This window comes from Bos mutus, chromosome 15, assembly GCF_027580195.1.
Source record: "Bos mutus isolate GX-2022 chromosome 15, NWIPB_WYAK_1.1, whole genome shotgun sequence".
In the NCBI taxonomy this organism is placed as follows: domain Eukaryota; kingdom Metazoa; phylum Chordata; class Mammalia; order Artiodactyla; family Bovidae; genus Bos; species Bos mutus.
The window spans coordinates 13,044,891-13,116,979 of NC_091631.1; positions in this window are offsets into that span (position 1 = coordinate 13,044,891).

The following is a 72,089-nucleotide window of genomic DNA, read 5'->3' on the forward strand; positions in this document are numbered from 1 at the left end:
GTTAACATCTGAACATTACTGCCTGGAGTGGAGAACAATTAGATTCATTAATTTGTTTCCCTTCTCACTTGATTTAATACCTCCTCAATAATAGAGCTCACTAGCAATTGTAGTCTTGACTTCAATACTTATTAGCAAATTATACTTTAAACTGAATATTAAATTATCATCAACAGTTGTGGATAAAGAGAACATTTCAAATCTGGAAAAGGAACTTAAAACCTTTTTGGCATATGCTTTCAGAGGCATAGGATTTTATATAACCAAAATTGTTTAGAAGATAAAAAACTTTGTGGCATAATTTTCTCACACTGTATTTTTTCTAGGTTAAAAGTAGTTTGTATAATGAGGAAAGGTGTGTTCTTGAGTATAAATTATTAAATAATTCTTTCATTCCCAAAGAGAGGGATTGTTCATATAGTTGATGGGTATTGATGAGCACTGAACCTTCTAACAAATTAAATGTGTCCCTAAAGAGTCTTGATTGAAAGAGTTTCAGTTTATTTTAGTGAAATTCTAGTTTTTAAATTAAAATCCCACTGTAAATAATTAAAATTTTGGATTAGCAAACATATTCAATATCCCCAAAGACATCAAGAGATACACACGCTGAGTTTTGGCTCAGAGGTCGGGGGAATAACAAAAGAAAAGCCACTTTTATTCTGAACATACCTACCTACACAATACACATTTGAAAGCCAGAGAGCAAAGATCATAACTGAGCATCCAAGTAAGGTAGGTGTTGTGCTAGGAGACCTTTCTTGTTTTCATATGAAAACCCAAGAATTGCACCTTTTGGGGAACTGGTAAGTCAGCTTTTGAATTGTTTTCCATATTCCAACCTCAATCATGTAAAACTTCTATAAATGCCACTGTGACTTCATACAAAATGGAGTGGAAAAGGGAAAAAAAATGAAAGAAAGTCTTCCTCAGACTGCCTTCACATGGATTGGTTACATAGTTATACATGAAGTAGGTTGGGCCAGTGACTGTCAAATATTTAACTTCATTTGAGTTTATTCCAACTACTGAAATATAATTTTTCAAGCAAAGACTAATGCTGAATATCTATAGTCACATTGTACCCAAAAAATCAAATTAAACATGAACTTGAAGCAATAATAAAAAGAAGATAATTCCATTTGACCCATATAGACTAAAACATTGGATCTTTTAGCAAATTGTCCTCCTTTTTACTAATAGATGATAAACTTCAACATTATCTGATAAAACAATGAAATTAGAAAGATTACATTGGTAAAACTAAACCATAACCCCAAACAGAACTTCCAGATATGAATACAATGACTGAAAAATTCGGGACAGCACTCCAGCACCATCTAAAATAGAACCGCTCACCATATATCCATCCCTCCCAGGCTTCACAGGTGGTGCTAGTGGTAAAGAACTTGCCGGCAATTGCAGGAGACATAAGAGATATGAACTCAGTCCCCGGGTCAGGAAGAACCCTGGAGGAGGGCATAGCAGTCCACTCCAGTATTTTTGCCTGGAGAATCCCTATGGACAGAGGAGCCTGAAGGGCCACAGTCCATAGGATCACAAAGAGTCGGACACGACTGAAGTGATTTAGCACACAAGCATGCACTGATCTCAACCAAAAATTTAGGGCAGTTTTCAGAAGCAACTACTGAGGACACCAAAGAGTAAAGAATGGTAAGATGAAAATCAAAGTTTGAAGAATGAATGTTAGTGTGGATAAAGGGAATATCTCAAAGATGTTTCATCTTTGCTTTTTTCTCCTTTATTTTTTTATTTTGACCCTAAATTGGTCCACATAACTATAAATCAAGCACAGTTCAGTTCAGTTCAGTTCAGTTATTCAGTCGTGTCTGACTTTTTGTGACCCATGGACCGCAACATGCCAGGCCTCCCTGTCCATTACCAACTCCAGAGCCTGCTCAAACTCACGTCCATTGAGTCGGTGATGCCATTCAACCATCTCATCCTCTATCGTCCCCTTCTCCTCCTTCCTTCAGTCCTTCCTAGCATTAGGGTTGTTTCAAATGAGTCAGCTCTCCACATCAAGTGGTCACAGTATTGGAGTTTCAGCTTTAACATCAGTCCTTCCAATGAACACTCAGGACTGATTTCCTTTAGGATGGACTGGTTGGACCTCCTTGCAGTCCAAGGGACTCTCAAGAGTCTTCTCCAACAACAAAGTTCAAAGCATCAGTTCTTCCGTGTTCAGCTTTCTTTATAGTCCAAATCTCACATCCAAATCAAGCACAGACAACAACAAATCTAAGAATATTTTTTTTCTGATTAGAGGGCTAATAAAAGAGCCTCTATGAACTAGACAATCTGAGTGGAATTCTTACTTTATTTTTCATTTTTTTCTTTTCAAAGTGGAGAATATCTTAAAAGTAAAACAAATCAAACAAAATTATTTAACTCATAAACCATGAAAATATGTCTCAGATACCTGTAGGGGATGAGGAAATACCTAATTGAAGAGAGCTGGAGAAGAGAATTCTCTAACACAGTGTATGATATGACTCAGTCCCAAGTTTGAAGAGGTGCTATGCACATGTGAAGTAAAACATAAGAAACATCACAAAGGTTATGGGAAGAGAACTACACCATGAATCATAACCCATGTCACAGACTAAACCTGGAGTGACATATGCGTAGAGTGAACCCAAATAACCTAGCAACAGCTTTGAAAAATGAACACTGGGATCACTCATAGGGAATGATGATCTGGATATTTGAACTGTCAGATACTTTAAAGAAGATATTATAATTATGCATTATAAGGTTAAGTTGAACACTCGAAATAAATGAAAAGATAAAAGCTGAAAGACATTATGGAACGAATAGATATTATACAAGAGAACAAAATATAAATTTTATAATTGAAACTACAGTATCTGAAACATAATATAACTAGGGAGCTCAAAATCAGAATGAAAATGACAGTGAAAGAAAGGTAAATAAATAAACATTATCCAATTTGGTAAGGAAGCATCACTATGAACAAAGCTAGTGGAGGTGATGGAATTCCAGTTGAGCTATTTCAAATCTTAATAAATGATGCTGTGAAAGTGCTGCACTCAATATACCAGCAAATTTGGAAAACTTAGCAGTGGCCAGGACTGGAAAAGGTCAGTTTTCATTCCAATCCCAAAGAAAGGTAATGCCAAAGAATATTCAAACTATCACACAAATGCACTCATCTCACATGCTAGCAAAGTAATGCTCAAAATGCTCCAAGCTTAGGCTTCAACAGTATGTGAACCGTGAACTTTCAGATGTTCAAGCTGGATTTAGAAAACGCAAAGGAACAAGAGATCAAATTGCCACCATCTGTTGGATCATCAAAAATGCGAGAAATTTCCAGAAAAACCATCTACTTCTGCCTTTTGACTACGTCAAAGCCTTTGACTTTCCAGTCTGATCACAACATACTGGAAAATTCTTCAAGAGATGGGAGTACCAGATCACTTTATCTGCGTCCTGAGAAACGTGTATGCAGGTCAAGAAGCAACAATTAGAACTGGACATGGAGCAATAGAGAGATTCTTAATTGGGAAAGGAGTACATCAAGGCTGTATATTGTCACCCTGCTTATTTAACTTGTAGGCAGAGTACATCATGCAAAATGAGGGGCTGGATGAAGCACAAGCTGGAATCAAAATTGCCAGGAGAAATATTAATAACCTCAGATACAGAGATGACACCACCCTTATCACAGAAAGTGAAGACAAACTAAAGAACCGCTTGATAAAGTTAAAAATGAGAGTGAAAAAGTTGGCTTAAAGATCAACATTCAGAAAACTAAGATCATGGCATGTGATCCCATCACTTCATGGCAAATAGATGGGGAAATAATGGAAAGAGTGAAAGGCTTTTTTTATTTATTTATTTTGGCTCCAAAATCACTGTATATGTGGCTGCAGCCATGAAGTTAAAAAATGCTTGCTCCTTGGAAGAAAAGCTATGACCAACCTAGACAGCATATTAAAAAGCAGAGACATTACTTAGATAATAAAGGTCCATTTAGTTAAAGCTATGGGGTTTTTTCCAATAGTCATGTATGGATGTAAGAGTTGGATTACAAAGAAAGGTGAGCACTGAAGAACTGATGCTTTTGAACTATGATGTTGGAAAAGACTCTTGAGACTCCCTTGGACTGCAAGGAGATCAAACCAGTCAATCCTAAAGGAAATCAGTCCTGAATACTCATTGGAAGGACTTATGTTGAAGCTGAAACCCCAATAACCTCTGATGTGAAGAACTGACTCACTGGAAAACACCCTGAGGCTGGGAAGGATTGAAGGCAGGAGGAGAAGGGGCTGATAGAGGATGAGATAGTTGGATGGCATCACCAACTCGATGGACATGAGTTTGAATAAGCTCTGGGAGTTGGTGATGGACAGGGAAGCCTGGCATGCTGCAGTCCATGAGGTAGTGAAGAGATGGACATGACTGAGTGACTGAACTGAATTGATCCAATCTGAGAAGCAGAGCAAAAATCAAAACCATTAAACAAGTCACATGTATCTGTGGAATAATATCAAAAGATCCAACATTTGTGTCTCATGAGAGCCAAAAGGAGAGGAGAAAGAGATTGGTACAAAAATTATTTGAAGAAATGATGGTTGAGAAAAACTCAAATTAGTATGACTGCATTAAAGTTTCCAGGAACTCAACAAACCTATAAGAGAATAAACTTAAAATCCCACCAAGAGATACCGGACTAAAACATCAGAAAATCAAAGGTTAAGACAAAGGTCTTTTAACTATCCAGAGGAAAAAAATTGTTATAAATGAAATAATGAGTGAATAAGTAAGGATTTTACACTAGAAACCATAAAAGAAGACAATAGGGCAATATCTTTAAAGTCCTGGGAAAAAAAAAAAAAAAAAGTCAACACATTCTATTCCAAGGGAATATAAACTTCAGGAATGAAGAAGAAAAAAGCAAACAAACATAGGTGTTCTTAGATGAAGGAAAGCTAAAAGAATCCGTCACCAGTGCGCCCACTTTAAAATAAATGTTAAAGGTGTTATTCTGGCGGAAGGGAAATAAAAGATGGAAACATGTTTTTATGAATGGAGGATGAGCAATTCATTATAAATATAAAAGAATGGATAAATAGAAAAGGGCATCTTTATCTTCTTTACTGAAATCAGTTAAATTTTGTACCCTTAACATAATCAAATTTAACTTGAAATCAACAATAGAAAGATACCACTGAAGTTCCCAAACAGGACATTAAACACATTAAACATTTCTAAATAACATATGGGTCAAGAGGAGTGCCAGGAGAACCTAAAAAAATATTTTGAACTGAATGAAAATATATCAAAATTTGTGAGATGCAGCTAATGCACAGTTAGGGGAGAATTTTTTTTTCATTAAGTGCTTCTCAGTAAAGAAGAAAGGTCTCATATCAATATTTTAAGTTTTTACCTAAAAATAAAAATATATTTTAAGAAGTGAATTAACTGTAAAATTAATAAATAATATTAAATAATAGAAAATAAATGTAAGAACATAAACAATAAAACTGAAAATAGAAAAATAATGGAGAAAAATAAGCAAACCAAAGTGCATGCATGCTAGGTTGCTTCGGTCGTGTCCAGCTGTGCAGCCATATAAACTGTAGCCTGCCGGGTTCCTCTGTCCATGGGATTCTCCAGGCAACAATACTGGAGTGGGTTGCCATGCCCTCATCCAGGGGACCTTTCTCAACCAGGGATCCAATCCACATCTCTTATGTTTCCTGCTTTGGCAGGCGGGTTCTTCACCACTAGCACCACCTAGGAAGCCCAAAACCAAAAGTTGTTTCTACTAAAAGATCAACCAATTTGATACAGCACTATCCAAACTAACCTAGGAAAAGAAAGGAAACAAAAATCGCCAGTATCTAGAATGCAAAAAATCGATACAACCACAGAACACTGAAGTCTTGGAAGGGATAATTTGAAAAGCACACTCATAAATTTTTTACAAACTGTTGAAATGTACCAATTTCATGACAAGCATGACAATTTTTTTTAAAGTAATTTGAAAAGTTGTTTTAATTTGCTTTCTTCTCACTACATGTGATGAGCAACATCTTTTCATATGCTTATTTGCTATCTCTACCTTCTTCTTTGGTGAGGCATGGCCTGCGTACATTTTAGGTGTATACATACTTATAATTTTATATCATCTTGACTACTTGATCCTGTTATCAATATATAATATCCTACTCATCTACTCATGTGATTATTAATATAGTCATACCTTCTTCTCCAGTCATTCTCTCTTCAGTCTGGGCAGGTTCCGTTGGCTTGTCTTAGTCAGACCTTACCTGTTCTCTGTCATTTCCATTATTAGTTTCAGTCAATTTAATTCTTCATTATAATCATTCTATTTTTCAGTCCTATAAATTTGGGTTGCAACTTCATTTTTCTGCTTTATTACTTCATTTTTCCATCTACTTTTCTCTATCCTTTCATTTAACCATCTAATATATTTACGCAGTTAATTTAGACTCCTTGTTTTCTAAAATCAGCATGAGCTACTTGAAGATCTGCTGCACTGATTATTGATGGTGTTCTTTTGATTATGAGATACATCTTCCTGCTGCTTCGCACATCTCATAGGCTTTGCATTTGGTATTAGACATTTTATACGCAAAGAATAGGACCGACTGAAGTGGATAATAATCTTCCCTCAGAATTTGTTCTTTCTACTGCCAGGCAGCAAGGGTGAGTATTTGTTTACTTCCTCCTTATAATCAGAATTTGAAGTGGGTCAGACCTCAATTAGGACTTTAATTATTATTAATTTCCTGATGATATAAAATATCTCATGGGTGGTTTCCAGCCATTTCCTCCAGCAAGGCTGTGGGATGTAAGTGCTCTGAGACTCAGAACCTTGTTCTGTTTTCTGTCCTGCAGCCCCAGGTTCCCTTTTGTCCTCTTATTCAGCAAAAGTCCCATGGTAAAAATTAGGACCTGCAGAGAAAACTAACCCTGTGGTTAAGACACTTCTGGTTTCAGATCTTTCACGATTATCCACATATGGCTATTATTTGTTTAGCTAATTTCTCTAAATTGCAATAAGATTTACTTGCCTGGGCAAAAGCATGTTTGCTTTTCCGATGTTTCGTGTCCCAGACCCAGTAAGTCCTCTGGATTTTAATGTGGCCCCTCATAAAAGTTTGTCCTTCTCTGGAAATGCTAATTTGCTTCTACAGCTTTTCTCTATTTATCCTTCCTTTCTTCTTTTTTTGTTCATTCTTTCCTTTCTTCCTCCCTTCCTTCATTCCTTTTTTCCTTCATTTCTCTTTCTTTTTAAATTGCAGGTTACCTGGAATTCACTTAATTTTACAGCAGACATTCTGGTATTTTGCATTTTTGTAAGTTATTTAGAAAGGACAATGCCAAAATCGATTTGATTTAAAGTTTGTTATTTCTACTCTGTAAATATATGCTTTCTCAATGAACCCTGTACTTACAGAAATACTATTTGTTACATAACCAATGGAGTAAGGAGATATTTCTTATATCCACACATTCATATAGCTACGTATTCTTGGAAATATTTATTTACTATCTTATATCCCAAGCCCTCTTCTAGGTACTGAAAATGCAATCGTGAACAAAGCAAAGGTAAAATAAAACAACAATCACAATGAACAAAAATTTAAAAAAGAAAAAAGAAAACAACAGCAAAACACCAACACAGTGGGTGATGCGTAAAATGATGTTGGTTTGGGATACTGGATCAGTTACTTCATCCTGCCAAAAAGTGCACCCGCAGCTTCTATTTATTTACATATCGCGTCTTTCCTTTATTAGACTTCAAATTTAACCAGACTGTTATCTTTGTTGGTTTTGTTTAACATTTTATCTTTCATGCTTTGAGGGCTGTTGTGCTTTCTGAGTATTAGCAATCAAACCACTGTGTAAATATTCACTGAATGAATGAATCCCATCAGGGTAAAAACCAAACATCTGGGAGTTTACAACTTAAAAAAAGAAACTGGATGCAAATAATCTTAAATAAATATAATGTGAATGGATGTAATAATATTGTAAAAATGTGTTGATATAATGTGCAGTTTAGAGTGTGACATCTGTCATCTGATTGCCTGAGTCTTAAAACGAGTTCTACCAATTATTAATTTGTTATTTGGGTAGATTACTTAATATTCATGTACCTCAGTTTCTTCATCTATATTTGAAAACAAAATAGTACCTTTTCTATATATTGTTAAAAGCAATGATTAATGTTTTTGAAATGTTTAGAAGAGCACTATATCTTCCCTGGTGGCTTAGACAGTAAAGAATCTGCCTGGAATGCTGGAGACCTGGGTTTGATCCCTGAGTGGGGAAGATCCCCTGGAGAAGGAAGTGGCAACACCCTCCAGTATTCTTGCCTGGAGAATTCCATGGACCAAGGAGCCTGGAGGGCCACAGTCCATGGGGTCACAGAGAAGTGGACATGACTGAGAGACTAACACACATAACCTTGCTTTAAGAAGATCTCCAGATAATTTGTACACTGACTAAAGCTTGAGAAGTCCTGGTTCAGATAGAATCTTATTTATTTGGGGCTTTTCTGGTGGCTCAAACAGTAAAGAGTCTGCCTCCAGTGCAGGAGACTCATGGTTGATCCCTGGATCAGAAAGATCCTCTGGAGAAGGCAAGGGTAACTCACTCCAGCATTCCTGCATGGAGAATTCCATGGAGAGAGGAACTGGGTGGGCTACAGTCCTTGGGGATGCAGAGTGGCACACGACTGAAAGATTAACACTTTCACTTTCACTCTGGCATTAAATAAGCGCAATATATGTTTGCCATTCATAGTAATAGTAGCAGTAATAGTTGTAGTGTTTCTAAGTCTTATACAACTTTTCTGTGGCTGCATGGCAAATTACTGACAAATTTAGTGGCTTTAAACAATACCAGTTTAATTTAGTTCAAAGTTGTGTAGATCAGATGTCTCAGTAGTTTTATTGGGCTCTCTGCTTAGGAGTTCAGAAGATCAAAGTCAAGGTGTTGGTCAGGCTGAGTGTTTATTGGAAGCTCTCAACTCTGAGGAAGTATCTGCTATGAAGCCTGTTCAGATTATCGACAGACTTTAATTACTTGCCCTTGTAGGGTTGAAGCCCTAATATCTTGCTGTAACTGCTCTTAGATACTCTATTCTCATATACTTGCCTCATGGCCTCCTTAGCAATGAAAATCTCCATTCTATCAAATCCCTCATGCTTGAAATTTCTCTCTTCTGTAACCAGCCAGAGCATACTCTACTTTTAAAAGGCATGTGTGAATAAATCTACCCAGGTAACCTCTATGTCTTAAGGTTAATGAAGCAACCTTAATTACATGTGCAGAATACCTTTTGCTGTGTAATATGGCATTGTTGTTTTTGTTGTTGTTTAGTTGATAAGTTGTGTCCAATTCCTTTGTGACCCAATGGACTTTAACCCATCAGGCTCCTCTGTCTATGGGATTTCCCAGGCAAGAATATTGGAGTGGGTTGCCGTTTCCTTCTCCAGGAGATCTTCCTGACCCAGGTATTGAACCCACATCTCCTGCATTGGCAGGCAGATTCTTTACCACTGAACCACTTGGGAAGCCCTATGTAATATGACATCATCAAGGTTATAATATCTTGGGGCCATCTTAGAATTCTGCCTGCTATATTCTCACACCAGACAGCTCACAAGAAGGCTTATGGAGATGTTTCAATTAGAGAATTGAATGTACTAATAACTGTCCAACCTACCACTCCCCAAACCCTTGTTTTATTTGTCCCTTTAGCCCAATTGAGAACTGGCAGAAATGAATTGACATTTTTAAGGAGTGGAATGTTTGCAAGGGAAACTAATAGTTACCCTTTACTCTTGTTTCCTGGAGAAGGAAAGGCAACCCACTCCATTATTCTTGCTTGGAGAACCTCATGGACAGAGGAGTCTGGCAGGCTACAGTCCATGGGGTCACAAGAGTTGGACACGACTTAGCGACTAACCCACCACCCACCACCACTCATGTTTCCACTCTTTAGAGATTATCTATGACTTCCATAGACTTATTAGTGAAGTTTGAAATAGTGCTCTCTCTGTGATACAACTAGTGAGCATCTTTTTTTTGATAATTACTTAAACTAATTAAAACTGCAGTAGACTGAGGATGCTGAAGTCTAGGGAAATGGACCTCAGAGATGGTTAAGACCAGAGATGAACTGCTTGTGAATGAGCCAACAGTTTTGCTATTTGGTTGGGAAAAGATATACACATTTATGACCAAAGAAAATCATGTATAAGTATTTTTTCCATATCTAAGTACTGCCAACGCTTGTGACTAAATATCAAAGACATTTTTGTTGCTTGGTAGAATTGAAATATATTCATGGTATATCAGACTCAATTCTATCAACAATAAAATAAATTTATTAACCAAAGCAAGTTAATGGTTACAGTATACCATGTGAAGAGCCACGCAGGACACAGAGGTAGATAAAATTTGGTTGCAATCCCATGAAGTATTATATTAAGCCTATGAAAGTAATATGTGACCTGTTAAAAATTCAGATATTATAATGAATAATATGCAATGACCATAAATGTATGTATATTTATAGTATATGCCATTAAACTTCAGAGGAAAGAAGTTAATATGTGCATCAGGCTAGGGAACCTTTAAATGGAAATGTTAATTCTTAGAATTTTATAGTTTTAGAGCATTGATTGAAATGGAAGATATTACATTAAAGTTCCTTAAATAGAAATGGTGTTCAATAATATTTAATGATATAATTGACTTACATCTACGTGCCCAGAAGCAAAGAGTTGTGTGTTGTTTAAAAAGTCAAGATGAGGCAGTGAAGAAGCATAGCTATTTGCTTAATGTGAATGATTTTTTAAATATAGTTAATGATTTCTATTTGAATAATTTATACTTGAGTGTATGCCCCTAGAAGTATAAAAGCCAGAAAGGCACAAAGATCATATCAGACAGAGGTTGTAGAAGACCATGAGTGCCAGGCAGCAAGATTAGATGCAGACAATTCATAGAGAAAGTGATAGCCCTAGGCATGTGGGAAGGATGAAACTTTTGGATCGGATAATTGAAGTTTTGATCAAAGTATAGTAGAGTAAATCTCTTTGAAACCCATATGGTATAATATTGAGGAAAGTAATGAAAGTATATTCAAAGAGAAGAGTATTTGATCTATGCCTCCCTGGTGGCTCAGCGGTAAAGAATCCACCTGTAATGCAGGAGATGTGTGTTTGATACTTGGGTCAGGAAGATTTCCATGGAGAAGAAAATGACAACCCACTCCAATATGCTTTTCTGGGAAATGCCATGGACAGAGGGGCCTGGTGGCTATAGTCCATGGGGTCGCAAAGAGGTGGACAGGACTGAGTGACTAAAGAACAATATAAATTTATATCTGAATTTTAAATTTTATTTAAATTTAAATAATTTAAATATGTCTTATGATTTGTGGCTACCCTGTTGAGCAGCAAAGTGGAAAATAACAAATATAAACTCATATAAAATTACATTGTAAATCTTAATTCTGAAATTTTTGTTGGCATATAAAATTAATAGGTGGACTAAGAAAATATGCAGGAGGCTTCTAAATTCCAAAATATTCAAATCTAATGAGTTAGAAAACACAAATCATTTCTTATTTTATAATAGGTACTGTGGATTTACTGTTAACATTACCTGACACTTTGCTGTGCTAGGGTTTTTGGCCTGTGGAAATATCTCCTGCCATATCCATAAGCAAGAAATGTCATAGCCATCAGTGATTTCTGGCCTCCAAATGTGAACAAGGGCTCTCAAAACTGTGATCCTGTGGATGCTGCCACCCTCTACAGTGATTGCTGAGGAGATGGGGAACAAAAGAAACAAGGTGAGCAAAGAAACAAGATTAGCCCCAGATAGCTGAGATACGTGTGAAAGAAATTAATTCAGTGAGCCCAGAGGCTTGCATCTTCCCATACATAGAACGTTAAGTTCCCTAACCTGATACCTCATCTTTAATGTTCAGATTGCCTGCTCCCTTTGTTGCAAACTTCTATATAGCCTAACACCGCCCTCTCCTGCCTCTTTGGAGCAGTTTTCTCAGAGCTACTGAGATGCTGTCTCCTGGGCTCGGAGTCTTAAACATTCAGTTCAGTTCAGTCACTCAGTCGTGTCTGACTCTTTGCCACCCCATGAATTGCAGCACGCCAGGCCCCCTTGTCCATCACCAACTCCCGGAGTGCATGCAAACTTATGTCCATTGAGTCGGTGATGCCATCCAGCCATCTCATCCTCTGTCGTCCCCTTCTCCTCCTGCTCCCAATCCCTCCCAGCATCAGGGTCTTTTCCAATGTGTCAGCTGTTCACATGAGGTGGCCAAAGTACTGGAGTTTCAGCTTCAGCATCAGTCCTTCCAAAGAACACTCAGGACTGATCTCCTTCAGAATGGACTGGTTGGATCTCCTTGCAGTCCAAGGGACTCTCAAGAGTCTTCTCCAACACCACAGTTCAAAAGCATCAATTCTTCGGCACTCAGCTTTCTCCACAGTCCAAATCTCACATCCATACATGACCACTGGAAAAACCATAGCCTTGACTAGACAGACCTTTGTTGGTAACGTCTCTGCTTTTCAATATGCTATCTAGGTTGGTCATAACTTTCCTTCCAAGGAGTAAGCGTCTTTTAATTTCATGGCTGTAATCACCATCTGCAGTGATTTTGGAGCCCCCCAAAAATAAAGTCTGACACTGTTTCCACTGTTTCCCTATCTATTTTCCATGAAGTGATGGGACCAGATGCATTACCACCAAATAAAATAACTCTCTACTTTCAGGTTGTGACTATATTTTTCAGTCGACAAGCTCATAGCTCCATTTTTCCCCAGTGCCATCAGGCTCTTCTTAGTGGAGAATCCCATATTGTCTTGAAAGTGATAGCATAAAGATTTCTCTTATACCTAGACTTAAGTCCAGGCAACTGGTCCATCAACAATTGCCAAGGTTATTTAATTTTTGTTTTTATTTCTCCAGTTGAAAATCTCTCAGAAAACAAACTCAGAGACGTGTTATCTTACTTTGTCAGTCTTAAAACAGATTGCTGGATTTTTGAATTGCTTCTCCAACTTTTGGCTACATCTCTCTCTGTTATCTTTGTCACATTATGTATTCCCCACAGAGATACCAGTGTGTTGCTGTTTATTTTTTTATTTAAAAAACTTAAAGAATTTTTTAATTGTCTATACATGAGTAGTGATAAAAAAAAAAGTCATTTTAGCAGCAGGAACAACACGGAAATATGAACACAACAACAACAGCAAGTTATGCTTTGGATTTTCAAATCCAAACATACAAAATGAAACCATCATACAGAGTTTTACAGCTCCATTATACATCAAAAAATCCAGGATAAATGTCTCCAGCTCCCTAATGAGCAGATCTTGAATCAGTAGATTGATTTCATTATCATATCTCTCTCTCTCTTTTTTTTTTTAAATGTCTGGGGTCTTTTACTACTTTTCAGCATCTAAAACCCTATGCTCATTTTAATAACTTTCCCAAAGCAGGTATCAGGTTGTCTCATAGGTTTAAAAGTTTGGCTCAGAAGAATATAAATAATATATAAAAAGCACCCATTAGTGAGACTATGTGGAAAGAGGGAGACAAAAATGAGTAAAATGCACATTAAAGATGTTTTCATTCTCTGCATCTGCACTGAAATATCTCTCTTAGTCTAGCCGCCAAGCTAAGAAAAATGCTTTGATGGGTGCAGTATAGGTGTCATATCCTTCTCTGTGGCATTTCTGTGTGAGAGAGAGACTAAAACATAACAAGTTGAGAAGCAAAACATATCCAAATACTCCCACATGTCCACATTAAGGCCATAATATATTCATGTGGCAAGAATTTTTCTCAACTTTTAAAGTTTTTTTTCCCTTTCTCTTTTCGAACGTAAACACATCCGTTTAGCAACAGAATCAGCAAATATTCATTGAACAATTACCAGATGCTAGGCACAGTGTAGGACACTGAGATGCTCCAGTAAACCCAAGTGACAAAAATCTCTGACCTTTGAAATTCACATTCTAGTGGATTCCAAGTATTTTCATTAAGATTGTTTGGAAATACTAACTTCTCAGTTCATGGAGTTTTTAACTTTCTAAATGTATAAAGCTTAGAAAACAGAAAAAGATGGCCACTAAACTCTTCCTTCTCTGTGATTAAATATGATTTTTGAGAAAAACTGAGATCTCTGAGAAATTAAAATCAACAGTTTTAGATGGATAACCATGTGTTAGTATGGGACACATTGTGTTACCTACCTAAAAGATACATCCTCACTTTCTTCATTTACAGAATCACATATTTGTTGGCCCTGAAAGCTCTCCCAGAGAATAAATCAGGACAGATACAAGAAAATCAAAGTGGTCTAATTTTTCTTTCCATGATTTATTTTAAAATAGACATAATGACAGATGTGTTCAATGTCATGTAATATAAACCTGCTTAGATGTTTTTTGAAAAGTTGATTTAAAATATTAGTTTCAAGCTTGCAATGTAGTGGTCCAATATTTTTATAGATTATAAGCAACATTTTAGGTCATACCTGAATGGTCTAGTGGTTTTCCCTACTTTCTTCAATTTAAGTCTGAATTTGTCTTGAGAAACCTGCATGCAGGTCAGGAAGCAACAGTTAGAACTGGACATGGAACGACACACTGATTCTAAATAGGAAAAGGAGTACGTCAAGGCTGTACATTGTCACCCTGCTTATTTAACTTATATGCAGAGTACATCATGAGAAACGCTGGGCTGGAAGAAGCACAAGCTGGAATCAAGATTGCCAGGAGAAATATCAATAACCTCAGATATGCAGATGACATAACCCTTATGGCAGAAAGTGAAGAGAACTAAAGAGCCTCTTCATGAAAGTGAAAGAAGACAGTGAAAAAGTTGGTTTAAAGGTCAACGTTCAGACAACTAAGATCATGGCATCCGGTCCCATCACTTCATGGAAAATAGATTGAGGAAACAGTGGAAACAGTGTCAGACTTTATTTTTGGGGGCTCCAAAATCACTGCAGATGGTGACTGCAGTCATGAAATTAAAAGACGCTTACTCCTTGGAAGGAAAGTTATGACCAACCTCGACAGCATATTAAAAAGCAGAGACATTACTTTGCCAACAAAGGTCCGTCCCGTAGAGGCTATGGTTTTTCCAGTGGTCATGTATGGATGTGAGAGTTGGACTATAAGGAAAGCTGAGCACCAAAGAATTGATGCTTTTGAACTGTGGTATTGGAGAAGACTCTTGAGAGTCCCTTGGACTGCAATGAGATCCAACCAGTCCATTCTAAAGGAGAACAGTCCTAGGTGTTCATTGGAAGGACTGATGCTGAAGCTGAAACTCCAATACTTTGGCCACCGGATACGAAGAGCTGACTCATTTGAAAAGATCCTGATGCTGGGAAAGATAAGGAAGGAGGAGAAGGGGATGACAGAGGATGAGATGGTTTGATGGCATCACTGACTCAATGGACATGGGTTTGGGTAGACTCCGGGAGTTGGTGATGGACAGGAAGGCCTGGCATGCTGTGTTTCATGGGGTCACAAAGAGTCGGACACGACTGAGGGACTGAATTGAACTGAACTTGGCAATAGAGAGTTCATGTTCTGAGCCACAATCAGCACCTGGTCTTGTTTTGCTGAGTGTATAGAGCTTCTCCCTAACAATTATACAGTGGGTGAGAGGGACTACATCTGATAGACAGAGTACCTGATGAACTATGGATGGAGGTTCATGACACTGTACAGGAGACTGGGAGCAAGACCATCCCCAAAAAAAGAAATGCAGAAAAGCAAAACGGCTGTCTGAGGAGGCCTCACAGATAGCTGTGAAAAGATGAGAAGCCAAAAGCAAAGGAGAAAAGGAAAGATATACCCATTTGAATGCAGAGTTCCAAAGAATAGCAAGGAGAGATAAGAAAGCCTTCCTCACTGATTAGTGCAAAGAAATGGGAAAAATAGAAAGGGAAAAACTAGAGATCTCCTCAAGAAAATTAGAGATACCAAGGGAACATTTCATGCAAAGATGGTCTCAATAAAGGACACAAATGGTATGGACCTAACAGAAGCAGAAGATATTAAGAAAAGGTGGCAAGAATACACAGAAGAACTATGCAAAAAAGATCTTCATGACCCAGATAATCACGAAGGTGTGATCACCAACCTAGAGTCAGACATCCTGGAATTAGAAGTTAAGTGGGCCTTAGGAAGCATCACTACTAACAAAGCTAGTGGAGGTGATGGAATTCCAGTTGAGCTCTTTCAAATCCTAAAAGATGGTGCTGTGAAAGTGTTGCACTCAATATGTCAGCAAATTTGGAAAGCTCATCAGTGGCCACAGGACTGGAAAAGGTCACTTTTCATTCCAATCCCAAAGAAATTCAATGCCTAAGAACGCTCTAACTACCAGACAATTGCACTCATCTCACATGCTAGTAAAGTAATGCTCAAAATTCTCCAAGCCAGGGTTCAACAATATGTGAACCGTGAACTAAAAAACTGGAAATAGAACTGCCTTATGACCCAGCAATCCCACTGCTGGGCATACACACTGAGGAAACCAGAATTGAAAGAGAAACGTGTACCCCATTGTTCATCGCAGCACTGTTTATAATAGCCAGGACATAGAAGCAACCTAGATGTCCATCAGCAGATAAATGGATAAGAAAGCTATGGTACATATACACAATGGAGTATTATTCAGCCATTAAAAAGAATACATTTGAATCAGTTCTAATGAGGTGGATGAAACTGGAGCCTATTATACAGAGTGAAGTAAGCCAGAAAGAAAAACACCAATACAGTATACTAATGCATATATATGGAATTTAGAAAGATGGTAACAATAACCCTGTATACGAGATAGCAAAAGAGACACTGATGTATAGAATAGTCTTTTGGACTCTGTGGGAGAGGGAGAAGGTGGGATTATTTGGGAGAATGGCATTGAAACATGTATAGTATCATACATGAAACAAGTCACCAGTTCAGGTTTGATGCACGATACTGGATGCTTGGGGCTGGTGCACTGGGACAACCCAGAAGGATGGTACAGGGAGGGAGGAGGAAGGAGGGTTCAGGATGCAGAACACGTGTATACCTATGGTGGATGCATGTTGATATATGGCAAAACCAATACAATATTGTAAAGTTAAAAAAAATAAATTAAATCAAAAAAAAAAAAAAAAAGGGCAGAGGAACCAGAGATCAAATTGCCAACATCTGCTGGATCATCAAAAAAGCAAGAGAATTTCAGAAAAACATCTATTTCTGTTTTATTAACTATACCAAAGCCTTGAACTGTGTGTATCACAATAAACTATGGAAAATACTAATAAAGATGGGAATACCAGACCACCTGACCTGCCTCTTGAGAAACCTGTATGCAGGTCAGGAAGCAACAGTTAGAACTGGACATGGAGCAACAGACTGGTTCCAAATAGGAAAAGGAGTATGTCAAGGCTGTATATTGTCACCCTGCTTATTTAACTTATATGCAAAGTACATCATGAGAAATACTGGGCTTCATGAAGCATAAACTGGAATCAAGATTGCTAAGAAAAATATCATTAACCTCAGATATACAGATGACACCACCCTTATGGCAGAAAGTGAAGAAGAACTAAAGAGCCTCTTGATGAAAGTGAAAGAGGAGAGTGAAAATGTTGGCTTAAAGCTCGACATTCAGAAAACTAAGATCATGGTATCTCGTTCCATCACTTCATGACAAATAGATGGAGAAATAGTGGAAACAGTGGCAGAGTTTATATTTTTGGGCTCCAGAATCACTGCAGATGGTGTTGAAGCCATGAAATAAAAAGGCGCTTGCTCCTTGAAAGAAAAGTTATGACCAATCTAGACAGCATATTAAAAATCAGAGACACTACTTTGTCAACAAAGGTCGGTCTAGTCAAGGCTATGGTTTTTCCCATGTCATGTATGGATGTGAGAGTTGGAGTATAAAGAAAGCTGAGCACTGAAGAATTGTTGACTTTGAACTGTGGTGTTGAAGACTGTTGAGAGTTCTTTGGATTGCAAGTAGTTCCAACCAGTCCATCCTAAAGGAAATCAGTCCTGAATGTTCATTGGAAGGACTGATGTTGAAGCTTAAACTCCAATACTGTGGCCATCTGATGCGAACTGACTCATTTGAAAAAACCCTAATGCTGGGAAAGATTGAAGGAAGGAGGAGAAGGGGACAACAGAGGAAGAGATGGTTGGATGGTACCACCGACTCAATGGACAAGAGTTTGAGTGAACTCTGGGATTTGGTTATGGACCAAATAACCAAATCCCTGGCGTGCTGCATTCCTCAGAGTTGCAAAGATTCAGATACTACTCAGTGACTGAACTGAACTGAACTGAAGCAACATTTTATAGATTAACAACATCATAGATTATACTTCATATAAAGTTATTAGAAAATAATGGCTATATTTCCCTTTTGTTTTATGCATATCTGTTTGAGTCTTATTTATTTTACACACAGTAGTTCGTAAGTTTTAATCCCCTGCCCTTATCTTTCCCTTCCTTGCTTCCCTCTCCCCTTTGGTAACCACTGGTTTGTTCTCTATATCTGTGAGTCTTTTTCTGCTTGGTTGTATTCATTAGTTTGTTTTATATTTTAAGTTCCACATATAACTAACAACACAAAGTATTTGTCTTTCTCTAACTTATTTCACTTAGCAAGATGCCCTCTAAGTCTGTCCATGTTGCTGCAAATGGCAAAATTTCATTATTTTTTTTGCTGAGTATGGTATTCCATTCTGTGTGTGTATACATACATACATATACCACTGCATCTTCTTTACCTATTCATCTTTTGATGGACAGTTAGATTTCTTCCATACTTGATTTCTGTATATAATGCTACTGTGAACATTAGAGTTCAATACAACTTTTGAATTAGTGCTTTTGTTTTCTTTGGCTATATATCTATGAGTGCAATTGGTGGTTCTATTTTTAGTTTTTTGAGGAATCAGCATACTTTTTTTCCATAGCGACTGCACCAACTTACATTCCCACCAACAGGACACAGTGTCTTCTATGTCTTCACATCCTCACCAACATTTGTTGCTTGTAAACTTTTGGATGATTGCCATTCTAACAGGTATGGTGTTTGGATTTGCATTTCTCTGATAATTAGCGATATTAAGCATCTTTTCATATGCCTGTTGATCATTTGTATATCTTCTTTGGAGAAAACGTCTGTCAGATCTTTTGCCTATTTTTTTTACTCAAGTTGCTTTTTTTGTAGTATTGAGCTGTATGAGTCATTTATATATTTTGGATATTAATCCCTTATCATATCATTTTCAAGTGTTTTCTCCAATTCAGTAGGTCATTTTTTCATTTGCCATGCTCAATTTGTTTTTTATTTTCAGTATATTTCTTCATGCATAGGCTCTGCCATTTTAAAGGAGTACGTAGTGGATATTCCTGAAGGTCATAAGAACTCTGACACAGTTCTATAAATTTTCATATGTATTCTCCTACATCCATAGATGTGATGTTTATTTATTTATTTGTTTTCACCAGAAATTTAGACTGTGTAAGAAATTTTCTCAATTTCCCTGTTTTACTTTAGTACCCTTTACAGTTTCTAGTCTCTATGGGCAGAAACATCCCTTTACTTTGGGATGTGAGTATATGCTGTATTTCCTTGGTTTTAGGGTCCATTCAAGGACCTCCTTTCACTTCTCTGTTATCCCCAGCTGATAACTGCTGATCTTAGAATGATCATTTGCCCATGTTCTGAAGTTTGTCAGGCTTTCCCACCATCAAGTTTTGAGAATACAATGTACAGGTTGTTTCTTTTGCTATTCTAATTGGTCTGTTACGTTTTCTGGAAAATTGTGTGACTATTCAAAAATTATACTTTTGCCATCATCCCACATCTGAAAACCTCATGCATTTTTTTTAAAGTGTAAAAAATTTAGGAGGATGCTATGTGATTGCTTTCAGAGAAAGAAAGAAAGTTAAAAAATCTGAAGAATAATATCTATCAGTTCATGGGGTCTGAAAGTGAATGGCCAAGGTGAGCACAGGAATATTCTGGTTACTGAAAAAAAGAAAGACAAAAATGTCTGAATAACTGAAAGCTATGAAAAGAAAGAAAATAAACAGCGAAGGTGCTTCTCATAAGACTATGATATTTTCCCAAGGTGTAACTATAAGCCTAGCCCTTCTCCAACAAACTTGGACATTGACCTTAACACTGGTCTAGTATTTTTAAACCATCGTCTAAGTCTGTGTGTGTGTGTGTGTGTGTGTGTGTGTGTGCTAAGTTGTGTCTGACTCTGTGTGACCCCATGGACTGTAGCCTGCCAGGCTTCTCTATCCATGGTATTATCCAGGCAAGAATATTGGAGCGAATCACCATTTCCTCTAAGTCATACAGTACTTATAACTTTTATTATTGCTTAATTTCAATAAGATATTTGGGCCTACATAAAAGCATTAGTTTGAAAATAGTGTCTCTTCAATCTAACTAGGGTTTTACATTTAATGATTTTCTTTGACAATTCTGAGCCCTTCAGTCAATGCCAGTTCAATGATTGAGAGGGAGAGGTAATTTTTCACAGATTTGACTTAGATACTAATTGTATATAGCAGCCCTTACTACCTTGTTCAATTTTCTACCTTTTTTATTTTTATTCCTTTTGTCTCACCTGCCTAAGAGTTGCCAAGAAATTTTCCACCTATTTCTCACCTAGAGAACTTTTCTTTCTACAAGCATAATGGAAAATTTGCACATATATTTTGTTGCTCCTTGTGAGACTGAGCAGAAGTAAAATTCCTTTGTACTATTCTTCCTCCTTGCTTGTAATTTTTCTCTTGCCAGGAAGTTTGTGGAGGAGAGATTGAAAATGGCAGAAGTAGCAACTTCTTCTGACGCAGCATATGCCTTCAAGTCATTCTCCTGCCAAGGGGTCTGGAAGCGAACTTGCTCTTCTTACTGCACTAGAGCGGCCTCAACATCTCCAAGCATGATGTTGGTGCCTTGCATTAGCTGATCTCCTGTATAGAATTGTCTGGTCAAAAGCAGAGGAATGCAAATGACCAAAAAAAGATAAAAGGTTAGAAATAAAATCCAAATGTTATTTCTGGAATGTCATATGGAGTCTCATATACAACCACCGAGTAAGCCTGGTGCACAGACTAGATGGCTAAACTCTACATGAGCATAGGAGCTATCTTCCAAATGGTTTCCCAAACTCAAAGGGAATCACAGCCAGACTCCTTGAATTTTCTCAAACATTGCAATTTCAATCATGAGCTAGTTTAGTTGGAAGTCAGATTCTTCCCACATTCACTAGAAAATTTCTTGGCTACCATTTTAGAAACTCTGGCCAAATCTTAAGCTAGGTAAGCAAGGTTAAATTTGTTCTCTGGCTATATCACCTTCTTTGTCACTTTTTATGACAACTACTTGAACTTGCTGATGAGAATCATATGACCAGTATTAAAAATGAATCTGAGATATTTTCTCATTCCTTTTACTATTTATTCTTTCAATGATTTGTTTTCAATGTCTTTTATAGTAAAGAACTATATAGAGTTCAAGAGCTATCTGAGTTTCACTGATTAATCTCAGTTTAGATGCTTGTTAATTTTGTTTCAATGGAATTGTTAACAGAGTCTTTCAAAAGAGATCCTGCCACTAAGGTGAATGAAAATATCACACCCACAGATGAAGCAGTTTGCACACATATATAACTTTCCTTGGAAATATATTTTCAAAAAAATTACTTTTCTCTATAACAAGAGAAATATATCCATTTGGGGGAAGAAATATTTTAAGTATCTTTTAAATTTTAATTATTAATAGTGAAAAAAAATCACTCAAAACTACGTCATACGTTTTGGTATATTATTTATCACAGAAAATAAGCCTGTGTTTCACATTTTGGGACATTACAATGCTAGCACCATGAATATCAGTTATTAAAAAACTGTATCAAAAATGTTTAGGCATTAAGTTGGAAATACTTAGCTCTTCATTACATAAAAACATTGAATATCCCAAACTAAACTGAATGGGTAACTGTATGTGTCTTTAACAAAGTGTGAGTAAAACCATTGCTATTCAACCTCCTGAGTTATCACTGTGCTGGATCTAGTAATCCTATACCACGAGTAGATTCAGGAGATTTAATTGTGATTTTTGTGGTTGGACTTTAGGTATATTAACAGGGATTTTTATATCCTAATTTCTAGCTAGATATTTGACACTGTGCATAAAATAATAAGGAATATAAAAAGACCACAATGATGGTAGAGAATCACTTAATTTCTCCACTGAAGTAAGTTGTTTTTATTCTTTACTTTTGTCTACATTATGTCTTAACCATATTATAAGTGAAAGAGTAAGCATGATGGAGAGGCAATACTGGTCTTGTAGCCAGGACAGGAAGTCAAGGAAACTGAGAACAAGTTTTAAAACATTTTCCTTTAGAAAGAGAAAGCTCTGATTACTGACTTTGAAAGGTTAAGAATTCCAAGACTAACATAAGATGACCTTTCAGAACTCATCAATAAAATGACACAAGTGTCTCTTAATAACATCACCAAGAAGGAGAATATTTTGTAGTCTTAGAGGCAATGGACTATATCATATTTATTTTTGTAACATCAATGTTTAGCTCAAAGTCTGGCACAAACAATACCTTCACTGAATGATTGATGATGAATGAATAGAGCATTATTCATTCATGTTGAATGTAGTATTAGAATTCTTGCTAGTGGAATATAGTTATACTGTGACCTAGAAATCATTGATGTGTTCTGAGCAAACTCAAAAACTCCTTCTATTTGAGTTTCCAAATAGCAGGAATAAAAGGAAAGTCTAAGTTAGATATTTCCTGGACCCAGAAGCTCAATGGGAAGACAGAATGCTATAGGGTCTCCCAGTGAGGCCGTGTAGAATTATTTGTCTGCCACTATTCAATGCCTGAACACCTGCACTCTCTGGAAAGAAAAACACTATTTTTACAATACAGGTGGGAAAACATGATTTTTCCAGTGGCCTGAAAGTTCTCTTTGAGAAACTGGAGGTTTGGAAACTTTCTTAGGTGAAAGAGAAGCAAAGATTACAAAACAAGTTAGAATTGGGAACTATCAAATGAACAAAAAATGTGACATCCTAGGAAATAGTCATTTCCAGCTTGAACATCGGGAAGTTCGTGGTTCATGTATTGCTGAGGCCTGGCTTGGAGAATTTTAAGCATTACTTTATTAGTGTGTGAGATGAGTGAAATTGTGTGGTAGTTTGAGCACTCTTTGGCATTGCCTTTCTTTGGGATTGGAATGAAAACTGAACTTTTCCAGTCCTGTGGCCACTGTTGAGTTTTCCAAATTCGCTGGCATATTGAGTGCAGCACTTTCACAGCATCATCTTTCAGGATTTGAAATAGCTCAACTGGAACTCCATCACCTCCACTAGCTTTGTTCGTAGTGATGCTTTCTAAGGCCCACTTGACTTCGCATTCCAGGATGTCTGGCTCTAGGTGAGTGATCACACCATCATGATTATCTGTGTCATGAAGATCTTTTTTGTACAGTTCTTCTGTGTATTCTCGCCACCTCTTCTTAATATCTTCTGCTTCTGTTAGGTCCCTACCATTTGTGTCCTTTATCGAGCCCATCTTTGCATGAAATGTTCCCTTGGTATCTCTAGTTTTCTTGAAATGATCTCTAGTCTTTCCCATTCTGTTGTTTTCCTCTATTTCTTTGCATTGATTGCTGAGGAAGGCTTTCTTTTCTCTTCTTTGGAACTCTGAATTCAAACGTGTATATCTTTCCTTTTCTCCTTTGCTTTTGGCTTCTCATCTTTTCACAGCTATTTGTAAGGCCTCCTCAGACAGCCATTTTGCTTTTTTGCATTTCTTTTTCTTGATGGCCTTGATTCCTATCTCCTATACAATGCCGTGTACTTCCATCCATAGTTATCAGGCACTCTATCTATCAGACCTAGTCCCTTAAATCTATTTCTCACTTCCACTGTATAGTCATAAGGGATTTGATTTAGGTCATACCTGAATGGTCTAGTGGTTTTCTCCACTTTCTTCAATTTCAGTCTGAATTTGGCAATAATGGGTTCATGATCTGAGCCACAGTCAGCTCCCTCTCTTGTTTTTGCTGACTGTATAGAGCTTCTCTATCTTCGGCTGCAATGCTATAATCAATCTGATTTCAGTGTTGACCATCTGGTGATGTCCACGTGTACAGTCTTCTCTTGTGTTGTTGGAAGAGGGTGTTTGTTATGACCAGTGTGTTCTCTTGGCAGAACTCTATTAGCCTTTGCCTTGCTTCATTCTGTACTCAAACGCCAAATTTGCCTGTTACTCCAGGTGTTTCTTGACTTCTTACTTTTGCATTCCAGTCCCCTATAATGAAAAGTATGTCTTTTTGGGGTATTAGTTCTAGAAGGTCTTGTAGGTCTTCATAAAACTGTTCAGCTTCAGCTTCTTCAGCGTTACTGTTGGGGCGTAGACTTGGATTACTGTGATATTGAATGGTTTGCCTTGGAAACGAACAGAGATCATTCTGTCATTTTTGAGATTGCATCCAAGTACTGCATCTCAGACTCTTGACTATGATGGCTACTCCATTTCTTCTAAGGGATTCCTGCCCACAGTAGTAGATATAATTGTCATCTAAGTTAAATTCACCCATTCCAGTCCACCTTAGTTCACTGATTCCTAGAATGTTGTTCACTCTTGTCATCTCCTGTTTGACTACTTCTAATTTGCCTTGATTCATGGACCTGACATTCCAGGTTCCTATGCAATATTGCTCCTTACAGAATCAAACCCTGCTTCCATCACCAGTCCCATTCACAACTGGGTGTTGTTTTTTGCTTTGGCTCCATCTCTTCCTTCTTTCTGGAGTTATTTCTCCACTGATCTCCAGTAGCATATTGGGCACCTGCCAACCTGGGGAGTTTCTCTTTCAGTATCCTATCTTTTGCCTTTTCATACTCTTCATGGGGTTCTCAAGGAAAGAATACTGAAGTGGTTTGCCATTCCCTTCTCCAGTGGACCACATTCTTTCAGACCTCTCCACCACGACCTGGCCATCTTGAGTGGCCCCAGACAGCATGGCTTAGTTTCACTGAGTTAGACAAGGCTGTTTCCGTGTGATCTGTTGGCTAGTCGTCTGTGACTGTAGTTTCAGTCTGTCTGCCCTCTGATCCCCTCTCTCATTGCCTACCTTCTTACTTGGGTTTCTCTTACCTTGGACGTGAGATCTCTCTTCACGGCTGCTTCAGCAAAGGGCAGCCGCTGCTCCTTACCTCTGATGCGGGTTAGCTCCTCTTGCCACTGCCCCTGCCCTCCGCATGAGGTAGCTCCTCTCAGCTATGCTCATGTGCTGTTGCCGCCACACTCATTCGCTGGCTATGTTGTAAAATAGAATATCAAAGTAATAAGAAAAACAGCCAAGAAAAAACTTGGGGTTTTACTTAGTAAAAACAAAAAAGTTGTTTAATACATGAAAGAGAGAGGGTTCGATGAGTACCCCTCTTTAAAGATGCTAGGGCCATGAAACAAAACAATAGCGGAATGCTGTACCTAAAACAGTCTTCTGTGATTCCGTAAACTGGTGCTCACTATGCTACGATAAATCAAGAATATTCACAATATTGGCCATTATATTTTATAAGCAGTCAAGTGTTATTTCATAGATGCACTATCTCAATCATCAAATTATTCTAATAGTTATTATAATATTAGATAATATTAATATCATTTCAGTTTTTAGATTAGGAAACTGAGTTCCAAGGAATATATGCCACTATAACTATTAAGTTTATACAGACAAGGAGTATGTTTTCCATTTCCATCAATCATCCCCAGCATGTAGTGTGTTTTTTAGTCCCTGAAAGGCATTTAGAAGATATTTATTAAATGAGTGGATAAAAAGAAAAAAACTTTCCCAGATGCTAATATTAGAATGAAATATGTGTCTTTAATTTCCCAGTATGAATTTCTAACAGAAAGAAAGCAAGTGACTTTCTTGGTTTGTGAAAACAACTCTATTTAGAGAGAAACTTGATAAAATTAATATATACATTCTCTAGGAAGAAAGTTTTTTCCTACCAAGGGTTTGAGACAGAATGGTCAGGATCCTGTCTACCTATTTACTAGTTAGAGAAACATATTCATATAATCCTTTTTTCTGCTTTTCTTTTATTTAGGTGCTATTTATTAATGATTTATCAAGGGCTTCCCAAATGTGCCAGGCCCTCTTCCTGGCACTAGGGAAGCAGTGATAAATAAGAGTCTCTGTCCTCAAATGACTCATGTTCCATATTCTATGTATTCTGACCTCATAGAGATGTCATTCAGTATAAATTCATAAATGCTAATTATCAGAACTTCATTTTCTTCACTTATGAACAGAGGTGATAATACCTTCTCACAGGGTTGCTATGCAGATAATATATAAAATGTGTAAGAATCTATACAAATTGAAACAATGACAATTGAATTTTTAAAGTTTACAGATGGTTGCTGACATTATCTTGTTAAATTTTTGACTAATATAATCATGATAATATCAAGATTATGAAATAATGAAATAATATGATCAGGCAAACCACAGTTGGAGTCCTTCCATTAATATTATTATCTATTTGACCTTGAGAAATATATTAACCTTATTGACAAAATTTCTTCACCTGCCAAGGGAAAATTACATTCTATTTCACAAGGTTCTTATGAGGATTATTGATAATCTATGCAAGTTGCCTTCTCACTGAAGAGTAACAATTATAAATGCTCAAAAATTGTAAAAAGTTACTATTCCATCGAGCAATCAGATTTATCTTATTCTACTAATCAGAATATAACTATTTTGGAATAGTGTTTGGCAGAATCTTTTAAAGATGGATATACACATTTCTCATGGCATAGAAATTCTACTGTACAAATACTCACCAGAAGATATGTCCCAGAATGATTCTGTTAGCACTAGTCACAATAGACCAAACCTGGGAAGTGCCTAATTACCATGATTGGTTGATTAGTTATTCACACAGTTGAAAGGAATTCAACTATAATATGAATGAATGTCAGAAATATAATGTTGAAGATTCCTTAAAAAACTGGAAATAGAACTGCCTTATGATCCAGCAATCCCACTGCTGGGCATACACACTGAGGAAACCAGAAGGGAAAGAGACACGTGTACCCCAATGTTCTTCTCAGCACTGTTTATAATAGCCAGGACATGGAAGCAACCTAGATGTCCATCAGCAGATGAATGGATAAGAAAGAAGTGGTACATATACACAATGGAGTATTACTCAGCCATTAAAAAGAATACATTTGAATCAATTCTAATGAGGTGGATGAAACTAGAGCCTATTATACAGAGTGAAGTAAGCCAGAAGGAAAAACACCAATACAGTATACTAACACATATATATGGAATTTAGAAAGATGGTAACAATAACCCTGTGTACGAGACAGCAAAAGAGACACTGATGTATAGAACAGTCTTATGGACTCTGTGGGAGAGGGAGAGGGTGGGAAGATTTGGAAGAATGGCATTGAAACATGTAAAATATCATGTATGAAACGAGATGCCAGTCCAGGTTCGATGCACGATACTGGATGCTTGGGGCTAGTGCACTGGGACGACCCAGAGGGATGGTATGGGGAGGGAGGAGGGAGGAGGGTTCAGGATGGGGAACACATGTATACCTGTGGTGGTTTCATTTTGATATTTGGCAAAACTAAAACAATTATGTAAAGTTTAAAAATAAAATAAAATTTTTAAAAGTTAAAAAAAAGAAAAGAAATATAATGTTGAGTGAAAGAAGCCAGACTTAAAAGATACTCTATAATGCCATTAAAATAACCTACAAAAATACATTAAATGACTGTTTCAGAGATTAAAACTCTGCCTATTACCCTTAATAGGTGCTGATAGTATAGTGATTGGAAGGAAACATGAAGAGGGCATTAGGGTTCTAGAAAAAAATTTTATGTGGGTCCCATTTTACAGAAATATATTCATGTTTATGAAAACTTAGAGAGTTGTCTATCAGTGTACTTTTCTGCACATATGCTTTACTTTATTAGAATTTGAAAAATAGTAAGCATACTCAATAAATATCAATTCTTATTTTTTTAAATTAAGAATATGAAGCATTCACTCACAGTCTAAAGTTTTTTTAGAACATTTTTAATCAATTTATTTTTATTCTGGAGAAAACATCTAGGTCCAGAAGACATTCATCTCTCACACACTTTAAGTCTCTTTCAGTTTATTTTTCCAGGCAAATTTGTACCTAGTGCCTTCTAAATTCAAAAGACTATGTCACAAGTTCTTTTGAGACAAGGATGCCTTTGCTTGGCATGACATGAATACCAAGTACCCTGTATACAATTAAGCTTTTTAAAAAGTACATGGGAGAAACTGTTTACAGCTCCACAGTAGCTGTTTTTTTTTTTTTTTTTTAATCTCTTGTCAGTTTTGCAGAAAAGACGAAAATCACGTAATGCATTTGCTACAGTTATGACCACTGGAGTTTCTAGGTCTTAGTAGAGAAAAATGTGCATAACAGAAATAAGCAATTTTCAGTATTCTCTTTTAAGATGCCCAGTATTTTCAACCCAAATGTGAGTCCAATTAACATTATGGGCTGACTATTTGGACCCCCTTTAAATTTTTCTTTGGAAGCCCTAATCTGCCCTCCCCACAGTGGGACTGTGTTTGGAGGTGGGGACGCTGAGGAAGTAATTAAGTTTAAATGAAATATTAAGAGTTGAGCCCGACTCATTAAGATTGAGTCCTTTAAGAAACAACATCACAGTGCTTGCTTCATTTCTCTCTACCATGTGAGAACAAAATCGGAAGGTGGCCATCTACAAGAAAGGAAATGGCTCTCACCAGAAACCAGCACTGGCTGGCACCTTGACCCTGGACTTTCCAATCTTCAGAACAGTGAGAAGTAAATTTCTGCTTTTTAAGCCACCAGTCTGACATTTTGTTATGGCATCCCAAGCTGACTAAAACACCACAAAAATGATGAGAGCTTTGACTGTAATATTTAAACGAAAGAGAGAGAAAGGAGAAAAGAAAGGAAGGAAGAAAGGTAGGTCACTGGGAGTCTCTGAAATAGATCATATTAAATGCCAACCAAAATATTCTCAAAGTCTTCACCTATAAATACAGAATAATAATAATGCTACACTACTTCTTTCAAAGGGATATTGTAATGATGAATATAAATATGGTAAGAAAAATATTCTACAGTTTAAATATTACTTCTACCATATGTTGGAATAAAAACATAAATGAAGAATGGTCACTAATCAAACTTTCAGTCTAAAGCAAGAGACTGAAATACAACTTCTGCATGTTTATATGTCTAATAAAAAAACTGGGCATTCTAATAGAAACATATGCAAATATAATATGTGGGACATTCTTATCCAAGTCTGAAGGTAATTATATAAAAACAGCTATCTAAAAGGAAGTGATAATATAGCAGAATACTGGCACTTGCTATACTAGGTATCAGTCACATGAAAATCTATTAAATAGGTATTTCTTCTTTCCATGGATGATAAAATTTAGGCTTAGAGAACTCTCAGTTCACAAATTTGCCAGTCATACTTAAGTTGATCTGTTTCTAACTTCTATACTCATAATTCAGCCAAAAAGAATCAAGGACCTCAGCAGGAGAAGAGTAGGCATATAACAAGAAGACGTTAAAAAATTATATATATATATATATATATATATGCTACTTAGCAAACACACTCATAAACTAAAATGAATAATTTTATGTAAAATAAATATATTTAAGATTCCAAATAATATAAGTGAAAGTCCTAGGTCTATTTGGGAGACTCAAGAATTTGAAGTATGGATATAAAACACAATTATAATATTTAAAGTGCCAACATGTTGCAATTTGTCTAACATAAGGTAAAGGATCATGATGTGTGTGCCTAGTCATGTTCAGCTCTTTGTGACCCCATGGACTATAAGCCCTCCAGGCTCCCCGTCCATGAAATTTTCCAGGCAAGAGCACTGGAGCAGGTTGTCATATCCTGCTCTAGGTAATCTTCTGGACTCGGATGGAACCTATGTCTCCCGCATCTAATGCCTTGGCAGGCAGATTCTTTATCGCTGAGCCACCTGGGAAACCCATAAGGTGAGGGAAGGTAAGTGTATTAGTTTACTAGGGCTGCCATAACAAAGTATCACAGACATGATGTCTTAAATAACAGAAATGTATCTTCTTATAATTCTAGAGGCTTAAAGTCCAAGATCAAGGTGCTTTTAAATTTGCAAATTTAAATTATTCATATGTAATAAATAGGTTTATAAATCTTTGCATGTTATTTCTTTGTTTGATAACAGTGAAACCAAAATGAGAACCAAAATAGCATTATTCTTATTCAGGAATGTATACATTTAAAGTACTCATTATTTGAACTCAGTAAAAATTAATAATGTTGCTTGAATGAATATCATGTTACATTTCATTTAAAATATCATGAGCCACTTGATCAAAAACTGTCATGAACTTTATATAGTTTTTGTGACTGGCTTACTACAAAGTATGAACTTTTACCTCTGCTAACTGAGGCAAAAGCTATTTTCTTTCAGAGTGTTATGGGGTTAATACTGACCTTCTGTGTTGTGGGAAAACAAATGTATAAGGATAGAAATGTCAACATACTGATCAATTTTTAGGCCAAAAGTGACATGGAAACTTTCATACCATGGCGATCATTTATGTCTTAAACTAACTAGACAATTAACTAAAATATCCACAGATATTTTTGCACTCTAATTTTGGAGAGACATAAGTCACAAGAAGAAAACCAAATGTCATCAATTTCATTAACTTCTTAAAGACCATGCTGCTACTGCTGCTGCTAAGTCGCTTCAGTCGTGTCTGACTCTGTGCGACCCCATAGACGGCAGCCCACCAGGCTCCCCCGTCCCTGGGATTCTCCAGGCAAGAACACTGGAGTGGGTTGCCATTTCCTTCTCCAATGCATGAAAGTGAAAAGTGAAAGTCAAGTCGCTCAGTTGTGTCTGACTCCCAGCAACCCCATGGACTGCAGCCTACCAGGCTCCTCCGTCCATGGGATTTTCCAGGCAAGAGTACTGGAGTGGGGTGCCATCGCCTTCTCCACTTAAAGACCATATTGTATCTCAAATATATAGAGCATGAACTTTGTCAATAGCTCCTGAGTGATGTCACTAAAATTGTGAAACATTTGAAATCTGTAAAAAAGTACTAGGTATCTTTTCAATGAAAGACTAGTCATAGATTGTCTTTCCATGGTTCCTGATATTAAAATGACCTGAAACTTTCATTGTCTTTGGGCTATTCAAAACTTAGTAAGTTGCAGAAATTTATAGAGATGCAAAATTTTCTTATCCATATAAATGCAAAAAAAAAAAATGTGTCTGGTGGATTGCCATTGTTCACTGTCTGATGGATATTGGCTAGTTTTGTACTCTTTGTAAACTTATTTCAGAATTCTATATTGCCTATATATACGTATATGTATATATCTATATATATATATATATGTGGTTCTTTAAATTCTTATTTGACTCATGGTAGCATCTTACTGAATCTCATTTTACTTAAAGGAATAAATAAAATCTTTACCATATGTCCATTTTATATTTATATGAGTCATAATTTTGCTTTTTGAAATAAATTTTCCCTTAATAGTTTGAATCCCTCTTCAGTCACTGACTATGCTAAGGTGTAATTAATTAACCTTTAAGCCCAGGCTTCTAGTCCATAAAATGGTTATAAAAATATCACCCTCACAGAATTGAAAAGAACTTTAAATGAGGTGTATGCAGGGCTGCAGTCCATGGGGTCGCTAAGAGTCAGACACGACTGAGCGACTTCACTTTCACTTTTCACTTTCATGCATTGGAGAAGGAAATGGCAACCCACTCCAGTGTTCTTGCCTGGAGAATCCCAGGGACGAGGAAGCCTGGTGGGCTGCCGTCTATGGGGTCGCGTTGAGTTGGACATGACTGAAGCGACTTAGCAGCAGCAGCAGCAGCATGCAGGACTTAGCAGTCACTTGTCACCCAAGAGTTAGTGTTCTTTATTTCCTTTTATAGCAAATGACCAACTTTAGTGCCAGACAATTAACTTTAGTTTAGAGGCCAAAGTCACCAACAATTTGAGCCTTTTCTAAATCTCTCCTCAGCCTCAGTTCACAAACATAGACACATAATTCTTTTGCTAAATAAAAATGTCCTGTAAAGTATGAGTCAGATTCCATTTTATTTTTTGCAGTGAAATAATACTACATAAAATATTTCTGAATAGAAATGATTATTTAAAAAAATTTTTTTTTTAGTTTTTACAAAAATCGTGTATACATTGAATATGCCAGATTAACATAGACTAGAAGATATTAAGCATAAGTAGCCATAGAGCTGGAAGAGCCTTGGAGCACATGAAAACACTTTTAGAATATAAGTGCAAAAGATATGTTCTGATTAGGTTGCAAAATGTCTAACATATCAGAAAAAAAAAAAATCATGAGCATAGAGGTGGGAAAACTAGCCCTTCAACATGGGCTATAACCAATAGGGCAGTCTGTTCCGCTACAACCTTTCCTGAGGAGTTAAGTCCTGGTTGTGAATCATTAATTCAAATTTAACCTGATTCTTTATCTAGTTGTTAATATAAAATGCTAGAATTAGCTAGATATTTATCTGGAAAATCAGGAATATCAAAGACACATATCAGCAAGTGCAAAAATAAGTAACTGGAAATGTGTGCATGCTCAGTCCCTAAGTCATGTCCAGCTCTTTGTGGCCTCATGTATTGTAGCCTTCCAGGCTCCTCTGTCCATGGGACTTCCCAGTCAAGAATACTGGAGTGAGTTGCGTTTTCTTCTCCAGGGGATCTTCCTGATTCAGGGATTGAACCTGCATCTCCTATGTATCCTGCTTGGCAGGCAGATTCTTTACCACTGAGACACCTGGGAGGCCCCAAATAAATGAGAATACACCAAACTAAAAGAAAATCATCAATAAAATGAAAGGCAACCTATGGTATGGGAGAAAAAATTTTGCAAATTATATATCTCATGAGTTAATATCCAAAATTTACAATGAATTCTTACAACTCAATAACAAAATGCAGAAAATGAAAGCAAACAATTAATTTTTAAAAAGGGGAGTGAGTCTAAATAATTTTTTTCCAAGGAAGACATATGGCTATTTAACAGGCACATGAAAAGATGCTCAACAATACCAATAATCAAAGCAATGCAAATCAAAACTGTAGTTAGATATTACCTAATATCTCTTAGAATGGTTATTATAAAAAATAAAAGACATAACAAGTGTTGGCAAGGCTGTGGATAAAAAGGAATCCTCGTGCACTCTTGACAGGAATATAAGTTGGGTATGCTGCTGCTGCTGCTGCTGCTGCGTTGATTCAGTCGTGTCCAACTCTGTGCGACCCCATAGACAGCAGCCCACCAGGTTCCTCCGTCCATGGGAGTTTCCAAGCATAGCCTCTATGGAAAACTTTATGGAGATTATTTAAAAAATTAAAAATAAAACTACCATATGACCCAGCCACTCCACTTCTGAGTATTTATCAAAAGGAAATTAAAACACTAAAAGATACATGCATTGCAGCTGATTTGCAATAGCCAAGATATGTACACGGCCTGTGTCCACCAATGGATGAAAGGACGAATGCTCACACACAATGAAATGTTATTCAGCCATAAAAGAAAGACACTTTGCTGTTTCCAAATATTTACATGGATGGACCACGTAAGGTTACATGGACCTTACACTATGCTAAGAGAAATAAGTATATAGAGAAAGATAAATACGATACGATCTCATTTATATGTAGAATGTAAAAAAAAAAAAATCTGATAGATACAGAGAACAATTTGGTTGTTACCAGAGGTGGGGTGATTTAAGGAATAGATAAAAATGGGTGAAGGAGGTCAAAAGGTACAGACTTCCAGTTATAATATAAATAAGTGCTGGAGATGTATATAGCATGGTGACTATAATTAGCCATATTGTACTTTTTTATTTAGAAGTTGCTAAGAGAGTAGTTCTTAAAAATTCTGATCACTAGGAAAAAAAACCTGCAATTGTGTGCATACAAATCTTAACTTATTGAGGTGATCATTTCATACGAACACATATATCAAATCATTACGTTGCATACCTGAAACTAATATACTTTCAAATAAAATTAGCTGATATCTTAAAAATACATTTATTCTATGAGTATTTCAGAGAAGGCAATGGCACCCTACTCCAGTACTCTTGCTTGGAAAATCCCATGGACAGACGACCCTGGTAGGCTGCAGTCCATGGGGTCACTGAGTGTTGGACACGACTGAGCGACTTCACTTTCACTTTTCACTTTTATGCACTGGAGAAGGAAATGGCAACCCACCCCAGTGTTCTTGCCTGGAGAATCCCAGGGATGCGGGAGCCTGGTGGGGTGCCATCTATGGGGTCGCACAGAGTCGGACAGGACTGAAGCGACTTAGCAGTAGGAGTATGAGTATTTGCTGCAAATCTTGCCACAGTTCAGTTCAGTTGCTCAGTCCTGTCCAACTCTTTGTGACCCCATGAATCACAGCATGCCAGGCCTCCCTGTCCATCACCAACTCCCAGAGTTCACTCAGACTCACGTCCATCAAGTCAGTGATGCCATCTAGCCATCTCATCCTCTGTCGTCCCCTTCTCCTCCTGCCCCCAATCCCTCCCAGCATCAGAGTCTTTTCCAATGGGTCAACTCTTTGCATGAGGTGCACAAAGTCCTGGAGTTTGAGCTTTAGCAACATTCTTTCCAATGAACACCCAGGACTGATCTCCTTCAGAATGGACTGGTTGGATCTCCTTGCAGTCCAAGGGACTCTCAAGACTCTTCTCCAACACCACAGTTCAAAAGCACCAATTCTTCGGCACTCAGCCTTCTTCACAGTCCAACTCTCACATCCATACATGACCACAGGAAAAACCATAGCCTTGACTAGACGAACCTTTGTCAGCAAAGTAATGTCTCTGCTTTTGAATATGCTATCTAGGTTGGTCATAACTTTCCTTCCAAGGAGTAAGTGTCTTTTAATTTCATGGCTGCAGTCACCATCTGCAGGGATTTTGGAGCCCAGAAAAATAAAGTCTGACACTGTTTCCACTGTTTCCCCATCTATTTCCCATGAAGTGATGGAACCAGATGCCATGATCTTCATTTTCTGAATGTTGAGCTTTAAGCCAACTTTTTCACTCTCCACTTTCACTTTCATCAAGACGCTTTTGAATTCCTCTTCACTTTCTGCCATAAGAGTGGTGTCATCTGCATCTCTGAGGTTATTGATATTTCACCCGGCAATCTTGATTCCAGCTTGTTTCTTCCAGTCCAGCATTTCTCATGATGTACTCTGCATATAAGTTAAATAAGCAGGTTGACAATATACAGCCTTGACGAACTCCTTTTCCTATTTGGAACCAGTCTGCTGTTCCATGTCCAGTTTTAACTGTTGCTTGCTGACCTGCATACAAATTTCTCAAGAGGCAGGTCAGGTGGTCTGGTATTCCCATCTCTTTCAGAATTTTCCACAGTTTATTGTGATCCACACAGTCAAAGGCTTTTGCATAGTCAATAAAGCAGAAATAGATGTTTCTCTGGAACTCTCTTGCTTTTTCCATGATCCAGCAATGTTAGCAATTTGATCTCTGGTTTGATGTTAGCAATTTGATCTCTGGTTCCTCTGCCTTTTCTAAACCAGCTTGAACATCAGGAAGTTCACGGTTCATATATTGCTGAAGCCTGGCTTGGAGAATTTTGAGCATTACTTTACTAGCGTGTGAGATGAGTGCAATTGTGTGGTAGTTTGAGCACTCTTTGGCATTGCCTTTCTTTGGGATTGGAATGAAAACTGACCTTTTCCAGTCCTGTGGCCACTGCTGAGTTTTCCAAATTTGCTGGCATATTGAGTGCAGCACTTTCACAGTGTCATCTTTCAGGATTTGAAATAGCTCAACTGAAATTCCATCACCTCGACTAGTTTTGTTCGTAGTGATGTTTTCTAAGGCCCACTTTGCCTAGGCATATTCAAATACATTTACATATCCATTACTTCACAGTGTGGTCAGTCTTCTTGACGAGACAGAGACAGAGATATAAATACATACTTGTTGCATACTGTTAATACCAACAACAGACATACACAAAGCATGTGGAGAGAGGATGAATGATTGATTTCTAAAGGATGGGAAACGTTTTGGGAAAAAGTCATCTGGAATTAGAGAGCTGGAGAATGTAGACATTTTCTTTTCAAAATGTTTTCCTTTTCTTTATCCAAAAGGTAAGTATAGTGTTCCTCTGGTTTCTTGTTAGGAAAACATAATTAATTTAGTGTTTAAATTAATTTTAAAATGTCTTAATTTAGTGTTTGTTCGTCTCAAATCTCTTGGGAGAAAACTTGCTGTGGGGTCAGCAAACATCAAGGACAGAGTTTTTCCAAAACATATTTCCAAGAAACCCCCATTCAGAAGAAAAAAAAAATGTTGTTAGGAATTACTCCTAAGAGATATTTTTTTTTTACACCATATAATTTTCATCTCAAAAAAGTTATCCAATAAAGAAGCAGCAGGTAACTAAATTGAGCTATAAATGTCAATTCATGGCTTTTACCTTTGTCCCTGGTATATGATGTAAGAATTCAGTTGCAGGTAACGGAAACTTATTATGTAGCCTTTAGTATTAAGAAAATTGTAAACGCCAGTGGAGAACTCAGTGTTTTTTGGCATCTAAATCAGACACTTTAAATACCTGTTTTTCTACATAAGAATCATTTTCTGCAATAATCATTAAGTGCAATGAATACTAATAAACACAATAGAAGCTGAGAAAGTGAAAATCTCTTTATTGGGCTTCATACATATAAATGTGCTTGTTAAAACAAAGAAAGAAATGAAATCAAATGAACAGTACAAAAGAGACAAAAAAAAGCATCATTCTTTAACTTTTTATATTTTAAATTTATAAACTTTATTTTTTAGAGCAGCTTTAGTTTCACAGCAAAATTGAGTAGGAAGTACAGAGAGCTCTCATACACCTCCTATTCCTGCACAGGTGAAACCACCCTGCTATTGGGTCTCCCACACCACAGGGGTGCATGTTATATGACGTGAACCTCCACTGATACATCATCATCCAACTTCTGTAGTTCACATTAGCATTTAAGTTTGGTGCTGTGTATTCTATAAGCTTTGACAAAGGCATGACATATTTCCACCATTATAGTGTCACACAGGATAGTGTCGCTGCCTTAGCCTATCCATCGCCCCTCCACACCAACTCATTGCAACAGCAGATCTTTTTGCTGTCGCCACAGTTATATATTTCCTAGAATGCATTATAGGCAATATAGTTGGAATCACGCAGTACACAGTCTGCTCAGAATGGATTCTTTCTAAACCACAGCCGTTGTTTTGAACTTAGAGGAGACCATGCTGCCATTATCCTGCCAGTGTTTTTTTGTTGTTGTTTTTTTGACACTGGCATTGTTTGCTGCTGCTGCTGCTAAGTCATTTCAGTCGTGTCCGACTCTGTGCGACCCCATAGACGGCAGCCCACCAGGCTCCCCCGTCCCTGGGATTCTCCAGGCAAGAACACTAGAGTGGGTTGCCATTTCCTTCTCCAATGCATGAAAGTGAAAAGTGAAACTGAAGTCGTGTCCGACTCTTAGCAACCCCATGGATTGCAGCCCACCAGGCTCCTCCATCCATGGGATATTCCAGGCAAGAGTACCCGAGTGGGGTGCCATTGCCTTCTCCGCTGGCGTTGTTTAGATTACCACTAAACTGTATAGATTGATAAACCATTGTTTAGATTGTTACCAGGGGATAATCCAAATCAAAGCGACTTTTACTCGGTTTTATTGTTGCTTTTAAGTACTATATAGATAAAGGACACTTTAGTCATTCTACTCAAAGTTCACATTCACGCTTGACCTTCCCACCACCCTAACTTTGGAAGATCACTGATAAAGACCTTAAACTTGCATCATTTTGAAATCCATCTGTGGAAGAATGGATCTATTAAATAGTATCCTCAGCTTTGGTCGTGTTCTTTGTAGCTTCCCCGTTCTGGAATGAGTAATGAGGGGTTTGGAACTCTCTTTGGCTCACCTTGGTACAAACTGTGATTTAAAAACAATGTGAGGGATGTGAGAGAATCCTGTTTAAGAAGTCCACTTGGAATGTGTGATTTTTTTATTCCATGGCTAACCTAACCTCTCCTTTAAATCTTTAATTAAAATCTTAGCACTCTTTTAATGTGTTCCCATAGCATCTTCATTATGAATATTTAGGTTTTTATCATCTTGAGTTGGAAAAGTGCATTGAGATTGATGTAAATTCTTCCTTTGAGGTCACAGTCTCTAGAAATTCATGAAATTGTAGTGCTGAGAGCATTTTAAATATTATAGGCTTGCTTCTTTGGAAATGAATAAAAATTACTCAAATTAGAGCAAGCAAATGCTATTTACTCAGTTTGCTAGCAGGTAAGTCAGCCACCATCACCTGTGTTGGATAGACTTCTAGGCAGACAGGAGATTACAGAAGGTTTATAGTAGACGAAAGAGAATGCTCAAGGTATACCCTAATGAGAAAGCTGGAAGATGGGATACCTAGAGGGAAGATGTCCTATGAGATTTGTTAAAGAAGCATATTTGAGTTTCTCTGGTTGGCCCTTAGTTGGAAGAGGAGGTAGAAATTAGGGAAACTGGTAGTTGACCAAATCTTGACAGTTTGGAGTCAATTGTTATTCAAATGGTGGCTTGTGACCCTTCTAGCTATTGCAGACTGTGGGTCAGAGTTCTAGTTTTATACACCATCTGGCTGTTATCCATTTGAACATCAGTCTCTCCCTAGTCTTTGTCTTTTTCTGCAGATGAAGAATTGAGACTCTCAGAAGAAATGTTACCTAAGACTGATAGAGATCCTTTTTTCTCAATTTGGGTGTTTGCTTTATTTATCACTTAAATATATTTATCCAGTTCTAAAATTAAGTACATTCTTCCCTGGTACCTCAGCTGGTAAAGAATTCACCTGCAATGCTGGAGACCAGTTCGATCCCTGGGTCAGGAAGATCCCCTGGAGGAGGGCATGGCAACCCATTCCAGTATACTTGCCTGGAGAATCCCACGGACTGAGGAGCCTGGCAGGCTACAGTCCATAGAGTCTCACAGAGTCAGACACGACTGAAGAGACTTAGAACACATGCCCACTCCAGGCTGAACAAGCAAGAAAAAGTCTCTACTATCCTGAAACTCACATTCTTTTCACACAAATAAATATATAATGGAATGTAAGGTAGTTTCTTCTTTTCAAACACACCTCACTATGTCATGCCTCAGATATGTTTATTGCTTTCTATAATTTTTTCTTAGAAAAAATAGAATAGACATTTTTTTGTTGACAGGATTTTCACTGTAAAGTATTAAAAGCAGCTGTGTGTCTGTTCAGTTAGAGCTTCGTACTTGCCATCATTCTTCCCTAGAAGTGAATTAAAAGTTAACATCAGCTGCGGAGAAAATATGCTCACATAGACACTTCTGTCCTTTACCTGTATTGCTTTTAAAGTGAATCAAAGGGGAACAAACACTCAGGGAAATGAATTTGTTGCTTTGCCAGATCTTTTAACATACAAGACTCATAAGATGCTGATATCATGGTTGTAAACTAGGCAGACTAAAAATGTCTCTATATGGATTATTCATCCTTGTAATTTTGAGGTGTATGTGTTTGATGAAGCTACCTTGTCTTTAGAGAATGTGGAATCAAAGACTTTTTTGTGGGGAAGCTACTTTTATTCCCACAAACCTGAGAAAAATCACAGCATGAGTTAATTGAGGGGGTATGAATGCTTTAAAGGCAATACTAGAAAAAAATTAGAAAACAGCTATGGAGGGACATTTATCCATAATGGGGAATGGTGCTGTTCGCTAAGTAAACTAGAGTTGTGTTTGTTAAACTCCATTGTGAATCAGAATTACCTTCAAATTCAGTAGGTTCAGAGTGGAGTTCCAAACCGCATGCATAACATATCAACAGGAAATGCTTGTGATAATGGTGTTGCTGGTCCGGAAACCAAACTTTTAGAACCATTAGAGGAGACCATTTATTGTACAATGTAGTCTTGTCTGCTTTGGAAGTCCACCATTCATAATCAATCAAGTAGATTAAGTCAGTTTAGGATCAGACCAAATAAAGCACAGGCCCTAAGGATGAGATCAATTTATTTGGCTTGACAATGAGAGAGAAATAGGATTTTGCCTTGTGTGGAAAATCAGATTTTCAAAGGTTAACATTTGGAATAAATTGGCTTTTGAGGAGAAAACTAAGACCACTTTCTTACTAAAGAGAATTAACACTATATTTATAGAGGTAGAATTAATAAACATAAAGCTATAGAGGTCTTAAATTTCCATAAGCATAATGGGTTCAATTTATAGTTTGAGTATATCCAAATTCTTATAACACTTAAGCAAATAGGACTTTCCATATTAAACATATTGTAAAAAAATGTGATTTCTAAAATAAATGTCTTTACCGATTCTGTGGATAAAAGATTAAAACAACCAAACCCTTGAGAGTTCAATTTGCAATCTCTGTAAATTTTTCATTATCTCAAAGAGTTACATTCCATTACTTAAGAAACACTGAAAGAATTGTGAACATGATTACATAGTGGGGATATAAATTTTAACTCAAAAAAAGCCTTTGGCCAATCTAATTAATAGTCTTTATTTCTTGAGCCTCTGAGGCAATTGGAATGTAAATATTATCCAATGATCTCATCTCCATTTTAGTGGTATAAATTTTTCAAGTCTTTTCATCAATAAGACTATTGCATTTTCAAAATTAAATATCAATGTGACTTGTGGTTTCTATTTTCCAATAAATTCACCCAAAGATAAATCAAATAACTTATATACTTTCTGTGTTTATTTATAATTAAGTCTACAGTGGTGAGTGAAGTCTCTCATTCATGTCCAGCTCTTTGGGACCCTATGGACTGTAGCCTACCAGGCTCATCTGTCCATGGGGATTGTCCAGGCAAGAATACTGGAGTGGGTTGCCATTTCCTTCACCAGGGGATCTTCCCGACCCAGGGATCGAACCTGGGTCTCCCACATTGCAGGCAGACTCTTTACCCTCTGAGCCACCAGGAGTACAGTGGTAAAAGAATCTACCTGTCAATGCAGAAGACCTGGATTAGATCTCTAGGTAGGGAAGATCCCTTGGAGAAGGAAATGGCCACCCCCTCCATTATTCTTGCCTGGAAAATTAAATGGACAGAGGAGCCTGGTGGGCTAAAGTCCATGGGGTCGCAAAGAGTTCACTCAGATACAACTGAGTGACTGAGGATTTATGCAAATATGTGACTAGATCAAATTTAATTTCTTAGCCTGCTTTACTTTGTTGGTTCTATTTACCAAGTTCGGTTCAGTAAGGACTTTTTATTTTTAATCTCAAAATTTCTGCAGCCTCAGGATTTGTGAAACCTAGTGGATTATATAGCCTCAGGAAAATTTCACTCCACACCTCTGGGTGTAAAAAACTCACATTTTTAAGTGTTCTGAATCAAGTGAAAAGTGACTCTAAACTCTTACTGTAGATGATTCTGAGAAATTCAATCTTATGCTTGCTGTGTGTAGCCACAAACACATGGAGAGCTTTCATACTGACTGAGCAAAAACAGAATAAGAAACTCTAAACATCCATGTCATGTTCTCAACTGGATACTTATCAGACCAATCCAAGCTTCCAGGCAGGAGCTTCCCTGGTGGCTCAGATGGTAAAGAATCCGCCTGCAATGCGGAGGGCCTGGGTTTGATCCCTGGGTTAGGACGATACCCTGGAGGAGGGTATGACAACTCAGTATTCTTGCCTGGAGAATCCCCCTGGACAGAGGAGCCTGGGGGGCTAGAGTCCATGGTGTCACAAAGAGTTGGACTGACTGAATAACTAAGCATAGCACAAGCCTCCAGTCAAAGTCAGCCTTCTGTAGCTCTGTGTTCAAGTCTTCATCTAGGCTTCTTTCCTGTGGTTCCAGGGAACAAGCCTCCAGTTCAAATTCACAGCATCTTTATTTCTCTACAGCAGACATCCTGTGCCTCTTTGGGTACACTCTGGAAAGGGGTTACAATTTATTTTCAGTTGCTGATACCACCCTCAACACCATAATTTCTTCTACTACTATCATAGGGAAACCATGTCCATACTGTGGCAATTTTAGTTTGCATGCTTAATAGGTGTGAAATGTACATTTTAAATGCTATAGTTCTAAATATCAGCATGTTCATTTTCCAAACAGAGAAATTCTTAGATTCTTGCTTCTTGGTTGGGTGAGCTAATAAGACATGGATGTGAGTGGAGAGGAAGGGAAATATAAAACTCATTTTCTATTCTATAGCAGTGCAAAATAATATATATTAATGAATCCATTAACCAATTACATGTGTGTGTGTGCACATACTGCAGCATAAGGCAAGGGAGGAAAAGAGAGGAAAGAAAGAAAGAAATGAAAAGAAAGAATAAAGGAAGGAAGAGATAAATACTAAGTGATTCTATTCAGGGTCTTCTATCTCCCTCTTCTAAGATCAAAGCTTCTTCCCATATCAAATAACTTTCTAATAGAAGAGTTTCTTTTTTGAAAGAGCATGAGGGAGATGTTCACCAACTGGGAAGTTTTTCCACAATAACTCATAGCTAGAGGCCTTTATTCTTCACTTAAATTCAAGTTTCTATCCTTTTTAAAAAACACAATTAAATCTTAAGAAGAATGGGACTCCCCAGGAATCTGTGTTGGAAAACAAGTTTCCTCCATCTCAGGGCTATGCTGTACAGTTCATAGTAACCACATGACTCTTTACAATCTTAGTTTGGAAACTGCTGAAAAGATAAAAGGAAAATATGCTCACCCTCTTTGGTATTTTTAAGTGACAGTTATGTATTTTTTCTTAAGGTACAAAGCATAGGATATTTTCCTGATCAGTAAAAATGGGGGCATTATCCCTAACAGATAATACATTATCTTCTCTTCTATACAGAAATATCGATATAACTAATAGAAACTTTTATCTAAATACAAGGTAACCTTTTGGGGTATAAATCTGATATCCAGACACGTGGCATTCAGTTCTCTTTAAAATTCTTACTTTTTAAGAAATTTTGGTTTTTCTGAAGTCATACCCAATTACTCTGAGAGCATAGCAAAGTGTTTGGCACATTTTGTGAAGGAACATAATATTTTATGAATAAAAATTAAATAGATAACACTGTGTACAGCTAAACTGAGCCACCTTCTGCATCCCAAACCTAACTTCTCATTTCATTTTTCCTAGATAGCACAGTAATTATTGATTATTTGAAGTAATTTGCTTTATGTTTGTCTTCTCATTGATTGTAACTTCACAAGGACACACGTACATCCATCTTCTTGCTGTGGTGTCACCAGCGCTCCAAGGATACCTTATGTTCAGTAAGCATTAAATGAATAGACATTGGCTGATGCATTAACTCGATGAATGAATGAAATAAACAAATAGAACAGTGAAAAGGAGAATACAGGGGAAATGACTGAACAGGTAATTAAAGACCAGATTACCGCTTTATCCTTCTTCCAGTGTTTCTAGACAGTTGAAAAATGAGCAAAAAGAGATTAGCATCTCTTGTTTCAGACATAAGGTAAAGAAGTGGATCGGGGAGAAAAGCAAAGGTTGAAATTACAGAGGCGAGGCTGACTTTCCATTTTCCTGACATATTTTGATATAATTTCTCTCATCCCCCTCTCTTTTGCCAATACAGATCCCTTTCATTCTTCCATGCTCTGCTCAATGTTTTTTTAGCATGTTTCATGCAGTCACTGTGGTCTTTACCCAGCTGAATTCCACCTCTTCCTGATTGATGGGATAAAATAATCAGTTTTTTATCAGAAGTTTAATTGATTATTGTGTCTTATTTTATATACCAATCTTACTGGGCTATGGGGTACCCAAATATTTGACCAAATAATATGCTGAGTATTTCTGTAATGGTATTTTTACACGTGATTTACATTTAAAATAGTAGACTGAATAAAGCAATATCTTTTCTAAAGAGGGTGTGCCTCATCTAATCAGTCAGAGACCTGAATAGAATAAAGAGTTTGAGTTAGAGGGAGCTTCTGCTGCCTGACTTCAAGAGCTGGGAAACAGGTCTTTTCTGGCTTTTGAACTTGGACTAAATCATCAGTTCTTCCTGACTGTGAGCTTTCAGATTAGAGTTCCAACATTCTTGGAACTCCTGGTTCTCAAGACTTTGGACTCAGCTCATCTCCTCCATCTTGCAAACTGCAGATCTTAGGAGTATTTCGCCTCCATAATAACATCAGTCAATTCCTTATAATAAATCTCTTACAGATAGATGAATAGATGGATACATCCTATTGATTCTGTTTTCTGTTTCTTTGGAGAACCTTGACTAAAATACCAAATGTTTCAAATAATTTAATTTATTGACTAGGAATTGAGAAGGACTTCCTTGGTGACTCAGATGGTAAAGAATCTGCCTGCAATGAGGGAGACCTGGATTCGATCCCTGGGTTGGGACGATCCCCTGGAGGAGGGCATGGCAGTCCACTCCAGTGTTCTTGCTTGGAGAATCCCCATGGACAGAGGAGCAGTTCATGGTGTTGCAAAGAGTTGGACACAACCGAGAGACTAAGAACAGCACAGCACATAATTTGAGAAAAAAAAAAATTCTTTAATATACAGAATGTGGGAGCATGAAGACTCAATTTGATGTCTAGCTTCTACTATTTTTAACTTTGTTATCTGAGAGTCAATATTCTCTTAGGATAAATCTCATCTCTGAAATGTATATTGAAATTCCTTGCCAATTTCACAAAATTGTTAGGTTAAATAGTTTAGATACGTGAGAATTTATGATGTGATAATTTATGGAATTTTCTATCAGTCTTTTGTGTAGGTAGCTTCTAATCCCACTTCACTTAAACTTAAATGTTAATGAATATAAGTAAAATTAAAAGCAATAGTCTTTTAAATAAAAAACCCAATCAGTCTTATCTCTACAAGAGAGTGAAAGAATCCTTTTCTCTTTAGAAGAAGGTCTTTAGGTAAAGACTAAAACCTTTAATTCCTTTCTTTTAGGCCCACACCTCTTTTACAGACGAATGATTTCGAAGGGAAACAAGGCAAGGACACAGAAAGTAATTTTTCTGGAGGTCTTCATACTGTGGCCTGCCAGCCAAGTACAAGCTTTTACCTGTGTTTGTATGGCCTGTGAAGTAAGGATTTTTAAAATTTTTTATTTATTAAAAAAATTTTTTTATTTTTTTATTAAGGATTTTTTAAACAGGTGAATATTTAAAATCAATTTGATCACAAAGAATACTTTAAAGAGAAATTAAGCAAAATGTTATTCAAAAATGTTCAATTCTTCTCACCTGTGAACTTTTTTTTTTACAACAAAAATATGTACAATTATAAATACTTTGAATTCCATCAATTATAAAAATTGTAGAAATTTGTTTTCTCTCTTGTCATATAAATACCCACATAGTATCTTTTATTTTGCATCCTGGCTCACAAAGCGCATAATGTTTACTGTGTCTGAACACACAAGACAGCTTCCCTGATAGCTCAGTTGGTAAAGAAACCATCTGCACTGCCGGAGACCCTGGTTTGATTCTTGGGTGAGGGAGATCCCCTGGAGAAGGGAACAGCTACCCAGTCCAGTATTCTGACCTGGAGAATTCCACGGGGTCACAAAGAGTCAGGCACGACTGAGAGACTTTCACTTCACTTCCCTTCATACACACACAAAAATAGAACTGCCTTCTCTTAGACTAGGGCAATGAGTCAAATTTCTTTACTTCACTTATTATTTTCTTCTGACATCAAACTGTATCAAATTTTATCAAAAGGTCACTACTTCTCTCAACTTCCAAGTATAGGATGATAGTGATTGACTTCTTCCAAAGAAAAGAAGCATTTGAACTACAAAGCTCAAGGGAGAATTACGACTCCACAGGAAGTGACTTCCAAATGAGAGAAATCTGAGCAGTCCAGGAATCTAAAGGGGTGAAATTTAAGGAGACTGTATGGTTTAAGATCTTTCTCTTCACCCTGCTTTTGTCAGCCTTTACTACCATCACCCAATAACATCTCTTGGGAGCCAATTTATCCCTGACTCATATTTGCAACTGTCAGAACTGTAACAAAATTTGAAGGAGGTAGAGAGGAGCTTCCCTTAGCTAGTTGCTAACATATATTCATAAATGATAAATATAAAGTTCACATGCTTTCATCTAGCAACTACATTTTGAGAATTTATGACAAGGAAATTATTTGAGAGGATAAAATTTTATATGCATATAGATAAACATTGGAATATATATATAATTGCAAAAAACCCAGAATAATCCAAATGCCTAATAGTAATAAAGTATTTGATTTAAGGAAATTCTGATAGATTATATTTAGCCATTTAATTTGCAGTTATGAGAACTATTCAAAAAATTAAAAAATTTATATAATATGATGTTATTAAATGAAAAAAAATTGAAGATAAAGTGATATTGCAAATAAAATATTCCATACATAAGTTACAATAGAAAACATACCATTTATGTAAAGTAGCTTTATTTTAGAGAAGTAAATAATGTTAAACCAGGGCTAGTTCTTTAAACTTCAAAATTTCATTAGTGGTACATCTGCTGTTGTTGTTCAGCCACTAAGTCCTGTCTGAGTGGTTTGCGATCCCATGGATTGCAGCATGCCAGGCTTCCCTGTCCGTCAACACCTCCCAGAGTTTGCTCAGATTCACGTCCATTGAGTCAGTGATGGCATCCAACCAAACCATCTCATCTTCTGCTGCCCTATTCTCCTTTTGCCTTCAATCTTTCCCAGAATCAGGCCCTTATCCAATGAATTGACTTCTTGTAGGTAGCCAAAGTATTGAAGCTTCAACTTCAGCATCAATCCTTCCAGTGATATTTAGCACTGATTTCCTTTAGGATCGACTGGTTTGATCTCCTTGCAGTCCAATTCTCTAGCACCACAATTTAAAAACATCAATTCTTCAGTGCTCTGCCTACATTTGAACCTTTAGCAAAAGCTGATTCAAACCTACATCTTTTCAGAAATTTGTAAATTTCCTTGTATTTCTGAGACAGATAAATAGGAAAGTTACTGCAAAACTAAGACAACTAAACAGCCAGAGACACCATGAGAAAAAAGAAAAGAAAAAAAGAAAGAAAGAAAAGAAAACTGCAGAGATAGCTTGCTGTATCTGATTTATTTAAGAACAGCTCAAAGGATTTGATATCTTACAGTGCTTTTAGTAATGGTCTGGTGAGAGTGAAGGCATGACTGTAAAACAGAAATCCTAAGAACACACCGAGATGAACTCTAAGGAATGACAGACACTGATGCTGAGAAGTAAATCTTTTTGAAGAGTCAGTGGCCTGAAGTGTATTAGGAATGAAAAACAACCACCACCACAACCACAACCCACAGCAGAACAGGTGTTTACCTGAATGTACTCTGGGTGCCAAACAGTGAGTTTTGGGTAATATGTTGTCTTTTTGGGTATGTGTGAGTCCACTGAATAAGGCTCTTAACGTGAGAATATGCCAGTGGGCATTACAGAGATTTAGCCAGGTCTGTGCTCTTGTGCTCAATACACGTAAACACACTCACAGTAGGCAACTCTTGCTTACAGTGATATTTTTACTTTTTATAAGTGCATTGGTTTCAGAAAGCTGCAGGTCCATAAAATAGAAGGATTTCCTTCTGAAACTGAATTAAATGGTAGGACACTCTGTAAAATATTAAGCTGTGGCCTTAGCAAGTCTGCGTGATCAAATAAAAACCTTTATGACTAGAAGCACACATTAACTAATTTCCTCATTTAAAATAATGATGTTCTTTTCATGTGTGCCAATATATGTAGTCACAGATAAATATGTGAACATCTCAAATATGTGTATACACACACACACACATATATATAATATGAGTGAGTAGAAAAGAGAAATATCAGATTAATTCCAGTGAGTCTGAAGTCCACTCATCAATATCCTTAGCATTTCAGCATCATAAACAGAACAAAACCATGTTACAAGAGTATGTGAATGGGTTGTTAGATATCATTGCCCTCTAAAATCTTGGATTTAATTGCCTCAACTTCTAGAGAACAGGAGCTTCTTTAACTTTTTCCCATGCCCCTACCTGAGATTCACATATTATCTAAAAACAAAACCAATTAGCATCTAAACTTTTACTCAAGCATTTCCCCCCCTTCCCTCCATCAATTCCTCTACATCTCTCAATTATTATTAGACTCCTAGCATCAGGCTTTGTGTTTCTCAGGATGTGCATTCACAGCCAGAAAACCTCTAAAAATATTGAGTTTCTACTAGGAGATGATCTACTAACTGCTTCTTTATGCTGGCTGTCTATGAAAAATTGATATGAGATTCTTTTGCCTACGTTGCAGTATCCTCCCCTATAAGATCCAGGCAGAGATGGAGAAGGGAACCTTTTTGAGTGACTCTATTCAGTAGTAGATAGTGTTTAAATGTCCGTCTATGAAAAAATATGATGAAGAAAAGGAATATTTGCTTTGCAGTATGAAGAGTCTCTTTACTGTAGTTTGAATTAATGACATAAATAGGATAAAGGATAAAGTGAAGTCGTTCAGTCATGTCTGATTCTTTGCTACCCAATAGACTGTAGCCTACCAGGTTCCTCCTCCATCCATGAAATTTTCCAGGCAAGAGTACTGGAGTCGGTTGCCATTTCCTTCTCTAGAGGATCTTCCCAACCCAGGGATCAAACTCAGGTCTCCTGGGATAAATGATAAATTGATTGCAAAAATTAAATCAAGTTAGTATGATCCTTGAAAGTGAATATAACCCACTGGAAATAAAGCCTTTATGGATATATATGTGTAATTTAAGTAAAATGTTATTTATGTGTATATATATATATATATATATATATAATCTAAACATATTATCACATAAACATATTGACATTTTATATTATTTTCTCACCACTAGTTAAAATATACTTTCTGCTATGGATAATGATCAAAAATTTGATTTTGCTAATTGATAAACTATTTAAAATAATAAACTATTATCCTCTGTACTTTTATGGAAAAAGTAAGTAATATTGGAAGTAGAGCACAATCTTCTGAATCATATTATTTTTTTTTTCTGGTGAGTATAAATATAGTATGCTGCTTTTTAGTTTTCCACAATATATTTACATTTTCTACAGTTAATGAGCAAGGGATTATTTTAAGTTTTTGGCAATTAGAAAAGAACATGTTTATATGAATATTTTAATTTTTGATTTCTTGGGTACACTCATGTGAATTTCTTGAGATGGTATCATAGGAGTGTATTTTTCTGGGACATAAACTGTGGATATTTTCAACTTCATCAAATAATGTCAAAGGGTTGCATGTCTTCTCATAGAATGTTAAGATTTCCATCCTTACTAACACTTGGCATCATCAGGTTTTTAATGCTATCCAACATTAATTAATTAATAGTCATTTTAATTTGCTTTTCTCTGATTCTTCACTAGATTGGGCACCATTTGATTTTTCTTTTTTGTGAAATATCTTTCAATGATTTTTAGCCTTCATTTTAGCTGTGGTTTCTATTTATACATCACGGTTTGTGAGAAGTCTTTATATCATCTGTTTAAAAGACTTGTTGTTTTATGTGTTATTTCCCCAATCCATGTATTAATTTTTCACTTCCAATATATATTTTGAAATATAAACTCTATGCATTTTAATATAGTTGAACATAATGATCATTTCTTTAAAATATTACCTGCAATGATAACATGAAAATATTTTCTTATGCTGCAGAAGCTTTATTGTTTAAAAATTTTGTATAGGTCTCTCATCCTTCTGGAATTGGTTGCCATGTGTGGTTTGAAGCAGGAATTCTTTTGCATTTCCTTTTTTTTTAGGTGTGGGTACTAATTATATCAATTGTGTGGTAACTGTGTTCTTTGTCCCCTTGCTCTGCCATGCTGCAGATCAAAAACAAGCCTATATGTATGGGCATCCTTCTTGTTTCTATATGCTATATACCACTGTGTTATTTTGCTATTTTTTCCTTTTTTTCTGATTTCAATGCAGTTGCTCCTAATTAAGATTTAAAGGGTAGAAAAATATGAAGGATAAAAAAATTCACCAATAATCACAACTAATATCTGACACGTAACTTTTTTTATTACCATGTATATATTACTAATTTTTCCTCTATGAAAAATGAAGTGTGAGCATAGTTTACATAATTTGAACTGCTTTTCAATTTACAGTAATTATCTTAATTTTCTCCTGTCATTAAATAAATGTCTAAATCATAATTTGTAACATCTGACACTTTTTCCAATAGAGGGTATCATCATTTATTTAATTGTTAAATAATGGCCCTTTTTCTTGCTCTGTAATTTCAATTTTTGAGCCTGACTAAAACCTTTTGAGGCAGGCAACAGGTATATTACTAGTAGTATTTTATTGATGAAAAAATTGAGGTTCATTCAGTAATGTGTCTTACCAAATGTCACCCATTTAGGATAAGGCCTAGCTAGATTTCAGACACTAAATCCTTTTCACTTAGTATCTTCTGCCTCCCATAACGAGCACTAATTATCTTTGTGTTGCAGATGTAGATTCATGAAGTGCCAAATATTAATAATAGAAGTTAAATTCTGGTCAAAATCCCACTAGAGAACAGTATTTCCTGTGTTTATCAATTTGACTCCTTACTCTCACTGAAGACTGACTGGTTGAAATGTTAAAGCATGTCAGCCATCCAGACTAAGTAGGAACCAATCCATGGATCAGCATCAGTTTCATTATTATTCTTGAGCATACATGTCTAATCATTTTTGTGTCTGACATTAGAATCCCTGCATAGAAATAATTTTCACAACTTTAATTTCCCCCCTATTTAATCCATCACACACTGAGACACTTGATATTCCCACTGTGATCAGCCTGTGAAATTTGTCAGCTTTATTGCTGATTTAGAATGGACTCTGCTAATAATAAATGTCATTGCTGACTGTATTCTAACTTTTCTAGAACTGCATGAGCAAAGCAAGTATTATTTTCTTTTTTAATCAGTGCTTTTTTGTTAGACGAGCTCAGAAAACACTGGGTATGAAAGTATCCAACAGTTCAAAAATGATTCCAGCAACATAGGCTACAAAAACACTAGTTTGATGACTACATGAGTGAGATAGTAACATATTATTATTCTCTTATCACAACCACACATTGGTCTTAACCAGATCTCATAAACATCCTTTTGTGATTGACTTTCCTGGGGAAAATCATATTAACTTTGAACTTCTTACTGTGGTCCTTCAGGAAATATAAGTAAGTATAAAATCAATCAAATAGACACCCTTTGCTGCTTGCAAAAGGGTTTGAACATGCAGTGATAATGAATAACATTTAGTATGTAATATATTTAGTATATCAGTTCTGTTCAGTCACTCAGTCATGTCTGACTCTTTGCAACCTCATGAATCACAGCACACCAGGCCTCCCTGTCCATCACCAACTCCCAGAGTTCACTGAGACTCACGTCCATCAAGTCAGTGTTGCCATCCAGCCATCTCATCCTCTGTCGTCCCCTTCTCCTCCTGCCTCCAATCCCTCCCAGCATCAGAGTCTTTTCCAATGAGTCAATTCTTCGCATGAGGTGGCCAAAGTACTGGAGTTTCAGCTTTAGCATCATTCCTTCAGAGAAATCCCAGGGCTGATCTCCTTCAGAATGGACTGGTTGGATCTCCTTGCAGTCCAAGGGACTCTCAAGAGTCTTCTCCAACACCACAGTTCAAAAGCATCAATTCTTCGGCACTCAGCCTTCTTCACAGTCCAACTCTCACATCCATACATGACCACAGGAAAAACCATAGCCTTGACTAGACGGACCTTTGTTGGTAAAGTAATGTCTCTGGTTTTGAATATGCTACCTAGGTTGGTCATAACTTTCCTTCCAAGGAGTAAGCGTCTTTTAATTTCATGGCTGCAGTCACCATCTGCAGTGCTTTTGGAGCCCCAAAAAATAAAGTCTGACACTGTTTCCGCTGTTTCCCCATCTATTTCCCATGAAGTGATGGGATCAGATGCCATGACCTTCATTTTCTGAATGTTGAGCTTTAAGCCATCTTTTTCACTCTCCACTTTATATAAGAATATATTAATTAATATTTATGCTATACAAATGAAAGTGAAAGTGTTAGTCTCTCAGTCATTTCTGACTCTTAGTGACCCATGGACTGTAGCTCACAGGGCTTCTCTGTCCATGGAATTATCCTGGCAAGAATACTGTAGTGGTTTGCCATTTCCTCCTCCAGGAGATCTTACAGACTCAAGAATTGAACCTGCAGCTCTTACACTGGCAGGCAGATTCTTTACCACTGAACCTCCTGGGAAGCCCCTATGATGCAATATGAATTGCTTACTTCAGCCAAGAGTCATCAGTGAATGAAACTAACAACAGAGGGCCAGCTGTCTCTCCCTGACCCACTGAACATCTGTAGTATCACTAAATCCATGCTACCAGATATTGTGGGCTTCCTGAAGGGAAACACAAAGAAGCACGCAGAAACAACTACAGCAGCCATGTCAAAATCAGAGGCTGGAGCCAATCAAACTTCTTGATTTAAGTTTCACTTATAGGAAATCTGAAATTAAAAGACTCAAACTTGTTCTGGAAAGAGGCAAAAAGACAAACTCAGAAGGCAGGGCATTTTACAGGACATTTTAAATCAAGAGCAAGGGGAGATTCTACATTTAAAAGGATAAACCTCCAAGTTATAGTAGATGGATTCTGTTTGGATAGTGAATTAGGTAAACTTAGGGTCGAAAAGAGTCTGACATGACTGAGTGACTTTCACTTTCACCATAAAAGTACCTTTTGGAAGCAACTGGAAAAAAGTGTTTATACACTGAGGATTATTTGATAGCAAAGGTTTTGCATTAAATCCTCTGGGGACTGTGTTAGAATGGTGACATAAGAAATACCCATGTTTTCAAAAACTCGTAATGACTGAACGTAGGCATAAATGACATGCTCAAGATAGAATTCTTGCATTTGTTTTTGTTGTCTACCTTAAAAAAGTAGGACAATCATGCACAGTTTTTAAACCTCTGCATCTGATGGTGGCTTATCTTACTCCCACCTACATTCCATTAGCCGGGACTTTGTCACATGGTCCTCAAGTACTCTGCAAAAGAAGACTGAAAGTGTAGGGTTCTTGGATGCCAAAGTAAGTTAATAAAATTTGAAATATATATCATTATCCCTACCACTTCTTTTTTCTTTCATTATTAAAAGTAAATTATCTGTTTCCACATAACAGGGCATTATTTGTAAGTATTAACGTGAGCTTAGACTGTGTTTACCATCAACCTAGTCTTCTAAGCCCCTTCATATGGATCAACTAAATCATTTCATACCCACATCTATTTTAAGATAAGAAAGTTAATTTTAAAATGTGCTGTAGTTAGGGATTAAACTAGGTGTGAAATCACATAGTCCGATTTCTTCCTAACACCTATGCTAGGATCGTATGTTACAGTGTTGTAATATATTTATTGTTAAAAGAATTATATTTTTAAACCTAACCTATTTTTAAGCCAATTAAAATATAGTAATCTAATCATGATTTCCAACCAAAGCCCTGAATTTTGGTTTCTACACTGATGGGAAAAGGAACATATTTTTCCTTCTAACAAAACTGTTATTGAGACACGATCTTGAAGAAAAAGTCTCAGATATCAAGTAAGACAAATTTTGACGTCTTGCTTCATCACTTATTACAAATGACTCAATTTCTCGAGCCTTAAAAAACATAAAAACTATAAAAAAGATCATAAGAGCGACCTAAGAAGGCTGCTGTGACAATTGTATTATATAAGTCAAGTAGTTAAGTTTCCAGAGTAAATGAGAAAGAGGCTCATTATAATAAGTCAAATTTATATTTCTGGGTCAGGAAGATCCCCTGGAGGAGGGCATGGCAACCCACTCCAGTTTTCTTGCCTGGAGAATCCCATGGACAGAGAAGCCTGGTGGGCTACAGTGTATAGGGTTGCAAGCAGTTGCACATATCTTAAGTGGCTTAGCACACACACACACACATTCAGTTTTAAATATGAATTGTCTTATTCATTCCTCATTTAAAAAAATCTAAGAAATCACTGCAGCAATTTTGAGTTTGCATAAGTTAGATTAAAAAACTCTCTTGCGGCTTAAATTGTTTCTTTATGATGTCACAACTACAAAGATTGGGCATAGGGGTCACTCTGTTTTAACTTCTATTGCAGGGACTTTCCTTTTCCACAAAATATTCTTGTAAAGTTCTTTCTTGCACATTTTCTTACAAAAATTAAAATCTCCAGCTCTTTTCATGTGTACCTTAAATACTATCTAGAGAATGTGAGTGCATGAAAACCATTTGCTTCTTAAGTATATGCTCAAAAGAACCGGGTTAATATCCTCTAAACCTATAATATTATAAGAGAAACTAAAATCATAATGATTGTAGATCCTCAATCAGAGTGTCTTGGAGTTAGTAGATGTGAAGCCACAAAGAACCCATTACAACCTGAGATCAATTAGCATGCTAAGAACTTTAGGCCAGTGTTTGAATCGGGGTACTAATGCACCTGGTAGCATTTATAAGCTGTTACTGGGACAGATTTAGTTATTTTAATGAAACAAAAACTCTGTTAACAGTTTTCATAAATGCATATATATGTGTGTGTGTTTATATACATATATATATATATATACACACACATGCATATAATTTTTTTTTCTTTCTAGAATCTTCCAGTCTAATTGCATGTGAGTCTAAAGACTGGTGATATTTATCAAAGGTGTCCTATGTGAGACACACTTTCCCAGTTGGTAGTTCAATTGCATAATAATTTTATGAGGGTTATTTGTTTCCATTTTACAGAGGAGCTAGTATTTAGAATAGTCAGGTAACTTGAGGTAGTATAGCTCATTGGTAGTCAATACAGAACTTGAACCAGACCTGAAGCCAAAAACCTAGTTCTTCATCATCAAAATATAATATCTTTTCTAAAAAGTCTGTCTCTGAAAAATAAAGTTTAAAAATAAATATATTTTTAAGTGGTTGATTATTTTACATTTATGACCATGTGCAAAAAATTGCATAATCATGTGTATAACAAGGCAACTGAGTGACTTTTAAGTTAGAGACTGTATTGGATGTATGTTTCCATATTGATCATTCCAATAGCAAAAAAGAGTGACAAGATTTTTTTCTTCAGTATAATATGATATAGTTTGAAATTTCTCCAGGGTAAAAGTACTGTGATTTTAACAGTTAACATTTAGAGTTATTAGAAAATATTTCCACTTTTTTAAGCCGTCTAAATTTTTGTCCTTCTAATTTACCTTTCTGAGAATTTTATTTTATTTCATTTCACTTCCACGCAGTGCGGCTTGTGGGATCTTAGTTTCCTGACCAAGGATTGAACCTGTACCCTCAACAGTGAAAGCTCAGACAGAGTCCTAACCACTGAACCAACAGGGAATTCTGAGTTTCTTTTTCTGAGAATTTTTAAACGTGACTTCATTGTCTCTGCATGAATTAATGGTATTGTAATGCTTGTTGCTGGTGTGAATTTGCAAACTTCATTTTTTAGCTGGACAATGTGCCTTTATGCCTTCTACTTTGACTAGCCTCTATTGTTTCACAACTGATATTTTGTTTGATTTTCAGTGTCTCACAGAGAAGTTCACTGCTTCTTATAAATATCAAGACAGTTATTCAGCTTGCCATTTTATCAGTCATTACTGAGCCTGAGTTTCCAAAATAGAATAAGACAAGCCAGTCTCAAGACTTTCTTTCTTTGTTTTCTTTGGTAAATAATTTATTTGGCCTCTCAATTCATCCACTCTAGATACCTATAATCTTCTGTGAATACACTATAATTCTGTTTTATCTTCTAGTCCCATTACCTCTCAGGTTTAAAAATTAATTGTGAAATCTCTGAGATTTTATGCATAGATATTCTTTTTGCATGACTGGGTTCTTTAATTATTTAATGTGGTTTAACACATCTTTAAAACTTAAGTAGGAGCAAGAACAATGTCTAAATACCTACTGGTATTAGTAATTCTAGTTCCCTGAGTGTTGATTAGCACAATTTAGACATTTGGTAGAAGAAAGGCTTGCATGATGGCATAAGAACATAAGAGAAATTAATCCATTGTTATCTTTGTACAAACATTTGGCTTAATTAAAGTAACATTATCTTGTTGTTGTTCAGTTACTAAATCATGTCCAACTCTGCGAGCCCATGAACTGAAGCAGACCAGGCTTCCCTATCTTTCACCATCTCCCAGAGTTTGCTCAAACTCATGTCCATGGAGTTGGTTCATAAAGTATTAAGGCTGTCTATAATTTTTATATAAAATCTAAATATACGACTTGTACATAATCAGTAGGCTAATATCCTAAAATATAGTCATGAGGAAATTTAGTATACCTAATCCTAATTGCTCTGATCTTCATAGTATTTTGCAAGGAGGATATTGTTGATTTTTAATGGTTTTCTGCCTGTTTTTTAGATAAAGTGTTTCCATTCAAGATGACTCCCACTTCACCTGATATTCCTGGTGACCTGCACAGTGTCTAATAAAAAAAAAAAGACAATAGATTAGTAGTTCTCAAACTTTTGTTGGGCCTTAAAAATTCACCTGCTATACTGAGTAAGAAGATTCACAGAAATTCAGTGGGTTTTGTGAGATGCCTATATTTACATTTTTAAACACTCTATATAGGTAACTTTGAAAGTCAAGCTTCATGGATCACACTTTGAGAAATGTTATAATAAACTGCAAAGCCTTGGTTATAATACTGTTAAAAATGGGGAATGTTTGATAAACAATTCCTGTGTTTTGAAGAAGATATAAAAAGTCTAAAAAAAAAAAAAAAAACTTTAAAGTGCAATGATTATGTGAAAGAATTAAGAGAAAATCCTGGTAGAAAATGAGAAGGATGCCATTCAGCAGCAGTATACTGGTTGGCATTATACCATCATACTTACTCCACTACAGTGATTGTCAGCACTTTTTAAAAATATTCTTCCCCTGATTGAAGAAAGTCCTTGGTAGTAGTCACAGCCCAAGAGCCAGTGGGTGACATCCTTGGGAGCAAGGTACCTGGCTATCAGTGTCAGTCAAGAACGATGTCCTCACAGTTCCAGAAAAAGGTCAAGAAGGGAGAAGTGACGGTGATTCGGGTTGAGAAGAGTAGGATGTGTTCTGCTGTGCTCCAAAGAGCCTTGTCCCTGAGGTGACAAGTAATGAGACAGCATCAATTACGGTGTCTTACCAACCCCTCAACGTGGATTAGCTTCATCCATAAGGAAGACCTGAGCAGAGAAAAGGTATTGACCATTTCTTGCTGAAGAGTATTTTAAGAAGCAGGGTTATTAAACATAAAATACATCTTCATTTTTGCCTTGGCCTCTCAGAGAAAGGCCTTTGTTGTCTTTATTCTGTTAATGTGTTCTTACCCTTACTTCTTTCTTCTCATGTTTAGCTGGTAAAGCATGGTTCTCCTAGACCCGAGGTGGCCTCTTCAAATGTCAGTGATGGAATTCTGGCAAGGCCACAGTTGATACTTTTAAACAGTGTAAAAATTGTGGAATGCTGCCAGTTTCTTCCAAGAAATATTGGGAAATCTCTGATGCTTTCTTTGAGTATCCCTCTTATTCATGACTTTGATAGAAACTTTCTTCCTTTGGCTGCCTGCTGACTCCACTGAAACCAGAGACCCTTGATCTTTCCTCAACATACTATGTCAACTGCTCAGTTCAGGTAATTTGAATAAACACACATCAAACATCAACTGTAAGCCAAGCATCAGCTGTAATGAATAAGTAAGACAGAAACTTTGATCTCAAGAAGCTTATGTTTTAGAGGGAGATTCAAGCATCTGAACATACAGTAAACTACTTCTTTACTAGAAGATACATGATGTTCTAATTACAGAAGAAAGAATGTCTGCCATTAATGATTTTTAGGGTAAAAAATACAGAGACATTATGTCCGAATTGGTTTAGGAAAAGAAGAAGTTACTGAATCACATAACAGAAGGTCCAGAAGCGGGGCTGGTTTTAGGCATGGCTTTCAAAGAAGGCCTTATAATATACTAGGATGTAAAATCCTGTCTGCAATGTGATTTCACCTGTGTTGTTTCTGATTTTAAAATGGACACTGTTCGTGGCAACAAAATGGCTTTCAGCAGCTACATTTCTGCTGCAAACAGTTCAATAAGTTGAAAATATTTTTATCTCATCATTATGAGGAGGAGTATTTAATCAGTTACTCACAGTAGAGTCAATCTCCAGATGTTTGTTGCACTTACTGAGGTTGGTGTGGATTATATATCCCATCCTTAGGCTGGTGCTAGGTTCACAGACAGATCTTTTAGACTGAAAAGGTGTTGTCATATATTCCTAAATGAAAAGTATGTATGTTTGCAGTTATATTCTAAAATGATCACAGCACAGGCCTCTAACTCAGCCTATGAGGTTTCAGAACAGGGGATAACAGCTATGATATTTTTTTTCAGACAGGAAGGAATTGAGTACTCTATAAGAACAAACCACCACTCTACCCCCTCCCCTGATCTCAAATGGATTAAAAAAAAAAAAAAACACTATATTTATTGCTTACACAATATCTACTATAGGTTTGGTAAGTTCTCCATAGCACTGACATATCCTGAGGGTGCATAGATTCTAGGCTGCACTGATTTTATTGAAACTCCATTTTAATATATGCTTTAACTAGAGGTCTGGAGAATGTGGAACTGTCAAATAAAAGCTCCATTTAATCACCACAAATCAATATGTCATTACTGTTTGCAACACCTTGAACAGAGTTCAACACATGCTATACAGAGATGTATAATCCTCCCATACTTGACATTTTCAGAATCTGCCTAAAATCCATTGACCATAGCTACTTGCATCAGTTCAGTTAATTCGCTCAGTTATGTCTGACTCTTCGCGACCCCAAAAATCACAGCATACCAGGGCTCCCTGTCCATCACCAACTCCCGGAGTTCACTCAAATTCATTTCCATCGAGTCAGTGATGCCATCCAGCCATCCCAACCTTTGTCATCCCCTTCTCCTCCTGCCCCAATCCCTCCCAGCATCAGGGTCTTTTCCAATGAGTCAACTCTTCGCACGAGGTGGCCAAAGTATTGGAGTTTCAGCTTTAGCATCAGTCCTTCCAATGAACACCCAGGACTGATCTCCTTTAGAATGAACTGGCTGGATCTCCTTGCAGTCCAAGGGACTCTCAAGACTCTCCTGCAACACCACAGTTCAAAAGCATCAATTCTTCAAGCACTCAACTTTCTTCACAGTCCAACTCTCACATCCATACATGACCACTGGAAAAGCCATAGCCTTGACTAGATGGACCTTTGTTGGCAAAGTAATGTCTCTGCTTTTCAATATGCTATCTAGGTTGGTCATAACTTTCCTTCCAAGGAGTAAGCGTCTTTTAATTTCATGGTTGCAATCACCATCTGCAGTGATTTTGGAGCCCCCAAAAATAAAGCCTGACACTGCCTCCACTGTTTCCCCATCTATTTCCTATCAAGTGATGGGACCAGATGCCATGATCTTAGTTTTCTGAATGTTGAGCTTTACACCAACTTTTTCACGCCCCTCTTTCACTTTCATCAAGAGGCTTTTTAGTTCCTCTTCACTTTCTGCCATAAGGGTGGTGTCTTCTGCATATCTGAGGTTATTGATATTTCTCCCAGCAATCTTTATTCCAGCTTGTGCTTCTTCCAGCCCAGCGTTTCTCATGATGTACTCTGCATATAAGTTAAATAAACAGGGTAACAATATACAGCCTTGATGTACTCGTTTTCCTATTTGGAACCAGTCTGTTGTTCCATGTCCAGTTCTAACTGTTGCTTCCTGAGGTTTCTCAAGAGGCAGGTCATGTAGTCTGGTATTCCCATCTCTTTCAGAATTTTCCACAGTTTATTGTGGTCCACACAATCAAAAGCTTTGCATAGTCAATAAAGCAGAAATAGATGTTTTTCTGGAATTCTCTTGCTTTTTTGATGATCCAGCAGATGTTGGCAATTTGATCTCTGGGTCTTTTGCCTTTCCTAAAACCAGCTTGAACATCTGGAAGTTCATGATTCATGTATTGCTGAAGCCTGGCTTGGAGAATTTTGAGCATTACTTTACTAGCATGTGAGATGAGTGCAACTGTGCGGTAGTTTGAGCATTCTTTGGCATTGCCTTTCTTTGGGACTGGAATGAAAACAGACCTTTCCAGCCCTGTGGCCACTGCTGAGTTTTCCAAATTTGCTGGCATATTGAGTGCAGCACTTTCATAGCATCATCTTTCAGGATTTGAAATAGCTCAACTGGGATTCCATCACCTCCACTAGCTTTGTTCGTAGTGATGCTTTCTAAGGCCCACTTGACTTCACCTTCCAGGATATCTGGCTCTAGGTCAGTGATCACACCATCGTGATTATCTGGGTCATGAAGATCTTTTTTGTACAGTTCTTCTGTGTATTCTTACCACCTCTTCTTAATATCTTCTGCTTCTGTTAGGTCCATACCATTTCTGTCCTTTATAGGCGCCTGTCTTTGCATGAAATGTTCCCTTGGTTTCTCTAATTTTCTTGAAGAGATGTCTAGTCTTTCCCATTCAGTTTTTTTCCTCTATTTCTTTGCATTGATCACTGAGGAAGGCTTTCTTATCTCTCCTTGCTATTCTTTGGAACTCTGCAATCAGATGCTTATATCTTTCTTTTTCTCCTTTGCTTTTGGCTTCTCATCTTTTCACAGTTATTTATAAGGCCTCCCCAGACAGCCATTTTGCATTTTATTATTTCTTTTTCTTGGGGATGGTCTTGATCCCTGTCTCCTGTATATGTCACGAACCTCTGTCCATAGTTCATCAGGTACTTTGTCTATCAGATCTAGACCCTTAAATCTATTTCTCACTTCCACTCATCTCCAGCAGCATATTGGGAACTTACCGACATGGAGAGTTCCTCTTTCAGTATCCTATCATTTTGCCTTTTCATACTGTTCATGGCGTTCTCAAGACAAGAATAACGAAATGGTTTGCCATTCCCTTCTCCAGTGGGCCACATTCTTTCAGACCTCTCCACCATGTCCCGTCCATCTTGGGTGGCCCCACATGGCATGGCTTAGTTTCACTGAGTTAGACAAGGCTGTGGTCCATGTGATCAGATTGGCTAGTTTTCACTGATTATGGTTTCAGTGTGTCGTGGCCTCATCCAATCACAAGGGGGTGCACAGTGGTAAAGTCTCCTATGCCCAGAAGGAAAGGAAAACTAGACAGGAGTGGGTATTTGGAGCTACTGCAAGTCTAGAGTCATCAGGTGAGGGAACAGCTGGTGCAGAGAAGTGAAAATTGAAACAGTGTAATGAGTTCTCAGAACTGCACAAAGTTTGGCAGTTTTGAAATGAAAACAGAAAATGTGGAAGAGGTTGGAAAGTTGTGCTTTTATGGGTGCAATATCTGCAAAGCACTTTGCAGATACTGTATTTCTTAGGTTGAAGACTTGTGGCAACTCTACATTGAGGAAGTCTATTGACAGAACTTTTTCAACAGTCTGCTTAGTGTTCCATGTTACATTTTGGTAATCCTCACAATGTTTCTATTTTCTATTATTATTAGTGTAGTTGTTATGGTGATTTGTGATCACTGATCTTTGATGTTACTATGGCAATTGTTTTGGGGTGCCATGAAATGTGCCCATAGAAGATAACAAACTTAATCAATAAATGTGTGTATCCTGACTGCTCCACTGACTGGCTGTTCCCCCATCTCTCTCCCTCTCCTTGAGTATCCTTATTCCCTCACACAACAGAAGGATTGAGATTAGGCAAATTAATAACCCTACTGTGGCCTCTAAATATTCAAATGAAAGAAAGAGCCACATATTTCTCACTCTAATTAAAAAGATAGAAATGATTAAGGTTAGTGAGGAATACATGGTAAAAGCTGACATAGGCTGAAGGCAAGGCCACTTGTACAATTAGCAAAGTTGTGAATGCAAAAAAAATGTTCTTAAGGAAAATTAAAAGTGCTATTCCACTGAACATGCAAATGATTAGAGAGAAAAACAGCCTTATTGCTGACATGGAGAAAGTTTCCTTGGGCTCCTGATTCTGGGGCCCATATCAAGATTCAGCACAAGTTTTATAATTTCATGGGATTTATCATTTCATTGGCTGGATAACTATAGTCTCCATTCTATCAGACAGGTGCATGAACCAGGATTACAATTCATTTTAAAGTGCTAAAAAGAACAAAATTCAGAGATAAATGCTAAGAATGAAAGGACATGTTTCACTGTATTTTAAACTTACTTAAAATTTTGTTGAGAATTTGAAATTTACTCATAGACAATAATCTTTTGGGAGCTTCCCCGGTGGCAGAGTGGTCAAAGAATCTGCCTGCCAGTGCAGGAGATACAAGAGATTCAGGCTTGATCCCTGGGTCAGATCCTTTGAAGTAGGAAGTGACAACTCACTTCAGTAATCTTGCCTGGAAAATTCCATGGACAGAGGAGCCTGGTGGGCTCCAGTCTAGAGGGTCTCAAAACATCAGGCATGACTGAGCACATACAAATAAACATTTTAAAGAACCACCCATGTACTAAGGAAAATTCAGAACGTCTAGCTTCCTAGAAGAAAAGAGGATATTAAAAAGGGAAAGAAATGCAGAGAAGTAGAGAAGGTTTATATAAAATTTTTGCTAAAAGTGAAAAGACTAGTGGAAAACTTTTTTACTGGATGTCTAAGTTGGGATGATGGGTATTTAATGTGTACAAATCATTTACTTCTTGGGATCTGTGTTTTCACATTTACACATGAAAAGTGTTGGACAGACCATACTAATGCAGAGATTTATGAAGGCATATTTTTCCTTTCCAAGTTTAATATTTATTGAGCACTAACAATAATTGGGATTGATTTGGCTCTGATTTTACCTGGTTAACATCTCCAGCTATGGTTAGATTTGGAAGAAATTTTCACCAAACCTCTAAATGACCCTTTCTTGCTGACTGAGTGTGGTCAGCATCTGGGTGTCTTTAAAAAGGATGTTTTTATAACTTGGATATGTTCGAGGGCTTCACTGAGCTTGGTTCCTGCATGGAATCATTACAAAAATTCACATTCTGGTAAACAAAAATAATTACAATATATTTCTGATCATTATTTGCCTTTTGAAGAGTATTAAAGTGGCATGCCAGCAAACCAGAATCAGAATTCTTAAAAATCTTGTTTTTCAAACTTCTCTAGAGATTCTTTCACAACAAAACATCGCCAGTGTTGTCTGACTTTCCTCTTTATTCCACCCATGCATGCAACAGCTCTACCACCTTTCTGATAGACTGTCTACCTGTAGCCTCACCTCTACCTAATGATGGTGCCTGGCTCCTCCAGAAGGGCTGTCCCACTCCTGGTCCTTCCCTGTAGCTCATGAACAGCAGTGCACAGAACCCCTGGGGCTGAAATACTTTAATGTACTTCTCTTTTGAGACATTCTTGGTGAGCATTTCTGATCACAAAAAGAGAGAGATGATTGCTATCACGCTCATGGGTTCCTCTACTGAGTGGCAAATTCTCTTCCTACTTTTTGTTTTGTACTACAGGAATAGAAGTAATTCCCTTTCAACAGTTCTGGGAGCATAGTCAAGCTTAGAGTGACTGTTAGTGTCAGATAATCCTTCACAGACTTGCCAAAGGAAGAAAGGAAACTTGTCAGTGAAAGAATTTAATCCCTGCTCACTTGGCAGGCAAAGACTAAGGCAAGTGAAGAAAGATAGTGTGTTATATGCCAGCTATCCCTTAATTATTTATCTATCACTTCCACAGTTGAAATCATAAGATTATCTTACATACCCCCAATTCTGGGGTGCCTGGGTTTCATTATTGAATTTGTCCCACCTCTGCTGTTTCTTTAATGGGCCAGAAAATGAGCAATTGAGAAGTCACAGTAATCTTGTTAGTTTCCCTTGGTTCACGCCAGAAGCAGACTATAAATCTAAGACCTGGGTAAAATTCCATTCTCAGAATTTATACTTCCTGCTGGGACCTCACTTTGGGAAACCCAAGTTTAAAAACAATTGAGACATTCTTGTCTTTTTATTTTTATCCAAGAACTGAAATTAATTATGGTGTTGGTCTCCTTGTTTTTCTTCTTTATTCTGATAAATTCACAAACAGGTGGAATTCACTGGCCATCCAATGTTACTTTTCCTTTCTTCTTTTTTTAATATTTTTATTTGGCTGCTCTGGGTCTTAGTAGTGGCTTGTGGGGTCTTTGATCTTCCTTGTTGGCATGTGGGGTCTAGTTTCCTGATTAGAAAACTAGTTTCCTCAGCAATCAAACCTGATCCCCCAGCATTGGGCACTCTGAGTCCCAGCCACTGGACTGGCAGGGAAGTCCTTTCTTTCCTTTTAAAAATAAAAAGACTACATAGCAAACCTTGCTGTGGAGAACTTCTGGCGTTGACCTAACCTGATTCCTATTCATCCAAACATTTTCTATCCCACCTTATAAAAATTGTCATTCTTTTTTCATTATTTTTCAATCTGAACTTGACAGAAAGAACTTTCTTTCCTTGTTTATCTATAAATTTAACACATAAATGGTAACCAAATTCCACTGAGCCACATATATTGCCTATGAAGTGAATCCTACATGAAATTGGAAACCGTTATGTCAATATGTCTTTGAGTCCATGGATGACTTTGGTAGGCTTCTGCTTACATACTGGGCCATATAAGCATCAAAGAATTTCTAAAGCTGAATTATGCTAATAAAAAATTTGACCATAGTTCAAAAGCATTTTCCTTGACTTTTGACATTGTTGCTGCTGCTGCTGCTGCTAAGTCGCTTCAGTCGTGTCCGACTCTGTGCGACCCCATAGATGGCAGCCCACCAGGCTCCCCCATCCCTGGGATTCTCCAGGCAAGAACACTGGAGTGGGTTGCCATTTCCTTCTCCAATGCATGAAAGAGAAAAGTGAAGTCGTTCAGTCATGTCCGACTCTTAGTGACCCCATGAACTGCAGCCTACCAGGTTCCTCCGTCCATGGGATTTTCTAGGCAAGAGTACTGAAGTGGGTTGCCATTGCCTTCTCTGTTTGGCATTGTTACTTTCTGCAAATTCCTCTAGAAAGTATGATGAGGCAGTTCTTCATACTATCTTTGTGAAGCTATAATATATGACAAAATATTGCTCTCTTCAGTCCTTGGAGAGGGCAGGTAAACTCTTGGCAGCCCTGTTGCTTCAGGCTGAAGTGACCTTATGTATATATGCTAATGAACTGTGACACGGATTATTATTTTCATTATGTTCTGTGACATGAAAAAACGTGCCATACAGGTCCATAGTAACATTTTTCAACTTACCTAATTTAAGTCCCACTGTAATATGCAAAGTGAACTAGTCCAAGCAGATTTATAACTGTCTTCTCACACCTTCATATCCTGTGACTGAGAAACAATTTTCCCACATAGCTCATGGCCTTATTCCTTTCAGTGAAGCTTTCTCTGACTATTCCATGTGAATTAACATCCCCTCATGCCCATATGTCCTAAAGTCCATACTATGCTTTATCATTTCCTATTACATTTATGACACGCTGTGCTGTGCTGTGCTTAGTCGCTCAGTCGTGGCCGACTCTTTGCGACCCACAGACTGTAGCCCGCCAGACTCTTCTGTCCACGGGATTCTCCAGGCAAGAATACTGGAGTGGGTTTTCATGCCCTCCTCCAGGGGATCTTCCCTATCCAGGGATCTTGCAAACCCACGTGTCTTGCATCTCCTGCATTGGCAGGTGTATTCTTTACCACTACTGCCACTTGGGAAGTCCTGTTCTTATCCGTAGTTTAGTCACTCAGTCGTGTTCGACTCTTGTGAACCCAAGAACTGTAGAGATCACTAGGCTCCTCTGTCTATGGAATTTCCCCGAGCAACAATATCAGAGTGATTTGCCATTTCCTTCTCCAGTTGTTGTCATACTTTATCTAATAAATATGTTTGTGGTTTTATACTAATTACTATTAATAGTTTGCCTAAAATGTGTTAAATTCTCCAGAGTGCAGATGGTTTCTAATTATTACTTGTGATAGCACAGATATTTTAGGCATTTTTATGGGTTTGTAAATCATCTACTTATAGCTTCTTCCTGTGATCCTGTTTTTTAAACAGGTTTTTCTTTTCCAAGACATAACTATTTCTCTTTATTTATTTATACTTTCTTTTTTATAGGTTGTACTTCACATTTAAATTGTGAATAAGGATGAATTTTTGTTTTACTGTGTGGAGTAAGAAACACAGTTAGTTTTTTCAGTAGTGTTTATAGAATAAGCTATTCTTTTCCCATACTTTGAAATATCACCTTTACTACATTCTAGATACTTATATATTTTCATATATATAAAAATTCCTGCCATAAAAATTCCTCTTATGTTCTTTTGGATGATGCTTCTGTTCCTACAGCTGAACTGAAGTGTTTTCAGTATTCTAAATGTATAATGCTTTATTAATGTATGGTTAAATGTCATTAACCTTGTTTCTCAAATTTATTCTAAATATGATAACATTTTCAATAAACATATTTATTTAAAAGTGATAATTCTTCCAGATACAATTTTAAATAATTAAATTTTCCCTAAACCACCTGCAAGAAATCTGGGAATTTTAATCTGTACATTTGATAATTACCTTGGTGAAAGTCAACCAAGGTATAAAGAAAAAAATATTTTCAGCATTACTTTTCCTTATTTAGAAATATGGCATGCATTTCTATTTTTAGGGTATTGAATAATATTTTGTCCTCTAAATTCAAATTTTAGCATTAGATTCTTACTTATTTCAACAATTATAATTATAGAACACAGAAAATAATGACAAAAAACCTAGCAAAATTAAAGTGAGAACTACATGTAACTTAAAATCCTTTTCCTCTTTTCTTAAAAAGCCATGAAAAATCCTACTGACCACTCAGAGGTGAACACATCTAATGCTTTTCAGTTTAGCACTCTAAAAGTTTCTGTATATTTAAGCAAGTATAGGTGCATAGTTATAAAGCATATGCCAAAACATTTTGTTCCTTCCTTTTAAATTTGAAATAGATTTTTGTAGATAATGGGCATGATTATAAATCATTACCTATAGTTCACCTATGTGAAAGTGTCAGTCACTCAGTTGTGTCTGACTCTTTGTGACCCCATGGACTGTAGCCTGCCAAGCTCCTCTATCCATGGGATTTTCCAGGCAAATATACTGGAGTTGGTACTCATTTCCTTCTATACAGGATCTTCCTGACCCAGGGATAAAACCTAGGTCTTCTGTATTACAGGCAAATTCTTTACAGTCTGAGCCACCAGGGAAACCCTAGTTCTGTATCAGATGGTTAATATTCAGTTATCCATATCAGTTCAGTACAGTTCAGTTGTTCAGTCATTTCCGACTCTTTGCAACCCCAATGGACTGTAGCACGCCAGGCTTCCCTATCACCAACTCTTGGAGATTGCTCAAACTCATGTCAGTTGAGTCAGTGATGCCATCCAACCATCTCAGCCTGCCATCCCTTCTCCTTCTGCCTTCAATCTTTCCCAGCTTCAAGATATTTTCCAGTGAGTCAGTTCTTCGTGTCAGGTGGCCAAAGTATTGGAGTTTCAGCTCCAGCATCAGAACATCCAATGAATATTCAGAATTGATTTATTTTAGGATTGACTGGTTTGATCTCCTTGCAGTCTAAAGGACTCGCAAGAGTTTATTCTAACAACAAAGTTCAAAATTCTTTGGTGCTCAGTTTTCTTTATAGTCCAACTCTCACATCCATACATTACTAATGGAAAAACCCTAGCTTGACTTAGATGGACCTTTGTTGGCAAAGTAATGTCTCTGCTTTTTAATATGCTGTCTAGGTTAGTTATAGTTTTTCTTCCAAGGAGCAAACATCTTTTAATTTCATGGCTGAAGTCACCATCTGCAATGATTTTGGAGCCCCAAAAATAAAGTCTGTCACTGTTTCCACTGTTTACCCATCTATTTGCCATGAAGTGATGGGACCAGAAGCCATGATCTTAGTTTTCTGAATGTTGAGTTTTAAGCCAACATTTTCACTCTCTTCTTTCACTTTCATCAGGAGGCACTTTAGTTCTTCTTTGCTTTCTGCCAGAAGAGTGGTGTATCTGAGGTTATTGATATTTCTCCTGGCAATCTTGATTCCAGCTTGTGTTTTATCCAGTCCAGCATTTCTCATGATGTACTCTGCATATAAGTTAAATAAGCAGGGTGACAATATACAGCCTTGATGAACTCCTTTCCCAATTTGGAACCAGTCTGTTGTTCCATGTCCAGTTCTAACTATTGATTCTCGACCTGAATATAGATTTCTCAGGAGGCAGCTAACATGGTCTGGTATTCCTATCTCTTTAAGAATTTTCCACATTTTGTTGTAATGCACACAAAGGCTTTGGTGTAGTCAATGAAGCAGATGTTTCTATGGAACTCTCTTGCTTTTTCATTGATCTAACAGAGGTTGGCAATTTGATCTCTGGTTCCTCTGCCTTTTCTAAATCCAGCTTGAACATCTGGAAGTTCATGGTTCATGTACTGTTGAAGCCTAACTTGGAGCTTTTGAGCATTACTTTGCTAGCATGTGAGATGAGTACAATTGTGCACTTATAATTTGAACATTCTTTGGCATTGCCTTTCTTAGGGATTGGAATGAAAACTGATCTTTGCCAGTCCTGTGGCCATTGCTGAGTTTTCCAAATTTGCTGGCATATTGAGTACAACACTTTAACAGAATCATCTTTTAGTATTTGAAACAGCTCAGCTTGAATTCCATCACCTCCACTAGCTTTGTTTGTAGTGATGCTTCCAAAGGCCCACTTGACTTCACATTCCAGGATGTCTGGCTCTGGGTGAGTGATCACACTATCATGGTTATCTGGGTCATGAAGATCTTTTCTGTACAGTTCTTCTATGTATTCTTGCCACCTATTCTCAATATCTTCTGCTTCTGTTAGGTCCATACCATTTCTGTCCTTTATTGTGCCCATCTTTGCTTGAAATGTTTCCTTGGTATCTCTAATTTTCTTGAAGAGATCTCTAGTCTTTCCCATTCTTTTGTTTTAATCTATTTCTTTGCATTGATCGCTTAGGAAGGCTTTCTTATCTCTCCCCTATTCTTTGAAACTCTGCATTTTCATTCAAATAGTATAGCTTTCCTTCTTTCCTTGGCCTTTAGCTTCTTTTCTTTTCTCAGCTATTTGTAAGGCCTTCTCAAACAGTCATTTTGCTTTTTTTGCATTTCTTTTCCATGGGGATGGTCTTGATCCCTATCTCCTGTACAATGTCACAAACCTCCATCCATAGTTCATCAAGCACTCTATCTATCAGATCTAGTCCCTTAAATCTATTTCTCACTTCCACTGTATAGTCATAAGGGATTTGATTTAGGTCATACCTGAATGGTCTAGTGGTTTTCCCTACTTTCTTCAATTTAAGTCTGAATTTGGCAATAAAGAGTTCATGATCTGAGCCACAGTCAGCTCCTGGTCTTGTTTTGGCTGACTGTATAGAGCTTCTCCTTCTTCAGCTGCAAAGAACATAATCGATCTAATTTTGGTATTGACCATCTGGTTATGTCCATGTGTAGAGTCTTCTCTTATCTTGTTGAAAGAGGATGTTTGCTATGACCAGTGTGTTAGCTTGGCAAAACTCTGTTAGCCTTTGACCTGCTTCATTTTGTACTCCAAGGCCAGATTTGCCCGTTACTCCACGTATCTCTTGACTTCCTACTTTTGCATTCCTGCCCCCTATAATGAAAAGGACATTTTTGGGGGGGTTAGTTCTAGAAGGTCTTGTAGGTCTTCATAGAACCGTTCAACTTTGGCTTCTTCAGCATTACTGGTTGGGGCATAGACTTGGATTACTGTTATATTGAATGGTTTGCCTTGGAAGTGAACAGAGATCATTCTGTTGTTTCTGATATTGCACCCAAGAACTGTATTTTGGACTCTTTTGTTTATATATATATATTTATACACATATATAAAGTACACCAAGTACCCAGTCTATTCCATAGTAACCCTCCAAAAAAATATTGTCCTTTTCCCCAATCCCCATCTTTCTCCCACCCTCCTGACCCTAATAACCCTTAAATACATAAATAAGATTGTGATTATCATCTCAGAGCTACTTAAAAATTCAGAAGATATTTATTACTTTCCTGTATATTTCCAAAAATGAAGGAAAATAGTAACATGACCACCAATAATTTCTCTTGGGACCAGAAGGTCTGGTCACCTGGCAATAAATGTTTCTACCAGGTAGAGAACTTTATCTGCCTTTTAAATTGAATTTGAAAGGTTTATTTATAGAGGTAAATATAGCATCAACAGAAAATTCAGACGAATATGTGAAGAGAGGAAGCTGAGATCAAGTGATAGTTCCATGGGCAGCATGGTGACCTGTCCTCCCACCAAAGTGGCAGAGCACCTGTGAAGTCTTGCTTCTCATTGTGTCGTGAAGCATCGAGCAACACATATAATGTAAAGGAAGATGCACCCTCTGTTCATCAAGTATTTTCTCCCAATATAGGCAAAGATGCAGAATTAAAACACCCTTTCCCTTCACTTTGTAAACATTGTGTTACTTTTCCTCTATTTGTGACGAGGTATTTTTCTTGCTACTTCAAAAATAACTTCAAAAACCAGCTGAAACAGATTAACACTAGGTGCCCAACTTGAATTTTGCATGCTTTCTACCTGAAATTACATTTATGAGGCACATTTTCCTTATAAATGCAACAAATGCTCACAATTAGCTCTGAAAATTTGATTCAGGGGTAAAAAAATGAAGTTACACAGACAGTTAAGGAGATAACCTCACTAGAGTTTCATCTAAATACTGAATCAAGAAAAAAAAATGGTTTTTATTATATAAAATATGGTTAGGCATCTTTACTATAGTAGGATAAATAGTAAGTATTTAAAGTTATTAGATGGTAGACAGTGAGTTAATGACTAAACAGTTTAATTGGACTGTTTTGGAATTCTGTCCTTGGTATCAACAATATTTTTTTCCTAATCATTGTCTCACTTGAAGGTGCAGATGGCTTATTCATTCAATTTCTTATAGCAAGGGACTTAAGAGGAGAATCAGTGTGTTAAGTTGCAGGACAGAATTAATGTTCTATATCTCCACCTGCTGGAAATAAGGACCAGGACAAATATCATGAATTATAATAAAGATAAATATAAAGATACTAGATCAGGGAATTTCAGAGCAGAAGAGACCCATAAGATTAGGTAACAGGGCTTTCTTTCTTTCTTTTTTTTTTTTTAAGAGGTAACAAAATTGAGGTGGGAAAGTAAACCACAATTTTAGATGTAATGTAAAAATACAGCTTTTTGAGTTTAGAAGGGAAATAAAAGGTAAGAAAGACTTTTGCTTAGAGTAAAAAAGGATGCTAAGCCCTGGTTATGAAGTCAGTGGTGAATTTTGAAATGGAAACATAATAGCTGAAAAGAGAGAAGACATATTAAAAGTCCTACTCTCTTTTGCAACAAAATGTCTGTATTCAGGAATTCTGGGTCACACTTTTGCAAAGAACATTAAGAATCTGGACTATGTCTCAGAGAATAATAACCAGGAAGACGTGATTGGCTCAACTTCTCAAACATTATGTGTGAGAATGCTAATAGAATTTTGACTAAAGGATAATTAAAAAAGATAAATTGTTGCATTCAAAAAGTGTTAGGGCTGCCACTTAAAACAGAGACTATTTTAAAAAGT